Raw genomic sequence first — 72,089 nt, 5'->3', positions numbered from 1 at the left:
TCTAGAAACTAGGTTTGTGTGGCCGGTCATTGCTTGGCACATGGCTTAGCATTTAGATTTAATTTTTGGTTTTCTTTTTCTTGTAATTCAGCTTACAAATTACGTCCAAGATAGCCTATAAAAAGGAAGGCTATCTCATTGTATTTGACAAGTTTAATTGAGTAATGTTATGCTGCCATTTTTGTGCACTAGCTTTACTTCTCCTAGAAATCTAGGCTATAAACTTCAATCCTTTCACCTTTCTCCCTTGAGCTGGCCGAACCACTCAAACACCACACTCATCATGCACCTTCAAAGCCAACACAACTCCTAGGAGGGCTTTGTTTCACTCACCCATTGCTTCCGCATCACTTTTTACTACTTTGATTCAAGAAGAACACATGAAATGCCATCATTTGGTATCATGAGCTTTTGGTTCTTCAAGATGAGTAGCTTGGTCTTTTAATTTCAGTTCTTCTTTAATTCATCTTTGTCTTTTCAATTCCTTACTTGTCTTGCTGTTTTTATATTTTAAGTTGTTCTTGGTGTGCTTATGGAAGATCCAACCAAAGCACAATTGTTCAATTGATCTTGAACAAATTCTGTGCAGCTTGTGATAGGATTCCTTACACCATTGTGAGGCTGTTTTTCTTTTAGGAAATTGAGTCCTTATTGCTTTCTTATAATTGCTTCATTTTATGCTTTGAGTCTTTATTTTCTGAATCTATAAATGTTGTGTCAAGTCATGTGAATCCATAATTGTCATCAATTCTTAGTAGTCCTATTTTTTGGCTTGATTGTTTCTTGTTTTTGGGTCTCTTTATATTGCTTTAATCTGCTGTTATTTTGATCCTTTGGTGCTTTTTATTTTTAGTTTGAGTTCATAATTGTGTCTTAGTTCTTACACAATTTCCATTCTTACATTTCCATTGTGTTAATTTTGGTTATCTTGCTGTTTTCTTCCAGTTTTCCAGATTTCCCCTGTATCATCTCTCTGTTCTGGGCTGTTTTGTTTTAAAAAAATATTTCTACCCATAGGAAAATTCTGATTTTCTGGAAAATGCAAGTTTAAAGTGTTATAGAAAAGACAGAAAAAGAATGAGGTCAAAAGAAGCAACAGAAAAAAAATGATAAATCTTACAAAATCAGAGTGCAAATATTGAGCGCTCCAGCTGGCCTAACTGCACACCAAATTTGCAAAAATTATTAAAAAAAAATGGTGCATGCGTTTTAGGTGATTCCAAAGCCAAAATTTAGGTAAGATCCTGAGTTTTCTTGCATCCAAATTTCAGAAACAAATTTTACAATTACAGCTCAGCATAAATCGGGGAACAAACACGTTTTCTGGCCCACAACATTTTCCAGTGGTGCTGTTTTTTTTATTTGGTCATCTAATCTAGTGCTTTTCTTTAGGAATTCCTTTTGTGTGCCAACTTTTATTGAGTACCTTTAATTGTTTGCTTTAATTTCTTGAATCTCTTTCTAAGTTGTCATATTATAAATCCTTTTGGTAGTACTGTTTTCTTTCAATTAAATTTGTTTCTTGCTTTTGTTTCTTGACCTCTCATTATTGGGTGTTGGAATTTAATTTTCTCTTGGTGCTTATGTGCATGGAAATTGACTTGGTTTAAGGTTAAGCCCTTGTGAATAGGTGCTGGAAATTGGAGAATTAAAGCCAACTTTCTAAGGAGGAGTCAAAGCTAAGGCCGAAACAAGTTTTTTTGAAACAAACACTACAAACACCTAGAAGATCAACAATCAAGGCAACAAAGAAAGTGCACTAACCAAAAAGAGGAACAACAAAGGGGGTTTTCTTATCTCCTTTACAACTTGGTTTATTGTTAATTACCTCTTTTAAATTACGTTTTAGACGGTGAGTGTGTCTTCAAGGGCTCAAAGTGTCCAAGAAGCCTCACCTAGGGCCGAATAGCATAGTAATTTTGCTTAGTAATTTGTTGCTTGTTTGAACTTGTTTTTCTTTTGATTTGGTAGCAACGTTTTGCATGCTTAGTATTGTTTAATTTTGTGCTATACCGACTAGCTTTGCTGCATATCTAGCTTACATAGTTTTCTTGCTTTTTGATTTCTCAACTTCTTGTGTTCTAAGTGTTTTACTAAGAGAAAATTTTGTGTGAAGTCATTGGAGGAAAGTTTTTGGCAAGGAAAAGGCTTGGTACTTAAGTAGTCCATTGTGACTCACCTCCCTTACCTGGAAAACTACCTTCTCTAACTTTCCTAAACTTTCTCCAAGTAAAACACCTATATACACAAAGTTTTAGCCATGTCTTCTTCTTCTCACTCTCCAAAGTCTATAGAAAGTGAAGTAAAATCTTTGAAAACTCTTTTAAAAGAAGTATCCCAAGCGGTACAATTGATATCTTTTAGACAATTGGAGAATGAGAACAAAATCAATGAGTTGGCTAAAGCTCAAGAAGAGAAGTCACAAAAATCACAAAAATAAAAAAAAAACTCATGCATCCCATTCTCAAAGTATTGAGTCTCTAGGGGAGGGAAGCCGTAGAATCAATGATTATTACCAACCACCCCCTAGAAGAACTAGACAAAGGGAGCAAGAGAGCCCAAAGGAAGTAAGGGTAGACCTACCCCATTTCTATGGTAAGGAAGACGTAGAGGCCTACCTAGATTGGGAGATGAAAGTAGAGCAACTCTTTGCTTGCCATAGGGTGAGTGAAGAGAGGAAGGTACCCTTAGCAACCCTTAGTTTCCAAAGCAATGCCATGTATTGGTGGACCTCTTTAGAGAGAGACCGACGTCTTCATAGGGAGCCTTCCATAGAATATTGGAATGACCTTAGGGGAGCCCTAAGACGTCGCCACATACCTTCCTACTACCATAGGGAGTTGATGGACAAGCTCCAAAGACTCCAACAAAAGAACTTAAGTGTGGAAGAGTATAGGCAGAAAATGGAGCTCTACATGATGAGAGCATCCATTAGAGAGGAAGAAACCACCACCATATCTAGGTTTCTAAGTGGGCTCAACCTTGAGATAAGGGATCGAGTAGAACTATTACCCTACCAAGACTTGAATGATTTGGTTCAACTTTGCATTAAAGTTGAACAACAAAATTTGCGCAAAACTTCAAATCTAAGGGTGGGTTCTTACTCCAACTCTTATCCCAAGAAAGACTTTAAAAGGGAGGGTAGTACACCTAGAGACGAATCCAAAGAAACTACCAAACCCTTAGTGAAAGATGCCTCCACCCCATACATCCGTGCTAGGGACACCAAGTGTTTTAAATGTTTTGGAAGAGGACATGTGCAAGCACAATGTCCAAACCAAAGGGTTTTGTTTTTAAAAGGAAAAGATGAGTACACAAGTGGTGAGGATGAACCTAGTACTCAAGAAAAAGGGGAAGGAGAAAGGATAAATCCTTTGGAGGGGGACTTATTGATGATTCAAAGAATCCTCCACAATCAACCTAGTGCATCCAACGAGACACAACGAGAGAACATTTTTCATACTAGATGCAATATTTTAGAAAATATATGCTCTCTTATTGTGGATGGTGGGTCATGCTGCAATTGTTGTAGCACTAGATTGATTGAAAAATTAAAACTACAAGTAGTTCCTCATCCAAAACCGTACAATTTACAATGGATCAATGAGGATGGAGAACTACGTGTAGACAAACAAGTGGAAATCGAGTTTTCTATAGGTAACTACAAAGACAATGTTTTATGTGATGTAGTACCTATGGAAGCTTGCCACATCTTATTAGGTAGACCATGGCAATTTGATAAGAAAACCTCGCATAATGGTCTAACTAACGAGATTTCTTTCATCCACAAGCACAAAAGATTTGTACTTAGCCCTTTACCACATTCCCAAGTGGTAAAAGACCAAATACAAATGAAACACAAAAGGGATGAAGAAAAAATAGAAAAAGAAAAAAAATTTGGGAAACAAAAGGCGTGGGAGAATAGTGTTCCTTCCCACAAGGTCATTCAACAAGTCAAGCACAATGAAACTACCTTTACAAACATGCTTCTTGTTGAACAACCTAGCCTTTCCTATTGTAAAGGAACACTTGCAAGCATGAGCACAAAAGAAAAGTCTTTAAAAGAAGCTTGCATAGATCAAGACTATTTCTCCAATGTGTTAAGATATCCCCAAAAGAATGACAAGTTATCTATAAGCACCTACCAATTTTTGTATGAAGTAGTGCCTAGAACAACTTGCCATGTCTTATTGAGACAACCATTGCAAAATGTACAAATTTTCATAAACAATGGTTGTACCAACGAGACTCTCTTTGCACATAAGAGAAAAAGTCTACAAGAAGGAGAACTCATGGGGCAAATGAGAATTGATGAAACTCTAGAGCTTTTAAGAGGAAAACTTTTGTCACCCATGAGAAAAGAGGTTCAAAGACATTACTTTAGGTACAACTCTTGTTTTCAAACTACACCTAAAGCAAAGTCTCAAGAACTCTATACTCCTTCACCTTTTGTAAAAGATACTTGGGAAGACACACATTTCATATTAGAGCTTCCTAGGACAACAAAAGGTCTTGATTCTTTCTTCATGGAAGTGGATAAACTCTTCTTAAGAAAAGTGACAAGCCTCCATGATTTATTTTCAAAAAAAAGGAATAGAGCTCCAAAATTTGAAAACATAGCTCTCCCTTCTATGCTTCACGAAATCATGAGGGACACCCACAGTTCTTGGGATGAGAATCCTTTTCCTTTTATACATGCATACAATGGAGTAGTCCACAAGATTACTCATATCTCTCCATTTGAAGTTGTATATGAACATAGTCCTCTTGCCTTTTTAAAGTTGTCACCATTTCCTAAAGGTATTATGCCTAAGGAAAAAGTAACTACTTTTGAAAATTTTAGAAAATATAAGAGGATTAGAGGGCACCTACAACCCTCAAAAGGGAGATATTGTGAGAAGTTGACCAAAACAAGCGAAAAACAAAGATGGCAACTTCACAAAATTAATCGTTTTCCAAAGGCTCACCCTAACTCCTTTGCTTTGTTTCAGGATTCACATAGATTGACATTTGATCCGGGAGGATACATCTTGACGAAGCAAGAGGCTGCTATCCGAGATCAAGAATGCACATCTGAGGATAGATCTTCTCATGAAGGAGGAGATGATGGACACCATCCAGCCACAACCATCCCCTAAGCAAAAGCCTTGGATTTGAGGACAAATCCTTTTCAAGAGGGAGGGGATGATGGAGGAGGGCCCAAGCTCACCACACTATGAAAGCCAAGCTTCCAAGGCTAAGACCGTCTAGCTTATGAAGAGGAGCGTCTAAGACTCAAAGAGGAGCGTCTAGCCTAAGATATGGAGCGTCTAGACCATGATAAGGAGTGGCTACATAAGGAGCATCTAGAAGGACCGTCTAGCTCACCACACATGGATCAAGCTACGGTTTGGGAAAGCCTTGTAATTGGTACATGAAGGCCCATTAGGGGTACTTAGTAGATAGGATAGTGTAGAAAGCACTTTTGATGGAAACATTCTAGAAACTAGGTTTGTGTGGCCGGTCATTGCTTGGCACATGGCTTAGCATTTAGATTTAATTTTTGGTTTTCTTTTTCTTGTAATTCAGCTTACAAATTACGTCCAAGATAGCCTATAAAAAGGAAGGCTATCTCATTGTATTTGACAAGTTTAATTGAGTAATGTTATGCTGCCATTTTTGTGCACTAGTTTTACTTCTCCTAGAAATCTAGGCTATAAACTTCAATCCTTTCACCTTTCTCCCTTGAGCTGGCCGAACCACTCAAACACCACACTCATCATGCACCTTCAAAGCCAACACAACTCCTAGGAGGGCTTTGTTTCACTCACCCATTGCTTCCGCATCACTTTTTACTACTTTGATTCAAGAAGAACACATGAAATGCCATCACAGCCTCTACTCCTTTGATTCATGATACCAAAGTTCTTTTTGAAGACAAGCCTTTTCTTCATAATGCCAATTCCTACCGCAGATTAATTGGGCGACTTCTCTACTTAACCAACACACGTCCTGACATCACCTTTGTTGTACATCTACTTAGTCAGTTTGTTCAATAGCCAACCATTCATCATCATCAAGCTGCTCAACATATTCTCCGGTACATAAAAGCCAATCCTGCACAAGGCATTTTTTTTGCTGCTGACAATAACATTCAATTGAAGGCCTTTAGTGATTATGATTGGGCTGCATGTCCAAATAGAAGGCGATCGACGACTGGACTTTGTATTTTTCTTGGCACTTCTCTTATTTCTTGGAAGTCCAAAAAGCAGACCACCGTATCTCGCTCTTCCTCTGAAGCTGAATACCGTGCCCTTGCCACTACTACTTGTGAGGTTCAGTGGCTCACTCATCTTCTTAATGATTTTAATATCAAGCCTAATGCTACTACAGTTTTATACTGTGACAATCAAGCTGCCCGTCACATAGCTTTGAATCCAACTTTTCATGAAAGAACCAAGCATATTGACATCGACTGCCACGTTGTCCGAGAGAAGTTAAATGCTGGACTTTTTCATCTTCTTCCCATTCAATCTTGTGATCAACCAGCTGATATCTTCACCAAATCGTTGAATCGTTCTAATTTTCAAGACATCATTTCCAAGCTTGGAATAATGAGTATTCATTATCCAGCTTGAGGGGAGGGTATTGTAATTATTATTTAATTGCTTTTATTCCCTTAGCGGTTGTCGGTTACCAAAAACAATCACATCCGTTTATTTCCCTTTTTAAAAAGGGGCTTCCTCTGTTTTACAGTAACAATAAGCTGAATACAATTTCTCTGTTTCTGATGGATACAGAATCCAATTTCTCTGCCACTTAAGGTTTTCTTTTACTTTCAAAATACAAAACACTGTTTTTCTTCAGACTAACCATTTTAATATCTTGTATTTCCAAATAAGTTTATATAAATGTGATATTATGAGAATTAACATTTTTTATTTCTTACATGTTGGGTCTTTAAAAGTACGAGGATCAAAATTATACTAAGATTTTTAAATTTAAATTTAAAAAAAAAAAAAAACGAAAGGCGTAAAAGACTTTTTTGAGCTAATTTTAACGTTAACTTTTTTTTCCTTATACTAATACACATAACAATTATTTAAGACCAAAACTAATACTTAATTACCTTAATCAATTAAAGAATACAAATAAAAGAAACGAAATTAAATTTTTTATATTAAAATTATTATTTTTTATACTAGAAACAAATCAATACTTATTGTAATGAGCTAATTATTTATCCAATTTATTTTAATCAAGTTATTAATTCTAAATTTTTATGTAAAAAAATTTTATCAGCAAGAAAGAATTAATAAATAGAACTACTTCAAGGATAGTCCAATCTTTATACAAACACATGAAAATAAAGCACACATCTCCTAACAATTCACCCCAACAAACGGAGAAAAGTTACCATCTAACGAAAGAAACCAAAGCATTAATACAATTTGTCACAAGTTAAACCAACAGGTTCAACACTCCAAACAAACTAAACAAAGATCACCAAAACGTAAAACTCGTCACAACTTTACATATAGTCAACACACCACCCAACCAAATCCCCCAAAAAAATATCAAGTCTAGCATACCTAAATAGAAGCATACAACTTAAATCGAATTCAAACAAATCAAGGGAGCAAAACACCAGTCAAAGAAGGAGAAGCAAGCAGATGAAACTTTAGAAGTAACCCAAGACCAAGCCTTCAATTGGGCCAAAGAGAATATTTTATAATGATCCACCACTCTGCCATTGAAGATGACCTTAATCCTATGACTCCAAATCTCCCAAACCACTAAGATCCACACACTCCCCAAAACTAAGTTGATAGACTCAAGTGCATTACAAATAGAAAACGGAATGAAATGTGAAAAGGGATCATTAGGAGCAACCGTCAACAAGCCTAACCATGAGAAGCACCGAATCCAAACTAACCATATTATTCTACAAGCAAAAAACAGATGGTTAGTAAACTCCTTTTTTTAATCCACACACACAAACAACAGAGAACACTTTCGACCACCACCCTGCATCTAGCCAAATTAACTTTAGTAGCAATCTTGTTTTCCAGCACCCTCCAAGACATAACCTGGGTCGCAGGAAAAACCTTAATGTTCCAAAAAAAATTGTAATAACTCGAGAGCACCCCATCAATTTCTCCCTTTAATAAACCGTAAGCAAATTAACCGAGAACTGAACAAGATCACTTGTCATCAATACCCAAGACAAGACTCGTCTCATGTACATCCTCAAGAAGTTGGCAGACCCGAGTCTTCTTCCACTCAATCAGACTTCTTTGTCACACCAAATTCCACCTCCAAACACTATTTTCTCAAACCACACAAAGCTCCAACAAAATATTTTTATCAACACATAGGAAAAAACAACCTCAATAATTTACATTTTAAGGCAACGTTACCCACTCATCTGTCTTTCCAGAACTTAATACACTTCCCACCCAAATTCTATGTAACTTATCACTCAAATTAATCATACTTTTACTTTTGATGCTTATCTTTCTCCTAAAACGATCAAAAAACCTTTTTTTTCTTGACTTGTCAACTTCAATTTTCCAAACCTAAAAGAATTTCTTATAAACAATAATACACAATCAAGCTCAGTAGCTTCTGGACAAGAAGTCACTGACCCATCCACACCATTGCCATGTTACTAGATTCTCGTGGCCATTAGTTTCTATGAAGATTAAATTGGAAGTTGAAGGACCTTTGTCCAACAGTTCCCATTCTTGACCTAGTCCAAACCCTAAGCAACATGTTTGTAAGACTCTTTTAAGGTTGTTTCACACCTGCCATTACTATTTTGTGCATGATCCCAACCTTTATGTAAAACCATTCATCACACATCATCTTTTGGGGACTAGGAAGCAATATCCCATCCCCTTCCAACACTCATTTAATTTTAGTGAATTGCTTTATGCTAATGGACAAAAATAGCATCCTTGACTAAAGGAGATTAATGTAAACAGAAAAAGTGGGCTTTAGGAAATTTCCTCATCAAAAAGGGGAAAATTTTCAAATCATGGTATAACATTTGAATCTCATCAAAAGTTGAGGACGAGTTTTTTTGGAAATATCAATTTTCTTGCGGCCTTCTTCACGCATCATGTCTTGTTGGGGAACAAACCATAGTGCATTGGATAATTAAGTTGAAGCTGTAATAAAAAATAGTTGGCGTATCCAAAAAAAGAAACAAATCATATCAATATTAAAGTTGATTCAATTTCGATTTTGTTCAACACGATGTGTTAGGGAATAGTTATCTACTAATAATTGTACGAGCTCATTTAACTTCATCTAAGTTTGTGAGTATTATTCTATCTTAATTAGGATTAGACTGTTCCCTACCCTTGATCCTAATCTCTTAGAAAAGTAAAAAGTTAAGTTGAAGTGGTGATCGTGCTGTCCAGGTAGGAGGGAACAAAATTTAGATGTAATTTTGTAAATATTTTTAGGGTTATTTTAACTGGAATTATATTTTATATCAATATTTATGTAGAAAAATATAAAAAAAAAATATTTATATCTAAAACAATTTTTATTACTAATAAAAAATTATAAAATAGTTTCTAAATTAATATTTTCCTTCTATCAAGATTTTAATTACTAATACTTTATATTTTAAATTAGTATCTAAACGGTTAATAAAAACTAATTTAAAATATAAAATAATAAATAGTTAAAACTTTGATAGTTAATAATTAAATAAAAATTTATAAATTATTTTATAAATTTTTATTAATAACAAAAATTATTTTATATATCCATAATTTTTTAGATTATAAAATATTTTCTAATTTAGTATAATATTAACTAATTATTTTAATCTGTAAATGATTATCTTATGATATATATTTTGATAAATGTAAAAGCCAACTGTCAAGGTAAAACTATTTTTTTTAATGGAAATATAACACACCAGACAATTTTGGTGAGATTATTACGTGTCTATTAAACCTTTATATATTTTGGGTTTTTATTTTTATTTTAAAACAATCGATGTATTAAAAAGGTTAAAATGTATTTTAATTATCTCAATTTGATATAATTTTGTTTTGTTTTTTAATAAAAATATGTAGAAATTAGTTCTTTAAAAACAATTTATTTCTTTTCACTCTATTCATGTTGTTACTTAATAACAAAATGAGAATACACTCTAAAATAAGACATGTGAGAATATGTCAATTTTTATAAATTCTTATTAAATATTTAGTTTTGATGAGAAAAAAAAAGGTCATATTTGTTCCTCTCAATAATGAAATTGGTTGGATAAGTGAAAAAAATGTGATAAATATCTTCTTTGTTGGTCACTTTTAAATGATAATACTAATAGTGTAGATGAGAAGAGACCCATACAGTTTTTTTTTTAGAAAGACTAAGTTTTGCTAATTGTTTTGAAGGATTTTTTTTTTGTTTTTGAGGACTAATTACTCTAAGAAAGTTCAGGAAAAGTAATTGTGTTAAATTAAAAGACTATTATGTTTAAGTCTATTACTAAAAATTTAGTGTAATTAAGATTTGTTTATGTCGAGAGAGAATGGTTGTATGTGTTGTATGTACGGTAATAAAATGATAAGTTTCCAGATAAAGATATGTTGTTTTTTATACATTTTCTTAACTGGTTGTTTTCGATGAGTTCTAATTAACTTGATCGTCGGAGTGTAATCAACAGGTAGGACATCATTTGTCTCATGAAGCCTTATTCTAGTGCGACAAGGAGATATGAAATCAGTTCCTGAAGAAGTAGATACAAAAGGGATTATTCAACCTGAAGTCAACCGTCAACTCAGTCAATCGACAAGAACATTTACTAAAATACATCAACTTAGAAACTACAATAATAAAATTTACTAAAATACATCAACTTAGAAACTACAATAATAAATAGGTTACATTCTAACTTTTTTTTTTAATTGAGTCAACAATTTGGATCATTCTATTTTTCACAATATTAGTCTTTAAATTAAAAAAAAATTGCAATTTTTACTCAATTATCAACTTTGTATACCGTTTTGTTTCTTTTATGTTAGTCTAATTGTACAACGTAAGTAAAATTGAATGTGACCAAAACTACAATTTTTTTAAATTCTGGAATTATAAGTCAAGTAATAAACGTGATTTAGTTAAATACACGTTTAATAAATTGAGGATTACTTAAATAGTCTTATTGTTTAAAGAACACATAAAAGAGAATGTAACTATATAAAGACAAAATTGATAGTTTTCCTACACTTTGCCTTCTAAAATATCAAAATCAATTGATTTAAAATGTTCAACCTTTTTAATTTGAGGCTAAAAAGTTACACATGAAAAAAAATAAAAAGACCCGCTCATAATTTTACTCATAGTTATTAAGTGGTTTGTTTATATCAATTAAAATTCCATAACGAAATTTTCAGAAAGAAAACTTTTTCCTTTATATGTTTTTCAATATTAATTTTTCTATTTTTAATTTTTCTCTATCTAATATAATAATATGCAAATTATTTAAAAAGTTGTTAAAAAAAATCTTATTATTTCTCTCCATGCAAAGTGCAAAATAACGCATTACTCAAAGGATGCACCGAATATACTACGTGTGGTCCCTCCCGACTCCTAAACCATCCCATCTTCACAAAGGTAATCAGACACGCCCCAAACATGTTTTTACCAAATCAAACAAGAAACAGTTGCAACAAAACACAAAAATTAAATTTAAAGCATGTATGTATATATATAAATAAAATCCTCAATAATAGACAAACATAACAGACAAAAAAAAATAAGAATTAATTAATTAATTAATAGATTTTTTTTATATTTCCCTCATAGATTACATAGAAATAAATAGTCACGACTCACACAGGCGTGGAAAAAAACTCACTAGAAAGCATCACAAAACAGTAACAATTTCCGTAGTATTACCATTTCTCACTCAATTTCTCAACCTAAATGCCAAAACAACCTTAAAAAATGACATCCAAACATTTTCCATGTTTTTTCCCTTAATTTCCTAGACAGCACAAGATCAAAAAGGCTGAAGGGAAAACCCCAAAAGCGCGTTTCCGCAACGCGCTTTCATCTGTGAGCAGTAATCAGCGTTTCGATGAACCGCAACCCGTCGAACCGTGGCGCGAACTTCTCCATCGAAGCCGCACTCACCACCGGCGAGATCCCGCCGTGATCTCTCCGCGCTCCGCCGTCCTGCACAACCGAAACGCTCGTTTCAATTTCACCAAAAAAGGAGAATTTTCACATGAAAATTTCAGATCCCGCTGTTTGACACAGAATCACAACAAAAACAGAGAAATTTCGGATTTGAAGGCGAGTACCTGTATAGAGAACTTGGCGGAGGAAGAGAGGGAAACAGCGGTGGCAGTGACGGCGGCAACGGAGGCAGCTAGGAGGGCAGATTTGTTCATGGTGAAAGCTTTTGGCTGCCTAGAAAATTTTGGGGTGGAGAAAATATTTCTGGAAAAATGGGAGAACAGAGAGAAAATTGAAGAGTATGTGTTTGTTTAATCGGGTTTGACGGCTTATATATAGAGAATGGTGAAGGATGGATGGTTTTGAGCTTGGAGGGTAATAATGGAATACCGATGAAAATTAATTACGCGGCAATTCTTCATTTCCTTTTCCTTGTTTAAAATTACCCTTTTTCTTATTATTATTATATCATATTATATGTTATATACAATGAAGTGGACCGAAGACTTTCTTTTAATTTCATATATATTTTATTAGTATTTCAGTAATTCATTTTTTAATTTCAAATATCTATTTGTATTTAGTGCTAATTTAAAACTTTATTTAAGAGGATTGAATATCTTATTACTATCACTCATATCATTCGTTTGTGGCTTGTATTTTTGTTAAACTCAAGAAACATGAACCACTCATAAATAGAAGATATAATCCTAAGAATATATCAATGGAACAGAGCAAACACAAATAATATTTGTGCATATAATGAATGTTTATAAAAAAAATACTTCTTTGTATAATTTGTTCAATTTAGTGCCTATGTCAATTCAATTAAATTTCTTGACTTTCTTTTATTAACGTCAATTTGATCACTTCCATCAACACAAAAAGTATTACAAAATAATATGATAGAAACTATCAAATTAATGTCAATTTTAAAATTTAATTTAAATTTTTAATAATACAGGAATCAAATTGAATAAATTATATAAATGTAAGACTAAATTATATAAATACAGCACTAATAACTTAATAAAGTAAATAACTAATTGTTTATTAATGATTTTATTAACCTGATATATGGAGATAATGTATTTTTTTTAGTCTAAATGAATCCCAACAAATAAATGTTTTGGAACTAGTTTTAAATTCTTATTGTTAGAAATATTAACAATATATCTAAATACATTTTTTTAAAAGACCACAAAAAATGTAACTTTTATTTCATCTTCAAAATTTACTTCAAAGCTATAAAGATGCTACAGGTTTTTTGCATACTAATTAATATGGTTTTGTTAATTTTAAAGAAATAAAAAAATAAAGATTTATATTTTTTTTGTGTTTTCTAGGTTAAATTATTTATTTTTCATATATCTATACAATTTATTTCAACTTACTCCAATAAAGAACTTCCATTAAGTCCTTTATTTTTAAATAAACATCAATTTGGTTCATTTGATGAAATTGTTAGTGTCAGTCGTGGAAAGATCAAATTTTAAAGCTAATTTAAAAATGAGAAAATCAATTGGAAATTTTAATAATATAAGAACCAAAAGATGAAAACCAAATTTTAGAATTTTGATCATATATTTTATTAACAACTTTCAAAAAATAATTTCAAGGCTTGAAAACTAAAATTCGCTAATATTCTACGCAATTGTAACGCATGCGATTAGAAAGCTAATTATCGATTAATATCATATATTTAAACAAAAGCCTTTAAATAACTTATTATAAGTTCTTTTTAAAAGTGTATGTGGGTATAGTGAGAAATTTGTTAGGTTTTTGTTAAATTTTTTTTATATAGCTTTTGGTAAGTTAGGGTAATGAGTTTTTAGTTTGGACGTTGTCGGGCGATGCTGGTGGGGGAATTTTTCGTGGGTAGGTAGGTAAACATATATAGGTAAACATATATGTTATACTGGGTTGTTGGGTACTATTAACGTTGGTCTTTGATCAATAAAGGGACTTGGTGTTGGTTGTAGGTTGTGAGTTTTAATTCTGGTGTTTTGAAGGTAAGTTTCGATCTTTGATTTATTTCTTATGGTGGTTAAACAGGTTATATGAATACCGAGCATGCCGATAGGCAGGTAAGAGTTCTTTTGGTTTTGAAGAAGAGCGGGCTCTCCTTGGCTTGGTGTTGTGGGGGTGGTTGATTTTAATTTGTATTAGTACTTGTATTGTGATTTGTAACAGTGCGTGTTGTTTCTTTGGGTGTAGTAGAGTTTGTTTTATGTGTATTGTTTGGACTAAAGACTGGTTGTATAAACTCGAACATGGTAGTAGGAATTTTTTTTTTTGGCGTGGTTCGCCATGCCTCTCTTTTGAGGTTTAGTTTGGAGGTATGTAGAGCCTGATTGTTCAGGTGTTGAGCAGGTTGGCTTTTGCCACTTTGTGTATAAGGGTTGAGACAGTCCTGAAGTGTCTCATTTTATTTTATTTATTCTTTGCTGAGCAAAAACAAAAAATAGTGAGAATTTCTGAGTTGTTCCACTAAGTTGTGGTGTACCTACAAATGATTCTCTAACGCTCAAGTTAGTAAGAATACAAATGATTTCATGTGAGTAAATGAATAATAAGATATATCTACTTCTTGATAGGATTGAGGTATTTATAGACTCATGGGTTTAAGTAGAGATTCAATAAAGTGGTTACTTTTTCATAATCGTTTAGGCCACATTCTTCCCTATGTGTGTCCTATTATTAAGGTGATTTGGTAGTTACTTGATAGTTAAGGCCAAACATTGAGTAACGTGTGTAGTTACGGTCAACTTTATTGTCATAAAGTGAACTGTTATAATTGTTTTAATAGTTTTCATCAATTAATACATAATATTTTTTAAATCCCTATTGTTTAGGTACTAGGTAGTACATAAGCCCTCCCCATGAGTGGGACAATCATAATAGTAATGGTGGAAAATATAAATGCTCTCTTTGGTGGAGGGATCTTAAGAGTGTGTGTGGAGATAAACACCAAAAAAACATAGTTTGTTAATAACTTAAAAAGAGGAAGGTTGGGGAGGGAACAGGTATTAAACTCTAGTATGGTATGTGGTTAAGTATTTCTAAGCAAAAGGAGGAGTGTGTCAAAGAGATGGGGGATTGAAATCAAAGAAATTGGACAAGTGATATTAAATGGAGAAGATAAATGTCGGTGTAGGAAACTGAAAAGGTTGAACGTAAGAAAGGTATTCAAGATTAATGGTATTGAAAGGGATAAAAGAATGATAAATACTCTGCCAAATCAGCTTCAATTTTATACAACAAGATGTGAGATTTAATCAATCTTGTGAGATATATAAAGAATTGTTGGAAAAGATAATACCATACAAGGTCAACTTTCATGTCTAGAGGTTGATGAGGAACAAATTAAGGAACAACGGTTGAAGAGAAATATTATTCTGTCAACAATGGATTTAAATTTCCTATTGTTGAATATGTGGAACATGTCTTGTTCGTTTTAGTAGAGTTCATGATATTTGGATGGTCTGTTATGCTTGGATTGATCTTAATATATATGGTGTTCCTTGAAATGCAAAAGCTCATTACTAGCAACATAAACAAGGGACCACCTAGTTTAAAAAGGATGTTTGGATATGTTATAGGTAATTGTGGTATGGTATCTTTAGAGGGAAAGTAACAAGTGTGTTTTGGAGGAAGAAATGTTGTGTAAAGAGAAAATTATTTTATTGTGAAAAGGTTTCTTAAACAATTATGATATAAGTTAGTCATGTTAAAAGAGGATATATAATAACAACTATGAAATATGTTTAGTCAAAGGCGTAAACATACCAATAACTTTTAGTCACGCAACAAACAAAATATTTACCCAACGACTACACCCCTGGGAGTTTTTTCATACAAATAAAAAAATCTTGCGCAACGAGAATTGACTCATCCAGACTCATGTTGCGAAGTACACACAAGTATTCTTTCCCAAGCTACTTATGACTCAAACAAGTATTCTTTTAACAAGTCACTTTTGGCTTATCATGAGTATTCTTTCGACTCCCAACCATTCCTAGTTGACCTTATTCAAGTATTCTTTCCACAAGCCATTTTTTTCTAAACTATGTAGTCTTTTAACAAGTCACTCCTGGCTTATGCAATCACAAGGTTTGATTTATCAACATATCACAATTTTAGCACACTAAAAGAATAATGTCTTTCAACATATACAATGGTTAAACTCCCGTAACTAGTTTTTTTATATGAACACAAACAATGTTCTTACAAAGTTTTAGGGCAGATAAAAATTTTAGCAAAGTTTTGGCCTTTGCATATGATAACTTTTCTTCTTATCTTATTCTTCTAAAAGATACTTTATATAGGTTTGTGAAGAGATGATCGTTGTAAACCCTTTTCTACGTGTTGAGTAGTTTTGCACTCACTTGGATGCCTTCTTCTTCTTTTTGTTATTGTTTGTTAGATTTTGACAAAGAAACATTGAATGTGTTTCATGCAACATTAATTGCTCTTATCTCTTTTACGCAATTTCTCAAATATCTACAATACTTATCTTCTTAGGTTGCATAGCTTTTTATTCCTTCAAGTGATAAAAACACACATCATATTGGACAGTAGCTTGGTCAAAGTTGACATTCTTGTGTCAAATAAAGTTGACAAACATTTGAGCTTCAACTTGAATCGCAAGAGATATTTGAATAGAGCTTTGAACTTGGACGTGAATCTCTTGACAAAAGACAATGAAGACATTTTCTGCATTTTCGAAACTTAAGCTAAGAAAGTTCCTCGTGTTTGAGCTTAAAGTTTTGTTTATTACTTTCTTTTATTGATCTTCATTTGCTTATCAAACGAAGTGAAATTTAACATACTTTATCGTTTGCCAGATGAAACACATACACTAGGGATGACAATGCGGGGTAGGTCATGTGGGCTGGCTCGTAGCCTACAGGCCGCTACCAAAAAGCGCGGGACGAGCTCACTAATCTAGTCCACTAACCCGATTAGGCTCACTCCACATAACCCACAGCTCGCGTGGGTCAACAGCGGGGCGAGACGAGTTGGCCCACTGGCTCGCATAAATAAAAAAGTAATTTTTTTTACAAAAAAATCATACCCCACTCACCGTTATTGCAATGCGATCTTTATTTTATTTTATTTAAAAAAATTGAATTTAATGTACTAAAAAATGTTTCATTTTAATCTTCTAAAGGAGTTAATATTAAGAGTGACAATGGATTTAGTTTTAAGTAAAGTTTTATATTTAAATTTTTTTAATAAAAGATTAATATAAAGAAAAGATTTCAATTAGATAGTTAAAAAAAATAGTCATCTTCATTAAAATATCTTGTAGCAAAACTTTGATAAGATACTCTTATGTATTTACATACATATATTGGAAAAATAGATACAAAACAAAACTTTAATTATTTTTAATCAAACTTTCTAACAACCATTATACTTGAATTCATATGTTTATCTTAACTGAATGAATTGAAAGAGGGATAAAATTTGAATTTTTCAACAGTAGGAATAACTTTTTTATAATTAATAAAATTTTAATTTTTGAATTTTTTTTTCTTATGTGAATTAACCTGTAGACCCGCGGGTTATCTCTCTTATGTAGGACAGACCAGTAAAATGAGTCTACACTCCTATTACAAAGCGGCCAATCCAACCCACATTTTATGGACCAAACATGAGCTTAACTAGCCCGAATTGCCACCCTAACATACACCCATGATCTAATTTAGCATATTTAATATGTATCTTAAACTTTATTGTTTATAAACATTTAATCAAAACAATCAGTTGACTATCATGATAAGAGAATGATTAAAAGGACAACATCCAACTAAAACCACAAACTAACTTACTCCATTCAAAATTAGAACTAACTAACTAACTCTCTCTCTCTCTCTCTCTCTATATATATATATATATATATATATATATATATATATAATTAAATAAATGAAGGTTCAAATAAAAATTAAATTAAATTATCAATTTTAAATGTATTTCACACACTAATTTATCACATTAAAACAAGATTTTTACAAAAGCTTATAATTGACATTGGTAACAATTGTTTTCATAAAAGGTCACTAATTTATATAATATTTATTTACAATACTTTTATGGGAACCATATATTTTTTTCATCATATCAAGCATCGCATATCATTTAATCTCTCTTTGGTGTATATTTGTATTAACAATGTAAAATTTCTACATAAACCATGCATGAAAATTAAAGTGAAATCTGTATATGAATACAGTTTCATCATCACGAAAAAGTTACTTGCGACAAGGGTAAAAGTAGAACGAGGAGAAAAATAATGAGATATTTATCTAGAATAATCTTCTCATTGTAACTTTTAACTTTTCAAGAGTTTGTCGTCATCCCTATAGAAAGTAGATTTAGGTCACCCCTGATTAAAAATCTCTACCCAATAGTAAAAAGAATTTTAAGAGAAAAGAAAATAAAGGCAAAAAGGAGTGATGATAGCATTCATGGAACATAAAATAATTTAAAAATAATGAAAGTTGAAAGTATGAAACCAACACTAAGAATAAATAAAACACATTAACTATAGTTAAAAACTATCACTTAAGCAATTGTTTAACACATTAAAAAGAAAGGTGTGATAAGCAATTGTTTAACACATTAAAAAGAAAGGTGTGAAGAAAGTGGTGACACATTCATTTAGCACCAAAAAAGGAATTGCTAAGCATACATAGCATATTTACATAGAAATGGAGAAAGAGATAAATAATGGAAAAAAAATGAGGAAATGATTCCCACACACACTTTTAGTCAGTTAATACAGTTTTATTGTTAGCCTTTCTTTACGGTTCTGTTATTGTTGCAGACCCCCTGTTATTGTTGCAGACCCCTTTCTGTATATAGGCTCTCATGCCCACCTTGCTAAGGAAGAATAATAATAATATCTTTCCTTTTTCATATATGGTATACTGAGCCAAATTTTTTTTCTCTCCCAACATGTCTTCTCCTTCCTCTTCCACTTCCTCTTCTCCTTCTTCCCTCTCTGACCAGCGCATACCCATTCCTTCTGGTGTCCACCATTTTAAAACTCCTATCTCTCTCAAACTCACCAATGAAAACTTTCTTGTTTGGAAACAATAGGTAAGTGTTACTCTACGTGGTCTCCAACTTATGCATTTCTTGGATGGCACTGCCGTTCCTTCTGAGTTTCTGAATCAAAACAATTGCAACGTGGCCAATCTTGCATTTTGCACCTATCAGCAACAAGATCAACTGCTTGTAGCTTGGCTTCTTGCTTCCATGTCCTCCCCTCTTTTAACCAAAATGGTGGGTCTGGATTCTTCTGTTGCAATCTGGGGATGTCTGCTCACTCATTTTGCATCACACACCCGTGCCATGGTCAAAAAGTTTCGTCTTCTCCTGAAAACTCCAAAGAATGATAAAACTATCACCACCTACATCACTAATATAAAGAAAATTGCTTATTCGCTTGTTGTTGTTGGTTCCCCCTTGTCCACTACAGACCATGTCGATGTCATTCTTGACGGGCTCTCTGCAGATTACGATGGTTTCATCACTTCCATTCTTTCTCGTCAAGACCCATACACGGTAGACGATCTTGAAGCCCTTCTGCTTGCGCAAGAAGAACGTTTTGAAAAGCACAAGCTGGCACATGATTCCATTCTTCAGGTAAACAATGTTTCCTTTTCATGGAATCTCAAAAACCAATACAAAAAGAAACCTTCCACCTGTCCCTTTCGTGGAGGCCGATCACAACATCCCACTGGTTTTCGTCCACCCAGCCCTCGTCCACCTGTTGGGCTTGTATTTGGGCCAATAGTAAAATATGACTAGTTAGGGTTAAAAATGATTAGTTAGGGTAACATTTGGGCTTCTTTGAGCCCAATGTAACCCTAAAACGTATAGGGTATATTGGAGAACGAAAATACCTTGGCATGGAGTACATGGACGTCCACATGGCAACATAGGAGTGGAGAGGATTTAGCATGGAAGGTGTGAGCTAAACATGGAAAGCATGACTCCACATGGCACCTTCTCATTGGAGAGTTTTATTTTGAATTTTCAAATTTTGGCTCCAAAATGCTCAGCCCTCTCTCCTATAAATTGAGGTGCTTGGTTCATGTATTTTCAAGATTAATGAAAAGTGAATTGCTGCCAAAATTGTGCCAATTTCACTCATTGTCTCCTACCTCCCTAAGATAGACACTTAGTCTTCATTTTTCACCTATTCCAAGTGAGATGGCCTCACCACTCACTCTCCACACCTAGCATGCACCTCCAAGGAAACCAAAACTCTACGTGAGCTCCTTGTTCATCTTCCTTCATTGATGCTTCTGCCATTCCTCCGAAGAAAATGCAAATCGGATGAAGGCATACTCCATAAAAAATGCTAAAGCAAAAGGATAAAAAAATTCCACAAGGTTGAAAACAATTTGCCAATCAAGTTGAATCCATATTTTGAAAAGTGATTTTCTTTGCAAAGTGATAACTATATATGCTTTTTAAATGTTCTTGGCTGTTTTTGTGTCACTTTTCTTGAAATACCTTTGCTGTTTTTATTTTATACTAATGTGTCTTATGAAAAAGAATGAACATAGCTTGCATCATGCATATTTATCAATAACTTCCAATTTTCACAAAAAAGTTTGGTTGGATTCAATATAATTCAACACTTGAAATCAAGTTTTTGAAACTTTAAATCTACTTATACTAAACACAAGTTTCTAATTACTTTGCAAACTTCACAATTAAAAGAAAGTAAATAGAATCAAGAAAAGGACTCCTAGAACACTAATGAACATAAGACTCAAAGTAAAAGGCAAGATCAATAAAAGACATAATAAGAAACATAATCAAAACGAAAAATGTTATGAATATAAAGAAAGGCCGAAAATAAAATCTGCAAGAATTAAAGTGTTGGAAAATAAAAATTAAGAAAATAATGACAAGAATTTAAAGGTACTTGAATTTAAAGACAAGAAAGTAAAGGTACTTGAATTTAAAGACAAGAATTAAAGGTGCTTGAATGTAAAGAAATTGTAAAGTGCCAAATCAACTCAAGCAAATTAAGCATAAGAACCTAAGCTCTGATAACCACATGATGTGAGTTGATTTTATGATTGATCATTTTTATGGTGACACTTTACTTAGATTTGATTTTATACAATTAGAGGTCATAACCTGTTCTTGTCGGTTGACCTGGTTGTTTGTTGACTTCAAAGGCAAGTAGTGGCTTCTCCTATTTCTGGTGGATTCTGTGCTTCCCCTTTGATGTTGGAAGGTGGCTCCGTTGAAATAAAGGGGGCACTACTTGTTGATTGCACTCCGACAATCAAGTCAGTTCAGAGCTTATAGAAACATTAAGTAAGTAAGCAATTTCAGTCTTAGAAACAGTGTACCTTTACTAGGGATCTCATCTCCCTTTTCTAGACTACTTTTAGGTTACCTTGTTGTAACAACCCTTCCCTCACGAGAACCCTATCTCGAGTGAAAGTAGATTTGATAGGAAGACATTATGTTACGTTATTACACAATCTTAGTGTAACAACCGGAAAAAATCTTCCTCCTTGGAGTGCACAATCTTAACAGTATGGCCGCCAGGGTACCAACTCATGTACCAGCATCATGGGGCTCAACTGTCACTGTAGGCGTTCTAGCCTTTACGTACCATGCATGCAGCTTACCCTTGAAAACCCTAGCGCTCTTGAGCCTAGGTGTTTTTAATGAGTAATTACTTGTGTTAGACCCAAATGGACACACCACATGCACTTTCGCTAATCAGGCATTTCATATATACGGGTTTCAACATACGCATCTTTGGGGGCCCACTTACGTGGCCCACTATCTCGACCAGACCACTAAGTCGACCTTCTCCACATAGGTGTCGATGTCTGATGCCAATGTGGATGTCCGATGCCGATGTCTGGTCCAATACATAACCTAAGGAAAATTCCCACCAGACATTAACTTAACCAAGTGGTTAAGTAAACGTGAAGGTTCGTTTCCATGCCTTTGAGCGAAGACGAGGTTAGATACGAACTGTTCCCTTGCGTTAGAGGTCTCGAGAGTGGGAAAGGTAGGTTTGTAGAGAACACCTCCCCCCTCGAGAGAGAACGCCAAGGTTGAACGAAGTAGTTTTCCAGTGAAATCCTCCTTCACCTTTGAGCGAAGGTAAGGTCAGTTACGAACCGTTCCCTTGGGTTAGAAGTCTCGAGAGTGGGAAGGGTAGGTTCGTAGAAAACACCTCCCCCTCGAGTGATTACACCAAGAATGAACAAGTATGGTTCACCAGAGAAATCCTCTTTCGCCTTTGAGTGAAGACGAGGTCAGTTACAAACCGTTCACTTGGGTTAGAAGTCTCGAGAGCGGGAAAGGTAGGTTCATAGAGAATACCTCCTCCTCGAGTGAAAACACTAAGAATAAACAAGTATGGTTCAAATGTTTTCTCTTTTTATAGTGGTTAAATGTTTTCTCTTTTTGTAGTATTTTTTGTATAAACTTTAAAATGCTTAAATATATAGCTTTTAGGAAGGTGTTAAGAGGAAAACCTAAAGATACCTCTTATGTACAACATCTTTAAATATACTAGTATTAATAACACTACTAGTATTACTAGCAGTACTTGTATTAGTAGCAGTACTAGTAGTACTAGCAGTACTAGTATTACTAGCAATACTATTATAACTAACAGTACTAGTATTACTAGCAGTACCAGTAGTACTACTAGTATTATTAGTAGTACTAGCAGTACTAGTATTACTAGCAGCACTAGCATTACTAGCAGCACTAGTATTACTAGCACCACTAGTATTACTAGCAGTACTAGTATTACTAGTATTACTAGCAGTACTCGCAGTATTAATAATACTAGCAGTACTAGTATTAATAGCAGTACTAGTATTACTAGTAGTACTAGTATTTCTACTAGTACTAGTATTTCTAGTAGTACTACTATTACAATGAGTACTAGTATTACTAGCAGTACAAGTATTACTAGCAGTACTAGTATTACTAGTAGTACTAGTATTACAAGCAGTACTAGTATTACTAGCAGTACTAATATTACTAGGATTACATGCAGTACTAGTATTACTAACAGTACTAGTATTACTAGCAGTACTAGTATTAATTGCAATACTAGTATTAATAGCAGTACTAGTATTACTCATATTACTAGTATTACTTGTATAACTAGTATTAGTAACAGTACTATTATTACTAGCAGAATCAGTATTACTATAAGTACTAGTATTACTAGCACAACTAGTATTACTAGCACTTCGAGTACTAGCATTACTAGCTGTAATAGTATTACTAGCATTACAAGTATTACTAGCAGTACTAGTATTACTAGGAGTACTAGTATTACTTTCTATACTAGTTTTACTAGCAGTACTAGTATTAAAAACAATAGTAATATTAATAGCAGTATTAGTATTACTCGTATTACAAGCAGTACCTGTATTACTAGCAGTAATATTACTGGTATTACTAGCAGTACTAGAATTACTAACAGTACTAGTAATACTAGCAGTATTAGTATTATTAGTATTACTAGCAGTACTAGTATTACTAGCAATACTAACACTACTAGCAATACTAACACTACTAGTACTGTTAGTAATACTAGTAGTTCTAGTAAAACTAATAATACTAGTATTACTATCAGTTCTAGTATTACTAGCAGTATTAGTATTACTAGCAGTACTAGTATTACTAGCAGTACTAGCAGTACTAGTATTATTAGCAGTACTAGTATTACTAGTATCACTACCAGTACTAGTATTTCTAGTAATAATAGCAATACTATTATTACTAGCAGTACAACTATTACTAAAAGTACTTGTATTACTAGCAGTACTAATGTTACTAGTTGTACTAATATTACTAGTATTACTAGTAGTACTAGTACTACTAACAATATTAGTATGACTAGGAGTAGTTGTATTATTAGCAGTACTAGTATTTCTAGCAGTAATAGTGTTACAAGGAGTATTAGTATTACTAGCAGTACTAGTATTACTAGCAGTACTAGTATTACTAGCAGTACTAGTATTACTAGCAGTACTAGTATTACTAGCAGTACTTGTATTACTAGCAGTACTAGTATTACTAGCAGTACTAGTATTTCTAGCAGTAATAGTATTACAAGGAGTACTAGTATTACAAGGAGTACTAGTATTACTAACAGTACTAGTATTACTAGCAGTACAAGTATTACTAGCAGTACTAGTATTACTAGCAGTACTAGTATTCCTAAGAGTACTAGTATTACTAAGAGTACTAATATTACTAGCAGTACTTGTATTACTAGCAGTACTAATATTACTAGTATGACTAGCAGTACTAGTATGACTAGCAGTACTAGTATGACTAGCAGTACTAGTATTACTAGCAGTACTAATATTCATAGCAGTACTAGTATTACTCGTATTACTACCAGTACTAGTATTACCAACAATACTAGTATTACTAGCACTACTATTATTAATAGCACTACTATTATTAATAGCACTACTATTATTAATAGCACTACTATTATTAATAGCACTACTAGTATTACTAGCACTACAAGTATTACTAGCAGTACTAATATTAGTAGTATTACTAGCAGTACTAGTATGACTAGCTGTACAGGTATTACTAGCAGTACTAGTATTACTAGCAATAGTATTATTACTAGCAGTACTAGTATGGCTAGTTGTACTGGTATTACTAACAGTACTAGTATTACTAATAATAGTATTATTACTAGCAGTACTAGTATTACTAACAGTACAAGCAGTACTAGTATTACTAGCTGTACTAGTAATACTAGTATTAGTGGCACTAGTAGTTTTACTAGCAGTAGTTCGTTTTTCCACCACAAAACTTAGAAATGAGGTGTCATAGAAAAATCTTTCCTAATCTGAAAACACAAAAAATGATCAAATAACACAGATAACAAGCGACAAGTCATGTTTGTGCTTCATATCACAAATTCTTACGTATTAAAAGATTACTTCTCATGTCTTATACGTGAATGTTTTTCTTTTCTTTTTTGGTTAGGAACATAGTACGAGGAATTTTCTGTTTGAATCCCTTTTTTTAAATTCGGACAAACTGTGCCATCAGATATAGTATGTACCTGAGTGGAGAGATGGAGCCCAGGCACGGTCGGTTGACGTAGTATAATTGCTGACGTGTCGATCTTCTTCTCCTTCGGTCGGTCGTTCCTTCTTGGTGTCTCCTTCGGTCGGGCGAGGGAGGGTACCTGCGAAGGCACTCCGACGCTCAAGTAAGTATGAGATTCTAAGTGTGATTTAGTAAGTGAATGAAAACGTACCTTTCTCTGACTTGAGCACGGTATTTATAGGATTGCCTAATGGGCTTTCTATCCCTTGGGCTCAGGGTAGTTATGGATAGGTCTTGCCAGTCGTGCTCCGGAATACCCGGGAAATATATCTTCTTTAAACGCGTATTCCTTATTCTTCGGAGGTGTATCTTAACCACCTTAGCTTGTCACATAAATACCCTTACATTTATTATGCACTCGGTCGGTCGGCCACGTGCGTTCGTCCGGTGCCTACCGATACATAGTAAAATAGAGGTTGTTGACACGCAACAAAGAGATTATCATCCATCGAAGAGAATATCAAAGCAGAGGCGGCACCTTCATCCCTACATCCACATAGTATAAAAATACTAGAGTACCCTTGGATACTTACTCCTTAACCAATTTATAATAATCCATAATATTTCATGATTACTCAATCCAAATAATAGTTTCAGATTGCATAATCTGTAAATGTTTTCCATAGTGTAATCAATAAATGTTCCGAATTACTTGATCTGAAATTCATAATTTAATTCTCGTTTGCAAAATCAAAAAATATTCTTCATGGCCAAATGTTAAATGTTCCGAAAATTTTACCGAGTGTAGTAGGATGGGAAAAAGTGTACAAGAAAACTACTTCAGTATTTGCTCACTCAATCTCTCAAAACAAAAGTTCATTTGCAGGAGCAAGTATTATTATTACTATCTTTTAATCTCATTGAGATTCATTTGCAGTATCAAGAGCAGAACAAGCATCCTCTGGGGTGCTAATTAAAGAATTAAGCAAGTTAAAACAGATTATGCAGAATCGATAATTCAATACTGAGAGACACATAATGATAGTAACCGGATCAGATTAGTGATTAGTATTCTTTATTGAAGAAACTAATGTCCCTGTCCAGCCCAATGCTGTAATTTGTTCATGCTTTCTATGCCAACATTAAGTTGATAAATTGTGTAATGAATTCCAAAGTGAAGGAAGGAGGGCACAGTTTTGAAGGATGTAGCTGGTTTCAAGCTTGATGGAGTTAAGATTACTATTGGAGTTGAAGATTTTGATAAGCCTGGTTTGTCTATAACAGTTGTCTTAGAGACCCAAAATCCAGAATTTTTCTTTGTTCAATGTAAGTGCAATAAAGAAGGATGAGAGACTGTTGACATATGTCATCGCATGGATTCTTGTCCTATGAGGAACAATCACACCCAAATGACTATTGAAGACATATTGATCATCTATGACTTAAAAAATGGCATACAAATGGATTGGCAGGCATTTTGGCGAATAACATCAAGAAGACTTGGTACTGGGCCCTTTACCCTATTCATTATGTTCTGTTCATCTCCAAGGTGTTGGAACACAACGAAGTAGATTTGATAAATGAAGTCTTTACAATTATGCTCAGTTCCAACAAGATTAATAAAAGTGAACTTCACCACATAGGGCTGAAGAACAAGGAGATGAATTCGCCTTTAAGGATGGTCTTCCAAAGGTGGAGTTAGAGAAACCCAAGAAAATTCTTGTGAAACCTAAGCAACACTCTCAAATAATGAAATGATATTGCTAAATAAACTTTACAAGGTCTACAATTGGCAGGTTAAGAGAGACAAGAGCACTACAACATGCGCCTTGATGAAACAAATGGGAAGTTTCAAGCATTCGGAGGCGCTTGAGAAAGACATAATTGGAGCAGGGTATGAATTAGAAGACGAGCAATGATAGAATGGTCCTCGTGTGTCTTTGCCTTTCTTTTCTGCTCTTGTGGCTTCTTTTGGTTGTTATTTTGCATTGCATGGTTTCTTTTGGTTGTTATCTTGTATGCTTTTTTTTCTATTAGTGAATATAGTTCTTGTCAATCAATGAATATATTTTGTTTCAATATATTTCTATACCTTTCTTATTATTGCTCTTTTTGATAAAGCTCGAAAGGGGAGAAAGGTATTCTTTGTTCAGACTACACCACATGAAAGCTGCATAATGTAAAGTTTTATGTAGTCTTGTTCATCATAAAAAAAGGAGATTTGATTAAGTTAGAATTTGCATCTCATTCATCATAAGCCATGATTAGAACTTATACATTTTGAAAATCTTTTAAAAAAGCTTTAAAAGCAAAAATATTCAATTATAACTTGAAAATAATCCATTTTCATAATTTACACAATCGATTATCTTGAATTTTGTCTCAAAACACATGTGCATTTAATCGATTATCACTAAAATAATCGATTAAGTTGTTCTTCTTAACTTTCCAGAATTAATTATGAGCAAAATAATCGATTAAGTTGGTGTCTCCAGCTGCAACGAATAACAATATAATCGATTATCATTATGCACAGTCAATTGAATCATTTTAGAAATGTTTTTCAATAAATTGCTTTTAGTGTTTTCTTGTTTTAACACTAACACTTGCTACCAAACATTCTATTACATCAAGAAAAACACCAACAAATAGAAAAAGCATCTATTATGAAATCTTTTGTAAAAGTTTTCATCTCAAGGCACTTTGGTGACTTTGTTGCATATTCACTTTGATCTTTAATCTTTAGGATATTTGTCACATTATATATGATTTCCTTCCAAACTCTACTGTGATTCTTTCTACACCTAAGTTTGGTGTTCTAGTACAGTTGTGGTGTTCAAGAGTTATAGTTCATATCTTGTGATTACATGTTTTTCATGTGAAATGTGATTATAATTTGACTTTAATAGAAACTATCTCTCTCAGGTTGAGGTGACTGTAACTGGATTTAAAATCAGGAAGATTCAAATCTAAAATCTCGTGTCATCTTTCTACCTCTTATCTATTGTCTTTATTTTCATGTTATATATTTCTTGGTTTTGTTTAAACTTAATTCTTCTGAATGAATAGAATCATGAAGAGTTTTCCAATTCCTATTAGTATTTCATGAAAAAGTGCATTATTAGTTGTTCTCACGTAAATTAGTATTATCAGTAGAGTCACTCCTTATATTTAGTCACAAGACTAAAGACTCAACCATATATTATTCAGGCTGAATTAGAGATCCTCCCATTACAGCTAAAGCAGCATAGGATCATCTCTTTAAGGTGTGATGTGATAATCACTTTATGCCTATTCACTCCTTAGTACAAAACTCTCGTAGCCATTCTGCTTATTCTTGTCTGTTCCACTTAAACAAAGTTGATAAGACAGAAAGATAAGAAAAAGAAAAGCACACAACATAAGTTCAACAAAGTCGAGCATTTACCTGCTGACTCAGTCCCATATGAATGTAACAAATTACTATACATTTAATTCCAGTTCTATGTCTGATCCTGTTATTGAGTTCCTAACCTAGCCACAGTAGGACGAGTCAAAGCAGAGAAAATTAAAGGCATGTCCATTTTCAACTGGGTGCGATCGTAAACAGAGTATTGCCTCAATTTTGTCTCGAAACTCAGTTTGAAGTGGACAAAAAGAGAAAGTGGCTTTTGCAAACGAAGATTGCAATATGAAGTTCACTCAAACTTAAGACTATATAAGGATATATAAGTTAGAAATGCGCTGCTTTTGGGAATTATAAGGCACATTGCCGAATTCTAAGACACAAATTGAAAAGGGAAGATGTAAAAGCAATTTGAACCACGCCCTCCTTCCCCAACTGACATCCAAACATACCCACAATAGCATTATGAAGAACTAATGCAAAACTGCAAACATCTATCAAATAGACAAATCAAGAGAATCTATCACAAGCATACATTTCAACCATGTGTGCATCAAGAACTATTAGTAAAGGATGAAACAAAACCACTACGGAGAAGCCTCTCCACATACTTGCCAAGAATATCGACCTCGAGATTCAGCTTATCCCCAACGTTTTTCAGAGGAATCACCACCTTCTGTTGAGTATAAGCCACCAACATGAAATTGAAACACTCCTCATCGTCGAACACATCCACCACAGTCAAACTAGTCCCATCCACAGCAATAAACCCCTTAGGCACAATGTACTTAAGCAACGATTTTTCAGTCCTCACCTTCACCCAAAGGGAATCTCCTTCTGGAACCTTCGACACGATCACCCCCGTACTGTCCACGTGACCCTGCACGAAGTGCCCACCCATGCGGCTAGTCGGCGTCACCGCGCGCTCCAGGTTCACCGGCGACCCGGGCTCCAGCTCCGATAGCGACGTCTTGCGCAGCGTCTCCGGCGACAGCCCCACCGTAAAGTCCGAGACTTTGCCATCGAATTCCGTCACCGTGAGGCACGTGCCGTTCACAGCGATACTGTCGCCAAGGTTGACGCCGTCAAGGACCGTGGAAGCCGCGATTTTGAGGTCAAAGCCACCATGCGGGGCCGTGCCGAGCTGCTTGACGGTGCCCACTTCCTCGACTATGCCGGTGAAGAGGCAGACGGGGCTGGCCGCGCGGCGGTGACGCAAGGGGGCGCGTGAAGTTAGGGGGAGGAAGGCATGTAGATAGGTAGGTTTGAAATTGGGAATGAATCTTAGATGGGTGGGGTGAGAATTGTGGGAAGTGTGAGTTGTTGCAGCGATTCCTGAGACTGTGGGTGTTAAGGTAAGAGAGGATGAAATTGGCATGTTGACAGTGTCGTGTCGGAATTAGAACAATGTTGGAACGATAGGGACTGTGCTGTGTTTGGGAATTTGGGGAATCTGCGTTTGGGACCAAGGATGTGCTTCTGCTAATCTATGAGATGGTCTCAGCCTTTGGACAATACACCAAACCACGAAAATTGTATACACCCTGCTTACATGAACTTTTATAATTAATAATTAAATTACACTATATTTGATGAGGTGGTATTAGATTAGTAAAATTGAAACATGTTAGAAAAGGTGGATAAGCGTTAAAATTTTTCTTTTCTTTTGCTTCAATTATGTTGTCATTTTTGTATACTCAGATAGTTTATGATGTTTTATGATTTTTTTGAAAATCGAGGATACGAGAATCTAATGATATGTTTGATGAAGTGTCTGAAAAATACTCAATGAAAATATAAATTGAAACTTGTTACAAATTGGACAAGTTTAAATTTTGAACACGAAGTTTTTCAAATTGTTTCGAGATTTGTACAATGAGGTATTTCTTCTTTGTTGCAAACTATTTTCACGTAAAACTAAATATTCAAGATGTTACATCACATACATGACAAATACTAAATAAAGTTTATTTATGATGTTAGAAAGATATTTTCCAAAGTCCTGGGTTATGTTATTGCACATTGGGAGCTTGAAAGATTGTTATTGGTTAATTCCATTTTTATGAGATTTTTAATTAATAAAATATCATGATCCTTTTGAACGAGTTTTCAACTCTTTTTTTTTAAATTATGATATAAAGTTTTATTGATTTTTTTATGAAAAAATTAATTATGACTAAATGTGTTTTTTTTAAATGATCCTTCATAAGTGACATTTACAAATAAAATAAGAACAAACAATATTAATAGAATAAAAACTTTTGGGAGAAGTAAATAATGAGATTTTTAATTAATAAAATATCATGATCTTTCGAACGAGTTTTCAACTTTTTTTTTAAAATTATGATATAAAGTTATATTGATTTTTTTATGAAAAAATTAATTATGACTAAATGTGTTTTTTTTTAAATGATCCTTCATAAGTGACATTTACAAATAAAATAAGAACAAACAATATTAGTAGAATAAAAAGTTTTGGGAGAAGCAAATAATGGTTCTATTTTCTCATGCAGTCCAAGGTGTGAGTTTTGACCTGGATAAGGAGGATAGGTGGGAGTGGAAGGAAGGGGAGAAGCTCGGGTATACAGTTGAATCGGCTTACCTCCGTCTAAGGGGGGACAAAGTTGGAGAGAATGGGACAATATATAATAAGTTTTGGGTGAGTAAAGTTGTACCTACTGCACTAGTTACGGTTTGGAAGGTGTTGGAAAATAAGTTGGTCACTAAGGCTAACCTGGTTAGGCGCGGGATTACAGTTGCAAGTTCTATTTGTAGCCTGTGCGGGGTGGAGGAGGAGACTAGTACCCATCTGTTCTTCGAGTGCAAATTTGCTTGGTTATTGTGGAACCATTGTTGTGTATGGCTGGGTGTGCAGGGTGTGTTTCATAATGTCCCTTTGTTAAATTTTTCTCAGTTTAGGATTAGCAGTGCGTCGGCTTCGGTGGATGAGGTTTGGGGAGGGATTTGGATCACAGTAGTTAATGAGGTATAGAGGCACATGAATAGGGTTATCTTTAAAGGGGGAGTAGGAGATGTACTGGAGGCTTTCACGTTGGTCCAACTAAAGACTTGGTCTTAGGTTTCATCCAAGTCACAGTTTGCGTTTTTTCCTTTTCTAATTGGTGCATAGATCCGATGATTTGTATTAGGATGATCTTATGAGATGTTTACTTAGTATGTCAGGTGTCTTTCTCTAGGTTAAGTTAGGAGTGTCTTGTATAGTCAGCCATACTTGAGAGTATGTCTACTGGATGTGATTAAGATTGTCATTATGTATAAGGTTGAACCACCCTTAAAGTGGCTCATTTTATTATTGCCGATAAAAAAAACACGGTAATTTCAAACTACTAATTTTAGTTGTAAATGGTAGTACTAATTTAATACAATTATCATTAATACATAGAGAGAACGTGAGTAGTGTACACATTATACAAAACTAAGTTAAAAAATGGTTAAATGCATAGTTACATAGTCATAAATGCCATTTTCATATCACCTTGGTGAGAATATATAACATAGATATATTTTACTGTTTTTCTTTTTTAATTTGTTGAGTGATGTTTTCGTACACGAAGACATGTCCTAGGTGGTGTAAATAATTAAAATTATTTTATAATTTCTTTATTGGTATAATACTACACCATTTTGATATACCTTAGTTGTGGACTAAATGATGTGTATGTTTTTATCTTTTTTTTCTATAAATGTTCAATGATTGAATTATCTTTCTATTTGTTTTTGTTATCTTATTCACAAGTTATTACAAAACTCCTATGCCTGTTTAATTAAGGGGAAATGTTTACAAGGTTTAGAGTGATATTCATCACCATGGATATCTATGAAATTATGTTAGAATTTGTGTTTGATTTTATGTTATTTATAGAATTATAAAGGGATATTTGAATGTCACCCAAGTTAGAAACTTTGTTGCCCATGCTTTTTTCCTTTTTTTTAATTATAAAAATACTTTCATGTTAAGTCTAACTATGCAATTTGACATCTCAGTTAGGCTGACATCTCAAGTAACAACAATCATCTACCATCACATGAAAAAAGTATTATTAAAAAAAGAAAAAAGAAAGAAAATACAAAAATATGGGGGGACTGGACCAAAACTCACATGTTAACAAAAATGATACATCTATACCTATTCATAAAGAATTCTAAGAACAAACTAGATGGAAGTCTATTATACCAAGGAAAAGATTCTTTATGAATAAATCATAAATTAGCCAACTAAGCAGCACACGCATTCCCTTCACGAAAAATATGAGTAACCTTAAACCTGATTTTTCCCACAGTAATTAAGACAAGTATTCCATCGATTACGAATCATCCACGGAACATTAGTCCTAGCAGTAAACACAACACAAATCAAGGCAGAATCACATTCAAGCTAGACATTAGTAAGCTCCATCTTTTGAGCTTCCTCCATAGCATGTATAACTCCATTTTTTCCTTTTATGATTTAGAGGACTTAATAAAAAAAATCAAGAATTTTAGTGTTGTGTGCTTTAAAACTAAACCTATATAGTCAATGTTATTGTGGTCTTTTTTTAAACTAAATGTATCTAGTCGATGTTATTATGATTTTTCTTTAAAACTAAATGTATATAGTCAATCAGTAACATGTGAGTGCTGATAGAAGTAAACAATGAGAATATCATTACTATGTTTTTTTGTAGAGGTAAGATAATAAGGGGAGAAATCAATTTATGGGATAGTAAGCCATAAGGAACTCTAATAGTGTTGTTTCCAAGTGTGGATGTAGGTTGAATTTTCTGCAAGTTCCAAGTTAAAACGGGTGTGCACTACAGAGATAAGTCATTGATGACTGCTAAATCGCATCCATACTTTCAAACAAAAATACTAAGTTTTCTCCTAATATAATATAGGGTCAACCTAGGTCGAATTCCAAAGAAAACATGTTAATTGAATCCATTATTTAATATTCTTTTCTACACAAATTAAAAGGGGAGAAATTGTAATTGAAACAAGAAATGTAAAAATGTAATTCAATGTTTATACATAAACTTATGAACATGCAAAATGGAAATACAATAAAGCATCTAACATGTGATCGTGAATCAGATTGTCTATTGTAGTTTATGCAAAATGAATTAAGCGGAAAAGTTGTAAACAATCACACTAGACAATATAGTATGTAATCGTAAACTAGATTGTCTAACATGACCTATGCAATGTGACCTTCATTTAACTATCAAACATTTTGAGAGTGATCGCTTAACAAATCATCTAATGGGAAAGTGATGATGAGTAATAACAAAAATTGCAAAAAAATGTAAATGACAAGAAACGTAAATTGCTTGAAAGTTAAAGTGGTGGAAATGTAAATTGTAGAAAATTAAAGTGTTAGAAATGTATAAAGCAGAAAAAGTAGAAAATGTAAAAAAAAGCACAAAATGTAAATTACATAAATGTAAAACAGGGCATCATGGAAAATGTAAATGACATTAAATTAAAATGTAATTGAAACAAAAAGAAAATGTAAACTAGATTTATAAAGTGCATAAATGTAAACGAACAAGAATCAAAACAAACTGAAAACAAGAAAAGAAAAATTCAGAATTTTAAGGAAAAATAGGGAACAAAAACCATGGTTAGTAATCTTTATCTTCAATTCATAAGAAACCCAAATTTGGAATCCTTGTTATTGAAGAAAACACAACCAATCGGTTTGTATGTTCTTAGAAAAACTACTTTCAATATAAAATAGAGTTCCCAAAAAGATTTTGAAGAAGAAAACACTACACAGAGCATCATCTGACATGATTTTCGTTTCACTATTTCCAAAACCAAATTCATCTTCAAACAATGATAACAAACTCTAGAATGTAAATAGAAGAAGAAACGATGGAGAAAAAAGTAAAAGAAAACAAGATCTTTTATTAGAACTAGAAATGTCAAAAACAGAAAACGAACAAGATAAACCTAAATTATTCTACTTCATTATTTAACTCCCTGCCTATCTCTAATATACTTTTCTCCCATTTTCTCTCTCTCTATGTAATCAGTTCTATTTATAGAATTTCTATATTGTAATGAGTTTCGACTTTGGGAGTTAATGATTCCAATTCTCGATTACATTTTAATTAACTTTTTCAACTTTCTTTTGTCAAACATTGTTGACCATTTAGAGTCAATTACTACTATTGTTGATAGTCTATTGTTTGTTTCCAACAAAAGGTTGATCTTCTAGAGCCTGTTTCCAATGTTTTTCATTATTTTAGCTACTGGTTTCCAAGTCTCACTTCTTTAGTAGCTTCTTCCATGATTCTTAGGTCAATTGTAATTCTAAATTAGCCCTCAAAAGGTCAAAATATTACATTCGACAATTCATAAAAAATAAAAGCTACAAAAAGTCGTTTTTAAGATTTTTTTTTTAATTTATTTTTTTAGAGAAATACAAATCTAATATAAAACAGGAAAAAAGAAAAAAAAAATCTCAATTGTCACATTGTCTCAGATGAGACCCTTGACCAACAATTGAACTCATTAAACCAAAAAATTCAACTTATTTAATGAACTTTATCATTGGTTCACATATATAATATAATAACAAATATTTTTTATGTGACAGCAAGAGTGATGATTACTATAAGAATTTTACAGTGCCTACTATTTCAATGTGCTACAATTGGCATATTAGTTCAATTATTAACTTGACCAACAATTATAGTGATTTAATAAAAGTATTCTGGTTTAGAAAAAAGAATAAGTTTTAGGATTTCATGTGTCTCCATCATGTCTCATTCAGTGTTGCACCAAGTCTAACAATTCTCGCACACTACTTTCATGTGATACAATTGACACAAAGTCCCGGTTGATGGCCTTAACCAACAAATGGACTAATTTAACAAACTCTTTCAATGTGTTTAACCAGTCAGTTTCAGTCCACATATACACAAAGATAACAACAATTATTTTTTATGTGATAGCAGGACTAGTGATGACTATAAGGATTTTACAGTTCCTACTATTTGTTATGTAGTATTTGAATGTGTTATAATTAGCATATTGGTTAAGACATTAACTTAACCAACAATTATAGTGACTTAACAAAAAAAAATATAACTAGTTTAACTAAGTGTTTTGGTCCAGAAAAAAAAAATTGTGATCTCGTGTGTCTCCATCATGTCCACTCACTCATTTAAAGTTGCAACAAGCCTAGTGATTTTCACATATTACTCCCATATGATATAATTGTAACAATGCCTAAATTGAGGTTCTTAATCAACAAATAGACTCATTTAACCAACTATTACAACTTGTTAAGTCAATCATTTTTGGTTCACATATTGATAACTTTTTTCATGTTATAACAAGGTTGGTGATGACTATATAGGAATTTCACAAGTTCTTTTAATGGTTAGGTAGTGCTTGGATGTGTTGCAATTGTCATATTGGTTCAAATATGAATTTAACCAACAGTTGTACCAATTTAATCAAAACATTGTACTTGTTTAACCATAATATTGTGGTTCAGAAAAAAAAAACTTGTAATCCCATGTACGTTTACCATGTCCACTCACCCTTTTAGAGTTGCACCAGGCTCAGTGATTCTCACAATGCTCATGCTCAGATGTGAGGAGGAGAACAATTCAATCATAATGAAACATAGTGTGCTTGCAATAATCAAGTGAATTGGAATTAGGAGAAGAAAGTGAAACATGAAGAAAATACTTAATGTTTAATACCACGTGAAAAATAAAGCAAGTTTTTAATAGAAACAAATATCGGCTGAAGGTATAAAATCAGGATAAATCATATATCACTACAAGAAAATTTACATTAAATTGAAACTAATTCTATAGACCAAAGTAATTAATTACTATTTGAGTAAATTAGATATCATTTTATAAACTAAAAAAGTTATTGGTATCTAAATTAGTTTCTATTATTAATACAAATTTATAAAATAGTTTTTAAATGGGTATGTAACCCTTAACTACCAAAATTTTAGCTACTTACTACTTTTAGACACCAATTTAGAATCTAAAATAGGTAGCTAATTTATATACAAATTTAGAAACTATTTTATAAATTTTTATTAATAATAGAAACTACTTTAGATACCAAAAATTTGTTAGTCTCTAAATTAGTATCTAATTTAGTTAATATAGTGACTAATTATTTTTTATCTCTAAATTTAATTGTTATTTATTGATTTTCTTTTAGGGTAAAGATGTTTGTTTATCATTTTTCTAAATTTAGCATGTTCTATACTAAAACTACATCACCTTAAGATTTTCATTTTACATAAATTAGTATCACTTCTTACTCTATTTTAATATTATTGAAATTTTATTTTATTTCATAAAAATTACCAACAACAATAAATATGTCGGTTATTAAAGAAAAAATTACATATATATATTTGATTAATTAAAAATTAAGATTCTCAACTCAACTATTGAAAAAGACTAAATCATATTTATTTTGAGACAAAATAATAATAATGTCTTACTTAAAATGCATTCGTATATGTTATAGATAAAAAAATTCTCTAAATTAAATATTTGGAATAAATTAGCTATAAAATTAATATTTCAGAACATTAGTCTATTTATAAGTTTTTTTGAAAGGATTTTAGATGATTAATCATTTGTTTTGGTAAAGTTTAGAACATTGGCCATTTTTTTTATAAATTTTGGTTGATACTTAATTCCATCACATCATGAAAGTAATATGAAATGGATAAGGTGATTATCTTTTAATGTGTAGCCTTTCTTTTCCATGGCATTTCTTGAATAGGAGAGTAATGACTAGAACGAAATAGAAAAAATATTATATTAAATATTTTCAACTTAACTTGGTCCAAAATTTAAAGAAATGTGATTTGACAACGAAAACGACAAGTGGGGACATGAACTTATAATTGCCACGTCTCCACTGATTATTCCTCTTTTACATATTTAAACTACCATGTGTATTTTTAAAGTTGTTTTTTTTTTACCAAAATGGTCTTTTAAAGTTGCAAACAAAAATCAAAAGTGAAAATTGTTTAGTAATAAAACCTATCATAACATTTTGTATACATTTCTGGTCATTTAGCTATAAATGATTATATGTAATAAGATTACTAATTTTTATAAGTGTTTTACAAATTAAATTTAATGTTCTTTTAAATTACTTAATAATATATAACTTTATTGAATGTGTAAGTTTAAGCATAAAATCAGTATTGGGTGAAGAATAGAATGGACACTCTAGATCTTCCTCCTTAGTCTCTGGAAAAAGAAAATTAAAATTGACCTCTAATAAAAATTGGTGTTATGGTAAGAATTTGATCGTGAATCGTGATGAAGAATTCAATATAAAAGCCTTCGTCTTGATGAGGAGATGCAAAGTTAGGAAACAGAAAAGAAGGAAAAAGAAAGCTCGTTAAAAGTGAGGTGGCTTGCATTTTATAAAAAAACAAATGAATGGAAACTTATAAATGATTTAAAAAAATAGTTGGTAATTTATTTATTTATCATGTTAATCTTGCATCAAATGATAAATAATTTTAAATACTAATTGCAGCTTAATAAAAGACTATTTATTTTGCATCACAGACAAAATTTCTTTCAAATTAGTTCATATCTCTGAAAATAAATCAGTTAACTTGTTGGAGATCCCACTTCAACTAGATATAAAGATAATTCATAATATATAAATGAGTGAAAATCTCATCTTATGAATTGGTTTTATAAGGTTGAGTTAGACTTAAAGTTATTTTTTTAAGATGACATCAAAGTCATTTAGAGTTTATTCTTGCGAGAGTTTGTTGGGTTTATCCGTCATTTATTATCGAACCGCTATCGAATCACTCATAAATATAATGTATGTTTGTGCAACCTTACCTTATAAGCCGATTTTGTAAGGTTGAGTTAGACTTAATGATGAAGTTCCTTCTTCATGGTTGTGAAACTAGCACCGGTTGGCTTGGAATTTAGATGTGGAAGCAATGGAGGAATGGAACCAAGGCAGAACTCATAGAATTCCCATGAAGTTTGAGTGTCGTGAGGTGTATTAGAGAGTGATAGGTGAGGCCTAATCACTTGAAAAAAGGAGAGGAAGAGATCAAAAGGTGTCTATCCTAAAAAGGCTAGACAAAGAAAAGTTAAGGCTTCCAAATTCAATAGCACAACTTTAATGTATTCATCTGAATTTTTAAGAGTCAAGCACCTCCTTTTATAGGTAAATGGAGGGAATTTTGAATTTAAAACTAGGTGTCAATAGCTAATCACATGGCAAGTGCGACAAAGTGTGTCATGTGTGACTAATTAGGTTTTTAATGTGGGATGTAATTAAGCCCAATTATATCCTAAGTAGATTTTAGAAATCTAACCTTAACCCTAATATACTCAAAGCCAAAATACAAGCCAAAATTCTATTATACTTTTGAGCAAGAAATTTAAATTCTACTTTAGATTGTACCACTAGGTAATGACTCTTTCAAACATGTCTTTGCCATCAGTAACAGAATCTCACTCCTCTTAAATTCTTCTAGTCATTATCCTAATGATTAATCCTGAGCTGAAAACTCTGTCATCACTTAAAGTCAATTTCTTAATATAATTATCATAAATTTTCCCCTTATTATCTTCTTCTTTAATAATATTTTAATAATTTAATAATGGAAATTAAACACAATGTCTATAAAATATATAAACAATCATTTATTGTTTTAGAACAATACCTCAATTTAATTTTTAGGCCTTCTAACTATGTATCAAAAATTGTGTCCACATCCATAGATGTATTTTATAAGTTCTATTTTTTGAATTTTAAGAAATATTATTTTTCTCAACCGATTTTGTACCATAAATACATATTTTTTTATATTTATCTAAGATTATGATAGTTTTTGAACTCTTTATTTAAGTTTGGATGTTGATATATTAACTCCCTCAACAATAAAAACATACACTTCACACCTTAATAAATTAATATTTTATTTATTTTTATTTAATTTTTTAATTTAAAAATATTATAATATTATTATAAACCATATCACGTGTATGCTATTTAGGGTTTATTAGTGTTAACAAAACTTTTCTATTTATGTTACGTTTCATTCTGATAAGAGATTATGCACTCACAACTCAAGAAAAACAAAAAATAAATGACAAACATACAATCATTTAAATTAAAGTTAAATGTTTAATGACATCATAATTGAAAATTATTTTTACTCCTACCCCGTGAATGGTAATGTAAAACTAAATTGGTCAAATTAACGCGTTGGTGACTTTTGGCGCAGTATTTTTGGTACCAAATAATGCTTCTGAATCAACATTTTAGTGTGGAGAAGCAGCATGTGCTGACTGTTGAAAAGGGTGCAACACCTTTCTTGCTAGCTGAACCAATTGAAAGGGAAACAAAAAGACATAAAACAAAAGACAGAACAACAATATTAAAATCATTTAGCTTTGTGTTTAGGTTGGAAATTTCACCTGCTTCATCTAGTATCTTAACATTTTCTTGGCCATAAATTAGCCTGAAAAGGACACCAAACTAATCTTACTGATTACTAAGATAAAAATGGATTTGCTTACATGAACACCACAAAAGGAAGGGAGGTAGCAGCAAAACTAGAAAAAATTGTTAAATGACGGTGGCATAGACTCAATCAAGACAGATAAGAATTTCACCTAACACAACCCAAATGTGTACTATAACTTCAGTGCATTACCCCATTTTTTTCTTTCCTAACATCCTTGAAATTTCAACACTTCATCATGTTCATCCATTAATTTAAACCATTGCTTGAGGTTTCACAGTGCACAAATCCATGGCCAAGACTAGGTGGGTGTGCCATCTTCTGCTAAGGTTCTTGGCTTTTGCAGCAACCCTTTCAGCAGTCATTATGATGGCTACTAGCCATGACACAGTTACCATCTTCACAGTGTCCTTTGAAGCAAAATACACCAATTCCCCTGCCTTCAAGTAAGTGTCTTCTAGTGGTTATAATTATTAATCTTTTCTGGTCAAGAAAATGTTGGCTTCCTTCATTCTGAAAACTGATAAAATGGTTTCTACTTAGGTACTTTGTCATTGCATACTCTGTTATCACTGTCTATGGATTTTTTGTGCTCTTTCTTCCTGCAAAAAGCTTGCTATGGCAACTTGTGGTAGCCTTGGATTTGGTAAATGTCCTAAAGCCTCCTCTTTCTTTATATTAGCACGTCTCAACACATACACTACATTACTGTGCTTAATCAATAGTAGCCAACCCATAATCAAGCACTTTAATAACTTCTTCACTCCATTCATTGATCATACTAAAGAAAACTCAAATCTCACCTTAAAAAAGATAGAATTTGAAAAACTTCTCACTTTAGAATTGAGTTGTCTCAAACACAAATTCTAATATGCATGTTAACTGAACTAAACAACATAATGTGATTCATCATGTAACTAACCTTGATTAGATAAAATGAATATATGAGTAAGTATATTATATATTATTATTATAACATGAGCACTTTATATTATAGATGAGTCAAATTCTAACTAGGATTATATTAATGGTTCATTTTTGGGTAGGTGTTCACCATTCTACTTGTCTCAAGCCTCTCTGCAGCTGTGGCCATAGCTCAGGTGGGAAAGAAAGGAAACAATTATGCAGGTTGGCTACCGATATGTGATTCAGTTCCCAAATATTGTGATGAAGCCACAAGAGCTTTAATCGCTGGTTTCATTGCAATGATTATATACATAATTCTTCTTCTGCATTCCATTCATACCATCATAGACCCTCTCCTCTTGAGAAAAAACTGAACACTTTTTATGTGTTACCATGTTAGAGTAGAATTTGTGGTCATTTGTTGTTGAACCACCATTTTCGTTCTACCTTTTTTTCCTTCACTTCTTTCTTGTATTAATTCCTTTAGATGAAATATGTTTCTCAATTTTCATCAGTGAGATTTTGGTTGTGATTTTTAATTTTACTCTACCTTATATATATTGTAGTTGTAATTTGCAACATTAATCATAGGTCTTAGTTTTATTTCAACAACATGGGCACTGAAAGTTTGATAAGATCTACTAAAGAAAATAATTAAAAAAAACACTACAGTACTGAAACTTGTTTTGTCCTTAATATCCATATTTTTAATGTTAGAAATTTTTATGTTTTATTTTCACATGAATATTGTAGAAGTATATCAATAATATATTTTTTTTTTACTTTTTAATTTCTTAAATGTATGATGAAAATATTTATTATCGTTTTCTAAAGGGTTGCGTTGTGCATTATTTAAGAGTTGACACAACAACGCTTTTTTGCCTTCCATTATTGATAATTAATTGGTTTTCTTCTTTCAATGACATTTTTATTTATTTATAATCTGGAACCTAAAATATTATTTGGAAACCAATTTTCTAATCAACACGTGTTAATCATAAATATGGATCGAATCTTTTTAAAGCTATGAAAATATTATTTGGTAGGTAATCTTTCAAGATCTCTTGATTTCACGAGCTACTAAATAATTGCTATTAGTGCAGGTTGCTTCTTGATTTAAGTATATGCATATTAATTTTTAATGAAGTTCTCATAATTTTTCTTTTATGTCTTTGACTTCGTTCACTCTAGACCTCTGGGAAAAAAAATAATTCTTCCAAACGTAATCGAAGAATTCCGAAAGAAATTTGGATATAGGTTTATGGTTAATAACAGAGTAATATTACTAAATAAAGTTAGATGAAATAAATAATAATGATGAAATTTAAAAATAAAATAATATATATATATATATATATAAAAAATTTATGAGTATCTGAACTAATTAAAAAAGGATATTTTAATATTTTTAAATTTATATGTATATATATAATTTTAAATTTATTTTAGTATGATATTTTTTTAATAAACTATGTAAAGTCATATTTTATTATTAAAATTATATCATATAATTTTTTTTACTAAAAGTTGGATGTGTTTATTTTATTCATTTAAAATTAAAATAAAAGTTTTTTCTTTCAAAAAATTTGAGAACCAGAATTATCCATCCAAATTAACCTGCAACTTACATCTGATTAATCTGATAAGTTAATATTCATATATAAATCTTAAAATGTCAAATTCAAATTATACTGGAGTGGTTTATTGGACTCAAATTTGACCTAATTCGATGTTTAGTCTTAGTTCACGTGAGAATTAATTATAATATTCTCTTTTTATCACCTTTAGATTGAGAAGAGCATGATTTAGCAAATTTTCGATTCATAATATTACATCAATATATAAATCACACTGAACAAAAATTTTAATTTAAAAAAATAATTTTATAAAAAAACAAAATTTATATTATTAACTCTAAGTTCTAACTGTTAAACAAGCAATAACCTTTGATTTCATATTATTTTTTATTTTATTCATCTTTCAATAAAACAACAAAAGAAATATAATAAATACTTTTAATGGTGTGCAAAGATGTTAAAGAAGTAAGTGTATAAGAGAAAGAAAAGTTTAAAGTTTTTCCCATATTACTTAAGGGAAATAATAGCATCATAATCATAATGTGTGTTTTGATAGTGTAAGTTTATATGTTGTAGTAACAATTAGTTGGAAACACGAAAAAAATAGTTTGCTAATGTATATATAAACATTGTCTTTAAGAATTTATTCGTAGTACGTTGCGTAAGCCACCATTGTTCAACAAGAATTTATAGGGCGATATTGGGACTCACAAAACTAGTAACTTCTCTCAAGAAAGAGAATCCTAAGATAGGAGAAAATAAGAGAATGAGTGAAGGCACGATTTAGAGGAGAGGAAAGGAGAAACACTTATTTATAGGAAATGAAGATTTGACTTACACATTCCTGCAATCCCCTAGGTTATGAAAGAGTAGGATGAACGTTGCAATGAAAGGGGAGACAACATTCATATTAACCAAAGGCAAAAAGAAAATAAATAATTAAACCAAATGGCAAAAAGTACCTTGACCTCCTTATTGCATGCAGGGGGAAATCAGTGAAAAAAAGAACTGAATCGGGCACAAAAAGTCTAAATAATGCCTACAATTTCATGCGCCCAAGGCCTACCTCCTCTGTTACCCATTTTAAAGATAATGGAGAATTATTGTATATAAACCTTTTGAATAGTGTGAAAACTAAGAAATGTGGGACAATTTGTCTTTTGTAATACCCATAGTGTATAAATTTCCTTCATGTAAAATGCAAAAAAGGAAAGAAGAAAAATCATAAGTCTAATATAAAATGTAATGCAGGAAAAGATGCAATAACAAACTATATGAATCAATTCTAAAATTAGAAACTTAACACATAATATAATTGTTAAAAAGGCTATATGAACCAAAATACTTAATTTGTGCTAACAATTAATTAATCACAATACACTGCTACAACTTTTGTTGTTATCGTTTAGTTGCGCTTACTAGGTCATGCATGTGTTTAGTATTCATTAATGCTCCAAAGATCTTTCCAAGACCTAAAACAAGTAGCTCCAATTGACACTCATATAGGTCATTTTATCAAGTGTATGTTGCAAATCATACACCACCGGTAAGGGATATGAAAATCATTCAAAACTTTGTTCGAAGTTAAAATTATTTATATCACATTAACCACTAAGTTTTTCTACTCAATTATGCAGTATGTAGCACTTTGACATAAAATTGATTTAAATCAATCTTAGTGCTAGCAGAATTGACTAGTGACTTGTTTTTACCCATATGAATCTTATTCATGGGATCTTCAATAACAAAGGTTAGATTTTTATCCCCTGTTTGTTGCAATTGCCTTGACTCTCACTCCCATTAATGTTTCTAAAATATGTTTCTCCCTAAGGGTTTCTTTAAAGGGTCAATCAGATTTCGTTTTGACTTATCATAATTAATGGAAATTGTTTCACTCTTCAGTAACTATTTTATCAAAGTATGTTTCAATTATATATGTCGACTTTTTTCATTGTAAGTTTTATTTTTAGCTATAGTTATCGTTGAATGACAATCACAATGCATTAACATAAATGGGGTTGGTTTCATTCCTAATGAAATATTTGCTAAGATGTTTTTTCAGCCACTCAGCTTCACTTGCAACCATTTCAAGAGCAATGAACGTTGATTCCTTTGTTAATCTTGCAATAATTGTTTGCTTGGTTGATCTCCATGTAATAACACCACCCCCAAGTGTAAAGACATAACCACTTGTAGATTTTGTCTCATATGAATAAGTGATATAGTTAGCATCGGTGTACCTTTTTAGTATAGTGGGAAATCCACTATATTTAGTGGCATAATTTATAACACTTCATAAATATTTCATGAGTCGTGCAAGTGCATCCCAATGATTCTGATTGTAAAGACAAAGTGTACACTAGAACATCTAATAAGACAATCGTTTGATAGATTGTCTAATGACACTAGAAATGTAAATGACTTGAAAGTAAATGATTAAATGTGAAGTACGAAAAAGAGAATTCAAATTATAAATTGGAAACATAAACAAACTGAAATTGAGGTAAATAAAATTGCAACAGAATATGCAATAAACGCTAAAATGTAAAGAACTATAAAGTCAGGAATGAATTCGAAAGTAAATATACTCTAAAACGAAAAGTGCAACACAAAAGTAAATTTGTAAAGTAAACAACTAAGTACAACTATTAGATAGTCTAGACGACCATCGTCTACTAAATCGCCTAATAGTTATACAACAAAGAAAATTGAAAGGATAAAGCGTTTGATGTAAAAACAAATTAACTAAAAGAAATTAAAATAAATTAAAAAAAACTAAGTATAACTATTAAACTCCTTAGTTAACCATCATTAACTAGACTATGTAATAGTTCAATTTATAGAGAACGAAAAATAATAAAAGTGAGAATGTGAAAAGTAAATTGCAAGAAAATGAAATTGTGTGAGAAATGTAAATGAACAAAAAGTAAATTGCATGAAATATAAAGTGTTGGAAACATAAAGGGCACAAAGATAAATTGAGGGAATTGTAAATTGTAGAAATGCAAAAACTATATCGTAAATTAAGGCATGATGAAATGTAAACTAAGAATGCTTTAGAATGTATTAAAAGTGAAAGGAAAATGTAAAAAATTCAAATATAAATGAAAAAAATGTAAACCAACATGAATTTAATAGAAATGCAATAAAGAAAAGTAGAACACAATTCAACAATGAAAAACAAGGATCGAAACCATGGTTCATTTTTCTTCTACTTCAAATCTAATGGACCTAAATTTGGATTTCTTGATAATGAAGAAGCATATAATCAGTTGTTTCATATGTCCTTAAAAACCTATTTTCAGTCGAAAACATAATTTTTAAAGACTTTGAAGAGAAAAACATTAAAATAGAGCAACATCTAACAAGGTGTTCAAATAGCTGAAACCCTTTTCCATAATTTTTTCAAAAGAAGAAGTGAGAAATTGCGAAAAGTAAAGAGAATAAGAAACAGGAATGAAGAAGATAAACTTAAATCAATTATTTGGATCTCAAAATGTCATACAACAGAAAACTAAAATTGTCGCATCTACTAACCAACTAAGTATCTAAGTGTCTCAGTGTGTTAGTGTTACTTCTACTCTATTTATAGAATTTCTAATCTTTACAATTGAATGGGCTTTTCAATCGGGCCCAAAAATCGTCTAAAACTAACTAAATGAATGTCAGCTTCTTTCTTCATATTTAGTGTTCTTTCTTCATATTTAGTGTTGACCGTCTAGTGCAGGTTGACCAAGAATTTTTTATCATTTATTGCATGTTTTTGCATATTTTTTTGCTCTTTTAAGTTTCGGTTTCCAATCTTCATCACTTCAATATCATCATTTAAGATTTCAAGGTCAAAATTAGTTCAAAAAATTATTCCTTCAAATTATCAAAACACTCATTAGACAAATCAAGCAAAATTTAGGCTGTAAAATGCAATTTGTATGATGTTCTTTTTGTAAAAACTTTAATATTTTGAAGAAAATACAATCTAATCTAAAATCAAAAAATAATAATAAAAGACACCTCAAGGAAATTATATTGGTCTAGAAAAATACTGAAAAACGGAGAGTTACCAATGGTCTATAAAAGCTCATTAAATGCAATAAGCTCTCAATTATTTGGGCATACTTAGGTTGAGAAATTGATTCCTCTCTGTTTTTTTTTTTTTTTAATTTAAAGCTAGCATCATAAAGGCTACTTAATGGCTAAAAGTCATAATAGTCAAACTTCATATGAAGTTTATTGGTATGTTGCTTTTGGGATAGTAATATACTATGTTACTTCTTTACGACTCTAACTTATAAAATTAACTTGCTTCACATGTGTTTTTCATTTCAAACTTAGATCCCCACAAATAAGCATATAAGCTATAATGATGCACTCACCTTTTTTCAGATTTAGTGTACACTCATTTATCAACATTGTTAGTACAAAAACCATCACAAAGTAAAACATTATTGAGATTTTCATGCCATTATTTTGGTGTCTATTTTAGCCCATATAACAATTTTAAAAGTTTGCATACTTTTTTCTCTTGCCAAGAACTACACACCCTTCAGGTTGGGTCATATAAAATTCTTCCTCTAGTTCACCATTATAAAAGGTTGTCTTAACATCCATTTGATAAATAATGAACTTAAGGATAAATTCTAGAGCTAACAATACTCGAATAGAGGAAATCCTGATATCTGGAGAAAAATTATCAAAAGTATCTATGTTGAGTTTTTGACTAAAATATTTTGCCATGGTTTTGCCTTATATTTTTCTATGGGTCTATTAGGATGATACTTTTTCATAAAGATCCACTTATGACCAATGAGATTTCCTCCTTTAGGCAAATATACTAAAGTTCAAGTATTATTTTTCTTGATTTAATCAATTTTAGTTCTAATGGTCTTATACCAATATTTTGCATAAGAAGCACTAGTAGTTTCTAAAAAACTTTTTGGATCATTTTCAACTAGGTGAGTGAAAAAAATCATCTCCAAAAATGTTTTTTGTCTTTTTCTTCTCCTTAAATCCCCACACATGACAACAATAATAATATTTATAGGATGTTCATATGTTTCATTAACTTTTGAATGAAAAATATGCTCAAAGAACTTACATTTTTCGTCTCAATTATAGTATTACAATCAATTACATCATTTTTAAGAACAGAAAATCTATAGGCAATACTATGTTCCAAATAGCCTAAAAACATGCAATCAAGAGTTTTAGAACCAATTTTTCTTTTCTTAGGATAAGGTAACATAATTTAGTTGGACACTCCCACACTCTTAGCTATTTAAGATTAGGTTGGTAACTTTTACACAACTCATAAGGTGTTTTACCAATTTTTTTATGTGTTATTCTATTTTGTAAAAAACATGTTGTAAGAAGGGTTTCTCCCCAAATATTATCAGGAGCACTAGAACTAATAAACATAACATTCATCATTTTCATAAGAATATTATTTTCCTCTCAGCTACTTCATTAGATTCGGTTGAATATGGTGAGGTTACTTCATGAATAATACTTTCCTTTATACAATAATTATTAAATAAAACATATTCACCACCTCTATCTAATCTAATCCTTTGAATTTTTCTATTTAATTGATTTTCTACTTCTATTTTGTAAGTTAAATGCTTCATCCTTATTTTTTATTAGGTACACTTTAATATCCAATATAATAATTTATAAAGGTTACACAATAATTTTGACTACTGTTAGATATGGTTTGTTTTAAGTCAGCAAGATTAGTATGAATTAAATCAAGGAGTTCAGTTTGACTATTCGTAGAATAACATGTTTTCTTGATTATTTTAGATTTTACACATATATCATATTTTCTACTTTTTTTGTCATGCATATTAATTAATCTTACTTTTTGCAATTTAATAACATAGAGAACTTACATGTCCTAATCTAGCATGCCACACATCATAAAAATCAACAATATAAGTAAAAGATCTAGATGCAGATTCATTAACAACTTCATAAATGTTAAGTACAAAGAGACCTTGATCACAATATCTCACCCCCCCTAAATACATTATTCTTTGTCATCACAATATTGTTAGACTCAAATGACACTTTAATCCCAACATTTCCCAACAATCCTACAAAGATTAAATTAACTCTAATAGATGGCCCATGTAACACGTCGTTTAAAGTCAAAGTCTTTCATATGTAAGCTTCAGAAGAACTCTTCCTTTTCGTAGAACCAAAGTTGACCTCAATCCCTTGCACTATTGTAGGAGGCATAAACATTTTTGTTTGCATAGACTTGTCTGGTAGGCTCAAAGTCTACCACTCATTTGCTCATATTGGTCACAATGTTCACTTGAGAAATTATTGTAGCAATTATTTCTTTCCCTTCAACTAAATTTACCTTAGGATAATTGTTATTCTTGACTCTATGTATAAACTAAGGTGCATGATGACATGAATTTTCACAAACAAAACAGGTTCCTTTCTTCTTGAAGTAGGAGTTATATCCATTAGACGAGAAAATTTAAATATTTTATTTCTTGTGATCAAGTTTTATCTCATACGTTTTTTATTTGATTTGTCTTCTACCATATTTGCCTTAGAAAATAATGTCTTAGCCCTTGCAACAACACATTCATTTATATTGGTATCTTTAAGATGATATCAATATAAGATATAAGAATGACATCTATTTTTGTTTGTGCTTTAGTTGTTTGTTGTCAATCTAGGATTGTAGAAGATTTTCGATCAACAATTATAAAATGAATTCATCGGGTAGGGAAATGTTTTTTGCTTTAATATCTTCAAGTATTTTGTGGTATTTGTTTATCTGTATCTTGATGTCCTTATTTTCAATCATCTCTCAACGATAATGATTTCCTATAATAAACCTTTGAAGGGCCACATCTTCGACAATGTATTTAAGAATAAGAGCTTAAATACCTTTGACTTCCTATTAGGATCAATACACATGGAACAAATCGTTAAGAAAAATGTTATGATGTACGTTATTCACATGTAACTAATCTTTAATATATTTTACATATATATTGGAGTAGGGTTTGGAAGTTGTAAGAGCGAAAGCAACTCCATACATCTTTGATAGATAGATGCACATTTATGTTAACGTCATAAGTTTTGACCAATGCAAACATCAATCTTTGAAACATTCAAAAATAGTTTCACAAAAATAGTTTATGTCACAACAACATTGTTTGGCTTCTCCGATGTAGAGTTGGTGTTGATCTCCATGTTGTCAGCCATAAGTTCTTAAGATTGTAGTAAAAAATGGATGAAAACATGAGCAAGAAAATTTCTTGAGGCGTGGATGAGTTAAGGACTTATCCGCAATATGCATCATAAGTCCCTAGGTACAACAAGAACTTCTCAGGTGGTACCAAGAATCACGAAACTAGCAAGAACTAACAAGAGAGAGAACCCAAGATAGGAAAAGATAAGGGAATAAATGAAGGTGTGATTTGAAAGAGAGAAGTTGGGATGACAACGGGGCGGGTGTTTTCTCCAATGTCAAATATTAAAAAAGAAATTAAAATTGTATAAATATCAAATGAAAGTATAAAATAATAATTGGATAAAGGTCAAATAAGTATAAAAAAGAGTAAAATTGATCAAATGTATGACCTATAAATAAGTTACAAAACTAAGGACTAAAGAAAAGTTAATATAATTTTTTTAGGCTACTTAATAAATTAAAAAATGTTTTAGTATTTTAAAATGAGAATGAATATGAGGACAAGGATTAACATTGGACATGTATGGGGACGGGGATAGAGCGAATATACACATATTCATCCCCGTCCCCACATCCAATTTAAAAAATTGTGTATTACATATACTCATACTCGTACTCAATTAATGAGGGGATTTCCCATTAAAATCAAGACGAGTTCAGACAATACCCGCGGAACGAGTTCATTTTGTTGGGTTTAATAGTGCCAAAGTTCAAGAGGGGGGGTGAATTGACCTTTAAAACTTTCTCGCAGAAACAGTGTTTAACACAGTTTTACAGAAAATAAATCGATTTATGTTAAAATGAACAGATTTATTTCAGCACTGTTTTTGTTTGAAAAGCTTTTAATTCAGCAAGGTTAATCACAAGATTATGCAGTGAGAATTTCCAGATGCACACACACAGATATCAGATTTGAAAAACAGTGAAACACAAAACAGCAAGCTTCAATTTCAAGCAAGTGATTAAGGTTCAATTGATAGCATGCTAATTAATTGAGTGACCTTAGCAAACAACCTGTTCCAGTGGCTTTTAACAGACTATGAGTGTTCTTCTTAATGTCAAGCAATTTTCCAGAAATTAAGAACAATGAATCACAGAACAACAAGCTTCAACTTTAAGCAATTGTTTAAGGTTCAATTAATGGCTTTGACAGTTTCTTGAGCAACCTATCACAGTCAATCTGTTCCAGTAGCTTTTAGCAGATTTTATATGTTCTTATCAGATTAAAACAACTTTTTCAGAAATCAAGAACAGTATGCACAGTGCCCAGAAAGAACAGATTTATTTTCAATTGAACAGATTTATTTCTTTGCTGTTTTATCAATTATGCAGAAACGAAATTGCAGAGAGTGAGAAAGAATGAACACAAGCAATTATACTGGTTCACTCAACCTGAGCTACATCCAGTCTTCACCAACAACAGGTGGAAATCACTAACACACAGTACAACCAAGTACAATTCCCACTGTTCTTGAAACCTACAAGAACTTAGGTACTCTTGCTGAAAAAACCTATTTCAGCATACACACACCCACTCTTCAAGAACACCTATCAAGAAGAGTGTTCAACCAAACTATTACAAGAAAGAGATGTGAAACGACTACACCTGATTGAGGATACACAGATTTGCCTTAAACCAGTAGGCAAGATTGCTAGAACAGTAGCTGCACCTCACACCAAGCTTTTGGAACCAAACCAAGAACAAACACTTTGTGATTTTTGAAATCTTTGAAGAACAAATGCTAATCCTTTGTAAACACTTAACTCTCTGCTGTCAAAACTTGTTTTTGCAAATGTATGAATTGTTTGAATCGTTATTAAGCTCAGAAACAAGTTTGCATTTTATAGAAAGCCAGCTTATAACAGAATTTTGAAAAACAGTTAAAGCTGTTATAAAATGAACAGATTGAAAATAAAATAAACTGATTTATTTTCAAAAGCAGTTAGAGAATCTGTTAAGTGAGGAGACTTAGTCAACCATTATGGTGCTGAGATAAAACTGAAAAACGTTTAAGCTTGACATGGCACCAGAGGCAAAAAGAATCTATTCATTTACAGATGAACAGATTTATTTTTCAAAACAAAAACAGAGAAAGTTTAACAATTTAAAACTCAGTCGTTTTGAAAAGAAGAAGACTTAGTCAAAATACCTGATGCACAAAATCAAATTTTTACAAGACTTTAGCCAAGGCATCAGTGAAGAAAATGAATCTGTTTATTTAGAAAAGAACAGATTTATTTTTATGCAGTAAAACGTGTTTTTGTGTAAAACATGTGAAAAACAGTTTAAGAAAACTTATGCTTGTTCTTAACACATGGCCAGTGGTTATGAGGTGAGTTACTCAGCAAAAAGCTACTCTTAGACAACCTCTAAGCACTAACTAAGACATACTTAAAGCAAAGCAAAAATACATGAAAAGTACATAAAAGTCTTCATCAAAACACTACATATAGGTCTTCATCAAACACAATCTTGAAGGGGCAGCAACCATCTTCAACACATTTGTCATCCCTTAAGAGAAGAGACACCTATTTATAGGAAGTGGAGAGTTGACCGACATAGTTACACATTCTCACAATCCTCTAGGTTACAATAGAATATGATGAACATTAAAAAAAAAAAAGAGATAATGTTCATATTAACATGAATGTTAAGGATCCCACAAATCAACGTTAATGTAATGAGGAAGCAAAAAAATCTATAAACTAAGATCCAATGCTTACAAGGAAAAAAATAAAAAAACCAGATAAGGTACTAACTAAAAAAAAGAAATTAAATAATTACCCAAGTGACAAAAAAGACTTGGACCTCATTATTGCACACGGGAGAATTGGTGGGGGAATGAACTGAACATGCACAAAAAATCAAATCAGATCCACAATTTTATGCATGTGAGGTTCACATCCTTTGTTATTCACTTTGAAAGTATATGGATAGTCATTACATTTAAACTCTTTAAAAGTGTGAAAACTAAGTAATGTGAAATTATATGTTTTTTTTAATACTCGCAATGCATCACATATTATGCATCCATAACATTTCAATTATTTATTTTATTCCTTATTTTTTTATATTTTGGGTAAATAATGCAAGAGTTTATCAAATTTGAGAATAATAATCAAGCCCAAATGATAGTTATCGATGCCTACTTAAACTAGCTGAAAACTTTCTTTGACATATCTAAATTTTGATATTTTGTATTATTGAAAAAGAAATCAAGTAAGGTTTCCAAATCTTGGATTATTGGCATGTACCACTTTAAGTATCCAAATTAGATTTGTGACATCTGAATATGTTTTAGTACAGGTTATTGTCTTAATAAATATTGTACTTATATTCTTCCAAAGTATTTTTTTTATTTATACCATAATTGGTTGCTTGAATTTGAAGTGAAACTTACAAACAAATATTTCTAAAGTTTGAATTAAATTTTTAATATATTATAATTTTGTTTTAATTTATTATTTATGATGAATTAAAGAAATTGTTTTTTTTTATTTGTATATTTTAGAGTTTAGAGTGAAAAATTGAAAAAACTTATCATATAAAAGATGCGATCAAACATAATTGATGAATAAATTTGATAACGTTATATGTTGTTTTGAATCTATTTATATTTTATTATTTAATTTAATGTTTAATACACTTTTGATAAAATAGGAAAACACAATAATAATAGATCATTGAATTTCTAAAAATTTTAAGCAGTTTTCGTTAATATCGTCTGATAGGGAATATTTAGACGATGGTTCTATATATTAAGTTATCAATTGGTAGCATTTATTTGCATATATAATGAGAAGTATCAAACGAAGCTCTACAACTGAAATAATTAATTTAATTAAAAACATACTGGTTGTATGTGTTTTAAAAATAACACTTCCTCCTTGATTTATGTAGATGAAGATATCATACAATGTAAAAAGATAATGAGAAAGAGAGAAAACGCATTATCTTTTTATACAAGTTTGTCTAACCAAGCAGACTACATCTAGTTCTTAATCAACTGATTGAATTACACTAATAAGACAAATAATGTAAATACAACGAGAGTATTGTTTGGACTCGTAGCAATTCTTGGTTAATCCCTTGGATATTCTTGACTTAAGTCACTCCTGACTTAAATGAGTATTCTTGACTCCAACCACTTTTGGCTTAATTGAGTATTATTGACTCCAACGACTCCTAGCTTAACTGAGTATTCTTTTTTTTTTTATCAGCAATGAATAAATAAAATAAAAGGGATACTTCAAGGGTATCCCAACCCTAAACTGAGTATTCTTGACTCTAGTCACTCTTAACCTAAATGCGTATTCTTGACTCCAACTACTCCTGGCTTAACTGAATATTCTTTGAACAACAACCACTCTTGACTAATAACTGAATATTCTTTACCAAACAGTCACTACTGGCTAAGATGAAGAAGTTATATAAATGGTCATTAATTGATCATATTGAAGCTTATTGGAGAGGATAATCGACTAAAGACGTATATATAATTTATCACTCTCACTCCTAGTTAGTTGATTGAACACAAACAATGTTTTATGAAGCTTTAGACGAGAATACAAAATTACACAATATTTCAGTACTATATAATGTGCTCTCTCTCTCTCTCTCTCTATATATATATATATATACATATTTCTCTCTCCCTCTCTCTTCTCCTTGAGTTTCTTTATATAGGCTATGAAAAAAATGATCTTTATGAGGCCATTTATGCCCGCCAAATCAACTTCAACTCTTTTTTGTGTGCTTCTTGTATCAGATGAGCTTGCTTAACTTGAATGGATTAAATGCACTTCATATAACATTAATTGTTTTTTTCTTCTTTAATGTAAAATCCAAATAGTTGGGTGTGCTAATCTCTTGGACAATGTGTATTTGCTTAAACTTGTCTAAAGTGTAGTGTCATACGAAGTAGAGAGTATTTCCAAAGTTGATAATGCTAGTGTCAGGATTTGTAGAAGAAAAGCAACCTTAACTCTTTATCAAATAAATCTCCTTATGTGAATTGTACTTGTAGCTAATGGATCTCTTTGATCAAACGAAATAGCATACATTTCCTACAATATAGAATAAAACATTTATATTTTCATTTTATATATGTTTATCATGTATGTCAGATGTAAAACAAGATTGAAGAGTGTTATATTGTCGGTTAGATGAAACACTTACCTCCTATATAATTTGTTAAACTCAATTATTATCTTATGAACAAAACATCATTACGTTGAACCTTCACAACTTTGTATTTAAATTTTTTACTTTGAATTTTGTTTATCTTAAACTTAATTTGAGGTGTCTTATAAATATATTAAAATTACTTTAATTTGTTGATAGATCCATATTGCCAATGGATTTTACAGGAAGAGTGCGGTGAGATTAAACCTCGTTTAAGATATAATGTAATATATACTTTCAGTGAGTGTTATTTTTTATTCAAATTTATGTGGTATACATTTAAATGGTTAAGCCCGTATATAATACTATATCATATATCATATGCATACTTTGAATATACCATTATTCAATAAAATTTAATTTTCAATTTTCAATTTATCTCACAACTATATTTACCCGTAAACAACAGTAAATGCCTTAGGAGTATTTACATAATTTTTTATAAATACAAAACAATATATTACGACGTTAAATGATCTAATAACAGAAATACTGTAACACCTCATAATTTACATATAACTATTACAATAAAAGTTTTACTAGTTTCTATACAAATTTGGAGTTTTTCAAAACATTTCTAATACATGATTAGGATTTATAGAAATACAAATATTTACATATCCACAGCTCAAAATAAAACTCTAAAACCTCTAAGGCTCTCCTGCATCTGTATGGTCATCTGCTCGTGTACATAGTACAACCATCTCAGTTCAAACATAGCAAGAAAAGTAAGGGTAAGCTACTGAAAATATAATTTTATAATATACACACTTAAATCCAAAGAGAAAACCAAATTACATGATAAATTTATCAAATTATTCATTTTTCTTCAAATCTCAACAATAAAACAATCACATAGATCTCACATGGATCTACACATCCAGAATATTCAACAAACAACGTCTTTCGGAAGACCCGTATTAAGTAAGTCCTACCAAAGACTAACACCTTATCCAAAGATTACCCGCGAATCCAACATAAAGGATCAAGGTAAGTTCAATACAACCCAAGCCGTGCATCTCATATGTCACGGTGTGCATGAACTCCCCCATCAGCTTCTCACCACCTACCACCTGATATCTTAGTCTATGTACTGTTACCACATAGGCATCAATACTTAATACACAGCAAACATCAGTCCATACATTATCCCGACATCAATACTTAATACACAACGAACATCAGTCCCTATATTATCCCAAATGTATGAATTCAATTCCATACCATTTCGTCATACAATATCATTCAAAAAGTGATCCAAAATATTCAAAAGTCTATTTGACATAAAAAAATAACACTTTAATACTAAATCATCAAAACCGAATATTTCCACAAATTTAAATCATATATAAACAAAGAACCCAATATATATAAACACACAACATCCTTGCAAGAGAAATTGAATATTGGAACCACGTCCCTTCCACATCCATCTTCTAACCTAGGGTTCTATTAAAAATTAAATTTAGCTTCCCTTACCTTAATTGCTTGCTTTCCAAGCAACTTCTAGAATTTTATTTCCCACCGTCTGGATAAGCTTCAAGATTTACGGGCCTGATGCAAGTTATCCAAATAGAACAAAAATTCAGTATATTATAGAAATACTAAAAATTCAGTCTGGGTAGAAATGTTCTTTAACTCCTCTGCTACAACGTGGTATGATCAGATTCTAAAATAGATGAGGTATGAAGTGAGAAATTAAGAGAGAAGGAAGAGGAGAGAAGTTGGTAGAGAAAGAAAGTGATTTGGAAGAAAGAAGAAAGTGATCTGGAAACACTATTTCTTCTTTTTAAAAAAAGTGTTGTTACAAATACAGTATATTTGTAAAATAAAATTTATATAATAATTAGGAAAGGTTAGTTTCTCACCTTCCATAAAAATATATTTTTTTTTAGAAATTTGGCCAAAAAATATTTCTGAAAAGTATGATTTTATTTTCTGCATAAATATTATTTTTTAAAAGGTAAAACAAATGTGAGAAACAAACTTTCATATTCATGGAAAACTAAAAAAATCCCCTCTTCCTTAAGAATATTGATTAAAAATATAATGTATATCATTTAGATTTGATTTTAAATAGGAATGGGAAATAAAAACAAACTCCATTTAATGGATATAATTTAAATTTAGATTTGATTTTTTTTCAGTTAGGTATAAGAGATGATGATATATATATATATATATATATATATATATATATATTATTGTTTCTATCTTCAGATTTGTTTTTGTTTTAAATTATTAAGATCTTTTTTATTTTTTAAGAACTTATTTTTGATGTTTTATTATTATTTGTTTTGTTTCATTCATTACATGAATTTTTATTTTTTCTTTTAATTGTTTGTTTGACTCGTTCCATATGTAACTGTTTCACTCAGAGTTTTAAGATATTTTTTCTCTTATTATAATTTTAATTATACTTTTTTTCTCTTATCAAAATTTCAATTACAATTTATTTTACGTTTCCTTCAAACAATGTATTGTATGGAAATGAAAATTTTAATTTTATCAAATTAAATCATTTCCAGAATATAGATTTCATCATTATTAATTCTTTGATTTTTTATTTTTTTATTTTTTAATGTAAAAATGTCTAATTATCAATTTTGAGAGTGTGAGAATAACTTAAAAAATTTATTTTATATTTTTAATTTTATTTCTCCTTTATTCTTAATTTCATTTCTCTTTTATTCTGAATTTTATTTTATTAGATTCATTTTATTTGAATAATTCTTTTTTCTACACATTTTATTATTATTTATTACAATAATGAACTCTTTCAATATCCACCAAATTCATTTTAATATCAAATTTATTTTCGTTCTCAACATTTACAAAAATAATAAATATTTCATAAAATTTTAATTATGTGTAATTATTATTTAATATAATATTTTTATTATTATAATATTTTTATTATTATAATATTTATGTTTTACATAAAAATAATTAAGTTAATATTTGAAGTACTAAAAAAACAAAATATGTACTATGTTACTACTATTTCGACTAGGCGGGAGACAAATTGTATAACCTAGAAAATCAGGAGAAAAATATTTAAAACATGGTTTTAATTTTTCACATAATTTTGCCTTATCATATAAAAAAAATTTAAATATGTAATATTTAAAATATTAAAACACTAATAAGCATATTTACACTTTAATTTAAAATGAGATATTGGAAAGTAATATTTGTAGTTATATTTGTAGTACTATTTAAATGTGAATTACTTAAAATAGTTATATGATTGTTAAAATGTTTACATGTTTATTTTAATTTGTTGGAGTGTATTATTTCTTATCTTAGTTGTGGTCATATTTATTTTTTTGGTTTTACACCATACTTAATAAATCGTAATTTTCGTTTTTAATTTGTATGCTTAATAAAATATTCACGTTTTCTTATACTCATTATATTTGATTTTTTCAAGTAGCAACTTAAAATATCTTATTCTCCTAAAGAGCACAATTATCAGTAATAAAAATACTTACGGTATATTAAAAACATTTTACATTTGAAGATTTTTATTATCGCTACAATTCATTACTGTCTATACGTTTTCATTAAAACAATAGTATCTACTTCACTTCATCCTTATATGTATTTCATTAAATTAAATTTTATGCAAAATTCTTTTACAACTTATTTATTTATTATATATTCTTCTTAGAATATATTTAATACTTTTTATGTTTATAATAACATTTAGTATATCTACTAATATTCTAATCAATTAACTATATAAGGACCACTGGTATCAAGCATTTAAAATATTTAATAGAATATAAAATATATTGAACATATTTTTGGAGTGGTTCTTAATGAGATGTTTTTTGAACATTGATACTCTAATAATACAAAAGTTAATCATATGGTCCTTATATAAAATTTTGAGAGAAGATAATTAAATTTTAATTTTATAATAATGAATTAATGGCAGATTGCAGTACACACCAAAATCAAGAACCTCTCACCAACTATTAAAAATAGTGGTCGGTGTATCTCATCCTTATCCTCATCTTCTCCAACACAAATCCCCTCGTTTTTTAAACGTTTCTCTCACACTATTCTCTCTCTCACACCTTTTTATTTTTTCATCATATAAATATAAATAAAATGGGTCAATGATTATTTTGTATAAAAAAAATTTGTGGTCAATATTTTGTATAAATATTGGTTGTATAAAAAAAATACAATAGTTATATCCTTTTGTAAATTTGTGGAAATTCATTCGACATTTTTTTTTTATTAATTTAACATTAGAAAGTAAAATTAAAAAACTGATTTTGTAATTAACTTATGTAACTAAATACTAAATACAATAATCATATTTTTATTATTTTAAATCTTTCAAGTTCATATATCTATAAAAACCCTAACATTTTCTCCTTTTTGAAAAGTGTTACCAATACGATACTTGGTTTTGCGGAAAAGCAAAGTAACGACGCAGCATTCGCTACACATCTTCTTCTTCTCTCTCTCTCTCTGAAATTTTTTTTCTCTCTCTCTCTCTTCACACCCTTTTCTGGCTGAATTCATTCTTCTGTACGCATCATCGTCTTCAAGCTCCGGCCATGGCGTCTGGATCATCGGGTCGCGGAAACTCTGGTTCCAAAGGGTTTGATTTCGGTTCCGATGATATCCTCTGCTCCTACGATGACTACGCCAACCGCGATTCCAGTTCCAACGGCAATCACGCGGATCCGGTAATTGCTCCCAACTCAACTATGGTATATTTACCCATGTGCCCTTTGCGTCAATTCGTTCGTTGACTCGGGCGTTTATGGTTTCTGAGGGCAATTTCAGAAGATGGGTCTCGCTCGTTTAGAGTAAACGTCATTAGGGTTTTGGGAAGTTATCATTTTTAGTGATAAAGGTGTAATATTGACGGTGGAGGTTTCTATTTTCTTGTTTTCGATTCCCTTGATCCCTGATCGTGGTTTTGGTTGTATTTTGTTGAGCCTGCATTGGTTCTTTGGGTGTTTATGTTGGTTGCGGAAAGTGAATGAGTTGCTGGGAGTTGGACTATGAAAGATTGGAGTGACTTGCTGAGTTTGGGTTTATGTTGTTCTGTAATGGCCAGTGACATGTTAGGATGTGAGTTCGATGTTGTATGTTAATGAAATTTTGTGGTGAATGAATGTGAAGCTGAATTCTTTTGGTGTTGTGGAGTTCCTTATGGTTGGTGAAGTTACTTTTGACTTATTGCTGCAACACAACTTGTTCAGCTTGAATTATTTCTTTGAGTGTTTATTTGGGTTGCTGAATGGTGGATGTGTTGTTGGGAGTTGAAATAGGAAAAGTTGGGGTGACTTGCTGAGTTTTGGGTTTATGCTGTTCTGTAATGGCCAGTGAAATCCTAGGATGTGAGTTCGTTGTTGTGATTGAATGTTTTAGTGAAATTTTGTGGGGAATGAACGTGAAGCTGTATTTTTTTGGGGCTATGCGACAGAAATAAGTGTTTATGTGTGTGGGCCCAAGGTATTTTGAAGTTTCTTTATGAGTGTGGATTCGGGTGTGGATTGCATGAATGCATGAGTTGTTTGACTTTGAAAGAAGAGAAGTATATTGATTGGATGTGAGAGGGAAAAAAACGTTCTACTGTAGTGTGCATTTGTATCCTGAGTGTTGGGTTTTCTTTATCCGTACACCTGATTGAGTTTTTCTCATGCAATTTGAATACATTGATGTGTGAGTTGTATAGGGTCAACATGTTTGTCAGTTGAGAGAAATAGAATCAATGAGGGATTGTGTTTAAGTGTGCCAGTTATATATGTTTTGGCAATTCAGATGCTGTGATGCTTTTAATTTGTGCACTTAGTTAGCTTGACTGATAGATTGATGATCATGATTCACTGTATGTTTAGAATATAATTGATCGGTCCTCACATCCAAAACTAAAAATATTTTTTACGGTGTAGATATATGAGGATGGATGTAAGTAATAGGTCAATTCCATGAATCTTGTCAAGAAAGGAATTGGTGAAAATTAGAGAAACACCATAGTTTAAGATGAGGAGACCGATGATAACATTATTATTGTTTTATGCTTAAAGTGGTGAAGTGAAATTGTCCCATTGAATAAAATTGCTTATTATGGGTAACCAGAGTTTTTAGTTAATCATAACTACTGTGCTTGCTTTCTTCTGAGTTTTCTCGACCATTCTCAATCTTATTGTTTCTTATATGCATGTATATTCTTATAATGGTTATGAGCCAAATGTACCTTTTATACCTCTCTGTCTTTTTTAATCTCATCATATCCACAAACATTTTGCAGGATTTTCACAAAGCAAGGATGTCTAGGACATCAATGTTTCCTACTACTGCCTATAATCCACCTGAAGATTCTTTAAGCCAAGATGTCATTGCGACTGTAGAGAAGAGTATGAAAAAATATGCTGACAACCTCATGCGTTTTCTGGAGGGAATTAGTTCAAGGCTATCACAGTTGGAATTATACTGTTACAATCTTGACAAATCTATTGGAGAAATGAGATCAGATTTAACTCGTGACAATGTGGAGCAAGATTCAAGGCTGAAATCTCTTGAAAAGCACCTTCAAGAAGTAAGTCCACAACTATAATTTTGTAATATCTATAATAGTTTATTAGCATCAAAGTTATACTGTGCTGTCTAATGACATCATTCCATCTAATCTTCCACCCCAAACTTTGGGGAGTGTGGGATGGAACCGAAATCATTGATATGATGATAATCATTAATTTACTATTTTACCCATTCCTGAGAGGTATTGAAAACCCTTGTTTTTATATTCTCAGCCAGCAGTCCTCCCAACCGTAGATATGTTTCCTCATAGTGTCAGCAAGTCACATAATAACCTGTTAACTACAAGATTATATATTATATTTTATAAGCATAATAGAGACAAGAACAAACACACGGATATTGACTGACAATTCTGCATCATATAACAGTTTTTCTTCTTAATATGATTTCGATTTTATTGAATCAACCTGTACTTGGACCTAGGGGTGTTACTTTGATGGTTTGGATAAATCTCAAGTTGGTTTATATTGGATGGATAGAAAAGAATCCATTAATCCATTTGTGGTCTGTTAAAAATGCATTGAAAAAAAATCCAATTGATCCATGACCAATTTAATCAAAGCCATCCAATGAGTAAGAATTTTTTTGTTGGATGGATGGTTATCCAACTCTTTTGTTTAGAAGTATGTTATATTTGAAAAATACATTTCAGTAATTGCAGTTATTGTTAGTAGATCACATAATGATGGACAAGTAGCAGTGGGATGAAGCAAATAGATTTCAACAGTTATGGGAAGAACCACTTGATCTATTTTCAAGAATTTAATATCCAATGCATTTGGGAAAAATTGGATTGATCATTAACTCCGCTAATCGCAATAACCCCACCCATCCAACCCATTTATTTTTGTTAACTAAAATAGATGAATTGGATGTACAAATAGGGATTGTTTTGCCAACCCACTAGTGGAACATAAACTTAGAGATTTAACTTGTAAAACTTCGAAGGGTTTACTTAATGTAAAAAATAATATTAAAAATTCTATTAGTGACGAATGTGCATGTGATAATACTATATATAATATTTTAACTTCAAAGAAAAGTAGCAACCATAGTACAATAGTGCTACTGAGATTATACTTAACATGAATGACCAAGTCATATATAAATTTATAAGAACACAAGTTCATAAACTGAAAACATTTCAAACAGAAGTTAATTTCTTCATATAGTTTGAGTACTAATAAAAACTGTGGAGTGCAGTCAACGAGGGGAAATATTGTGTTGATTTCGAACTTGCTGACATGTTTCTTAACTTGAGAGTTTACACAAGTTTACACAAATTTAAAGAGTTTACGAGTTTACTTAGGAAAGAGTGAAAAAGAGTTAACTTGCTTTCTCTACCTAGGATTGGGAGCTCGTAATCGGTTAGAGTTCACTCTAGAGTTTGACAACCTTGAACCCTACCCAGTCTACCATCACCCACAACCAATTAAATATTTAAATAAGTGCAAGAATAAGCAAGATTTAATAGCACCAGATAGACATAAACATATATACGGATAATAGGTAATTGATATCCTTAGTCAGTTTTTGAGTCTGAGGCAGTGAACCTATTTACCAGAATTTTATTGTCTTATTCAAAAGTGGAGGTGTGAAAGATAATTGTCTCCATGTCTCTTTTTGCATTGAAAAGTTGTTACTTCTTAGGGCCATTTGTGTAGAATGATATTTTGATGTATCAAATTCTAACTCAACTCTGTCAAGTGCATTATTTCATTACTAATATAATTTGGTTTCTATTGATATTAAATTGCTGCTGCTATAATCTTTAGTTTCTTCTCTCGCTATTTTTCTCGGCACATGTTTGGTAAAGAGGAAACAAGTGGGAAATAGAGAGGATGGAGAGATGAAGTAGATGAGAAATGGGGGATTCTCTTGTTTAGTTAGGTGGAAATAGGAGCAGACAAAAAAAGGGTGTGGAGCCCACACCTTTGTTTCCTTGCTATACTGCATGGAATTGTGATTGGGGAGACAAATGGATATGGTCAGTTTGAAACTGTGAGCAATTGTGCATTGTCTGAGGGTTGTTTTTGCTGTTCAAAATGCCACAAATTCAGCATTTACTACCTGTTTTATACATTACTGATGGTGTTTAACTACCAATAATGTGTAATGGTTGATTTTAAAGCATAGTTGATTTTCACTAATCACAATAGGTCATTTGAATTAAAAATAAATTAACAAGGGGTATGTTTTTATGTATTCTTTGGTATTCTTTTTTCATATTTCTTTATTTCTCTTAAAATAAACATTCATTGATCTATTTTATTTCCCATCTATTTCTTTCCTTCTTACCGAACACACCCGAATTGTTTGAATGAGGGTACTATGGGAATAATAGTAATAGTAATTCATTCTGTTTCATTCACATTCTAAACAATGGAATAAAAATTTATTCTTTCTCGCCATAAAATATCTAAGGTAGTTGCTTTTGTTTTATTGCTTGTTAATCCATTTTGCTCTGCTTATCATTAGATATGCAAAAGAATCATAGTGTGTACTCAACTTGAAATAAAAAGAAAGTATGTATCAGGTGCATAGATGCACTGTAACATACATGTGTTTGATATGTACCTTGATGATATGCATCCAACATTACCACCGGATTAGCAACTTTACTTCCTAGCTCATTTCAAAACACAAATCTCATTGTCCTTGTGGAAGTATCTATGTAATCAACAGTCAAAACCTTTTACCAAAGTTGGACATGGATAAAAAGGCACCATTGTATATTTTGTCCGAAATCAACTCTTCGGAGAGATCTAAATGATTTCAGTTTATTGTTCTTCATCTTTCTCAATCTCCTATTCTTCAGCTAGAATATCCAAGCACAGCCATGAGATAATTTCAAAAGATGCAATTATCTCCAATTGTATTCCAGGGTGTTGTGGTGTTTCTAGCATGCTTGGTGCTACAAGTGGTAGGAATCCTTTGTGTTGAATCTAAGAAGCTGTGGGAGGCGTAAGCAGAATGGTCTAGTTGGTCTTAAGATAGATCCTTGGCAGCAAGGATTTGGATTATGAGGACCATACTTGGTCAGGATTTTTTAGTCGGGCTTAATAATGTGGATCTGGAATATTAGTCTTTCTCTGAATTTGCTAACCCAACTATAGTCTTATCTCGATTTGCAAATTTTTAATATGCTTTATCCATCAAGGTTAACAATTGCTAACCCTATGCAGTATTGCTAAATTAAGAATTGATTACTTCTAGAATAAGTTGTACAGTAGTCCCAACCTTAAATTCTCTTATGTTGCTTCTGTAGGTTCACAGGTCTGTACAAATTTTAAGAGACAAGCAAGAGCTGGCTGAGACTCAGAAAGAATTAGCCAAGCTTCAACATGCTCAGAAAGAATCATCTTCCTCCAGCCATTCACAGTCCAATGAGGAGAGATCATCACCAACCACAGATCCTAAAAAAACTGACAATGCATCTGAATCAAACAACCAGCAGTTGGCTCTTGCTCTACCTCATCAAATTGCCCCTCATCAGCAGCCTGCAGCGCCTCCTGCTCAGGCTCAGGCACCTGCACCTGCTCAGACTCAAGCCCCTCAGCAGCCTCCTTATTACATGCCTCCCACCCCTCTGCAGAATACACCTGTGGCACAGCTTCCCCAGAACCAGTATTTACCTTCTGAACAACAATATCGAACTCCCCAACTTGTGGCCCCACAACCAACACCATCTCAAGTAACGCCATCCCCACCTGTGCAACAATTTTCTCACTATCAGCAGCAACAGCAACAGCCACAACAGCAGCAGCTCCAGCAACAACAGCCACAGCAGCAGCAGCTCCAGCAGCAATGGTCACAGCAGGTGCCATCACCTCAGCCACCCTCAATGCAATCTCAAACAAGACCCCCTTCTCCAGCTATGTACCCTCCATACCAGCCAAACCAAGCATCAAACCCATCAGCTGCAGAAACTCTACCGAACAGCATGCCCATGCAAGGGCCATATTCAGGAGTTCCACCACCGGGATCTAGCCGTCCTGACACAATACCCTATGGCTATGGAGGATCTGGAAGAACAGTTCCACAGCAGCCTCCACCCCAGCAGATGAAGAGTTCTTTTCCTGCACCACCAGGTGAAATGTATGGACCTACTGGCTCTCTCGCAGCCCTTCCTCCCAGTAGTGCATACATGATGTATGAGGGTGAAGGAGGAAGAACACATCATCCACCACAACCTCATTTTACTCAACCTGGATATCCTCCAACAAGTGCTTCCCTTCAGAACCCCCCAAGCCATAATCTTATGGTTCGAAATCCCAACCAGTCGCAGTTTGTCCGCAACCATCCCTACAGTGAGTTGATTGAGAAATTGGTGAGCATGGGATTCAGGGGTGACCATGTTATGAGTGTGATCCAGAGGATGGAGGAGAGTGGACAGGCCATTGATTTCAATTCGGTACTTGACAGGTTGAATGTGCATAGCTCTGTGGGTCCTCCGAGGGGATGGTCAGGGTGATGAACAACTTTTCTGAACAATACTTTGTCTGCCAAACTAAATACTGTGTTCAAACCCTCAAATCATTGCGTGTTTTAGTATGCATTGAATAAAAGTTTTATGTAATGTGGTGGTTTATCTTCCTATGTAAAAAAATGTCTTTGAGACGTGAGGATTGTCTAGTATTTATGCAGAAAATCCTCCGCTTGCTCTTTTCTATTTTTTTAACTTATATTTCTAAAGAAGTATATGAAACTTTAGATTATTGGTAATCCACTTGTTCGTTATCTCCCAATTAAACAGAGTATTTACTTTATCTGCTTATATATTTTGTTAGTCATGATAACATATAGGGGGAAAAAAATTGGGGTAAAACTTTCAAGCATTAGTAAAGGTTGATTCTACTAGTCTTTGTATTTTAAAATATGGTGGTTTTGATTCTTGTACAGGGTCTTTAGTCAGGTCAAAATGATGTATAGGGTCAGGAATAAAATTTACATTTTTTAATTGCAAAGGACATAAAAAGTTTTGTAAGGACAAATACTAGTTTTCATCAAAATTTGAGGCTGTCATTTTATACAAAATTTGTTAGACTTACACATTCGTTAAGGAATCATTATTCATTCCCGTAAATAAGACTCTCTTAAATAAATTAACTAATCATCTCTGAAATTCTCTTGTACTCGTGTTTAGGGATTTTTTTTGTAGCTTCAAAATTTACTTCTATAAATAATTTACCATAACACACAGAGTCTTATATTTCCGGTTTTGGAAAAAAGTGTTCATAAAAATAAGTTTTAACCAGAAAATACAAGAACATTTTATAGGTTACGGGTGCATGAGCCAGTTCTTTTTACTTGGTTCTATCAGGAAGATTTTAGACTAGTGGTCTGAAAAACTTCTGCCATGTACAATTCAGAAATAAAAAAAAAAAATTCTACACAATTTAAAACTAAATACTCTATTATTCTAATTCATATGAAATGAAAATAAAATAAGATATATTAAATAACATAGAATCGGAAAAAAATTATGTATAGAAAAACAAAAGGCAGTTATAATAGAAAATTTTATATATATATATATATATATATATAATTATTTAATGTTATTTTAGTTAATAATGAAATATTTATAAAAAGTGTTGTATTATAAGTTTTAATTATTACGGAAATTAAGACTTTTTTTTTGGTAATGGAGATGAATTGGAATCTTCTCCTTCGGAATGATTTTTTAGAATTTGCCATCAGTTTTCAGTGTGGACCATGGATCATTGCACCTCTTCAATAAGGTTGCCTAGAAAAGAAATATTATTTTTTATTTTTCTATTTTAAATATTATTGCTCTCACTTTATTTTAATTATTTTATCAGTAAATTGTAGAAAACAAAATTTGATAGTAAGTTTACTTGTGTAAATAATAATAGTGATCAAATAAATTTATATAATAGTATTTATTCTTTGTCGTGCTATGAGTTTCGTTAAATTTGTTGGGTTAAAAACTTTTTTTTTTTCTTGCTCCACCATAATGATTGTGGTACTGTTAAATAAAACAATTAAACCAAAATTTTATTATAGGTTAAAACCAACTGTGTAATAACAAAATGATAAAAAAATATAAATATATTGAGAAAAGGGAAAATAATGTGTTATTTGATATCCTAGCTTTTTAAATTATCATTTTATATATCATATTATAAATTGACTTTTGGAAAATCATTCATAAAGTCATTATAAATTGTGAATAAAAACATACTTAAAAGCAGAGTTTATTCCCACCAGTCAATTTAAAAATCAACAGAAACACAAAATAGTCAAAAGTGAGGAGAAGGAAATGTTGGAGCAAGTCTGCCATAGATGGAAGATTCACTTCAATGGGTAAGAACGAAAACTTTTTTTTTTTTCTTTTTTACAAAATATGATATAGAAAATGCTGTAAATAAAATATTTTCAATTTTCTAATTTAATATATTTTCTTCTTCATTTTTCCTGAACAAAAATAATGAATGAAGAAAAGACTTGTATTTTCTTAATCAATTTATCTTTCCCTCAAATTTTGTAATAACGTGTTAGTTGATCCACATACCAACTTTTCTTTGACAAAACTAGTAAAAGGCATTACAAGCTTCCTTGTTTCGACATTAGGGGATATAACTTTCTTAAAAATAAAATATATTAAAATGTATTTTATATAATTATAAACTTAAAAATCAATATAGTCAATCACTATATTCGATATACTGTGAATTGAAATTCGTAATTTTATTCTTAAAAACACATTAATAAATTAGAAAAAATGTATTTAAAATATTATTTAGCTCAATTTTTAAGTGATGTAACTATTAGATAACTGAAATAATTTTTATAATACAATATTTTATTAAAAAAACAATTATAAGTGAAGATATTTATTTAACGGTGGTATCAAAGCATCTTTATTCTAAGGTAAGGTGCATGTGCAGCAGAATTAAAAAGTAAATCATGCATTGCCACCATTTTTAATATGATAATAATATAATGAATCCATTGATGATGATGATGATAGTTAGTGGAGTTTTGGTCACTTATCACACTACTTGTCTTGCAAATTGCATTTTAATTAAGTATATTTTTTACTACATATTCGCCATCAAAATTAGTCTCTTAGGAATATAAGACCACATTGGTATTTTTCTTTTAAGTAAAAGACATAATTCTGTATTAACTATAGCAGTAAGTGGTAGCCAAAGCCTTAATTACATGACACTACAGATTTTATAATTAGCAAACCACATTATTATGGTTATTAGATCACTATGTGGTTTGTGTGAAACTTTGGACCTGATTAAGGTCCTTTTTTTTTCTTATTTACTTTATTCTTTTATTTTATTTTTCTTGCATGCATAGAAAATATTTTTAAAAATAAGTAAAAAAATATTAAAAAAAAACTAACAGAAAGTCTCCTACATCATACAAATAACTTAAAAAGATGTATAAATTAGTAACTATAAACGTAACTTGAAAATAAGAATACTGAGTTGTCTTACATATCTATAAATAAAATTTAAATGCTAATTGTCAATACTTTATAAATAAGAAGTTATATGTGCTTGTAAAATCCACCTTTGAATATAAATTAATTTTAAAAGCTTTGAAAGCCTAATTTTGTTTCTTTTATATTTTGTTTGGGTTTGGAAGAGGATTTGAGAGAGTAGATTTGAGAGAAAAGTAAGATTATTTGGATTAAAGTAAAAAGAAGAAAAAGTGAAGAGAAAATTTATGAAAGTTTATGAATGATGTAACAGATATGATTAAAATTGTATTTTTTTTATTTTTAATTTTTTTAATCATTTTATTAATATTACTATTATTATTATTATTTTATATATTTTTTATTATTTTAATAATAACTATTATTATTATTATTTGTGTTATATGATTAATTATATTTATTTTATTATAATATAAATATAAATATTAAAGAATTAATAATATGAAAATAATATATATAATATAATAATTATGAGTATATATATAATAAAACATAATATATATATAATAAAAACTGACCTTTCTCTTGCAAATTTTGCTTTTTTCGAAGAAAAAACACACAAATCAATGTAATCTATTTTGTACTTTTAATTAGTTTTTATTTATTATTTTTCGTGAAATTTTGGCTCTTCCTCACTCTCCCAAATCGATCTTTAGAAGCAAATATAGAGTTAGTAAGAGTATTGTGTAAGGACCGAAAAAAATAATTTTAAAGTAGAAGTGGTATAATTAAAATAGCACCTGAATATTTTATTATTAAATTTAAAAGAGCATATAAATAGAAATTCAGTTATTCAGGTCTCATTTTAAAAGAACCATCATCTCTCTAAAAACTCCATTTTCTTTTCATCTACTTTCTCTCTAAGATTCTGACCTCCTCGCTCACCAGTTTGACGATCGGAGTACGCCATTAGACTTCTGATAACAAAGACTACAAGACTGCCCTATAGAATCTCTGATAGAGTGAGTTCATTTTTGTTCCCTTTTTCCTTTCTTCTCCCTTCTCTTTAAGATTTTAACATCCTAGCTTATCAGTTTGACGATCTGAGTTTGCCATTGGAATCCTGGCAGTGAACTCTACGAGATTGCCCAATCAAAATCTCAGATAGAGTAAGTTCATTTTTGGCTCCTTTTCCTTTGAGTTAGTTTTGATCTGGTTAGGTTTGTCTTTAGTTTAAGCTTGCATGTAATGTTTTTATCTTCAAAAATAGTCTTTGTTAGCATTATTGACTGATTTTAAGGTGTTTGTGATTGAGAATTGAAAGTGTTTGAATGATAATATAAATGAGTTTAACTGTTTTTGAATATTTCGTTGAATTACTTAAATGAGATGTTTCATGAGAAGTGGTTGTTTGAATTTAGATGATGATTGATTTAGATAGCATATATTTGAAACTTAGTTATGTGTATTACAAAGTGGACTTTAAGCCTAACTCAACCCCATAAAACCGGCTCAATGGGGTGAGGTTTGCACCCACTTATATACAATGAAAGGCTCTAATCTCTAGTCGATGTGGGATCTCCAACACACCCCCCTCACGCCGCAACTGCCAACTCGTGCGTGGGACTATATATTATGGGTGGTCCGATAGCGGCCCGATAGCGGGTGGCACGATAGGCCCAACACAAACACTCGCTAGGATAGGCTCGAAATGACTAGAGATTAGAGCCTTTCATTGTATATAAGTGGGTGCAAACCTCAACCCTATGAGCCGGTTTTACGGAGTTGAGTTAGGCTTAAAGTCCACTTTGTAATATGGTATCAGAGCCATTTCGAGCCTATCCTAGCGAGTGTTTGTGTTGGGCCTATTGTGCCACCCGCTATCGGACCGCTATCGGACCACCCAAAATATATAGTCCCACGCACGAGTTGGCAGTCTCGGCGTGAGGGGGGTGTGTTGGAGATCCCACATCGACTAGAGATTAGAGCCTTTCATTGTATATAAGTGGGTGCAAACCTCAACCTCATGAGCCGGTTTTAAGGGGTTGAGTTAGGCTTAAAGTCCACTTCGTAACAATGTGTTTAAGTGAATTTTGTGATATATTTGGATTGTTTAGAAAGTTTAAAATATGATGTGATTGAATGGTGCATTGATGTGTTATATGATGTATGTAATGAGGTGAAAGTGTGATCAAGACATAGCATTTTCAGGAAAGAAAATACTGTGTTGAGATTGTTATTAAGGTGTATTGATTTATGAGTGTCATGTGAATGAGACGATCCTGACATAATGGAATCACATAGATGAAATTATTCAGTTGGTGAGAGTCGAAGGAGGTTCATTTGGATGAGTCTGAGGTTTGAAAGAACTTATCAAAGCAAATAAAATGGATTTACCCTGTCATATGAGATGATGAGATTGATTGTGTGCATGATTGTGTGGATTCATGGTGAGTAGTATGACGGGTGTAGGTCTCTAGATGCTAACTTCAATACACGAGTCTTTTGGAAGTAAATTCGAGTGTCTGAATATGTGAGTCAATAGAAATCTAACGGGAAAAATGTGGATGATAAATGTAATAGACATTTGATGACTTTGTGCAAATTATGAGAATTTGATGAATTATGTGTGTTTTTTAAAAATCAAATTTATATTAGAATTCTAAAAAATATCTAGCTTACCATGTGCTTTGTATTGTGTTTGTTTTCTTTAAATCTGTGATGATCGTGTTAATTTACACGAGAGCAGATGAAGTTGCAGGTGATAGTGCTCCTTAGTGAGCCGTCAGAGGAACAAGTGTTTTATTTGTAGACTTTTGTGTATATATTAAATCCCTATGAAGAGGGATATCTTTTTGAGATACAAATATGAGAAAGTAGTATATGTTTATATGTTAATTAGATATTGCATGCATAATATATTATAAAATATAGGGTAAAATAGGGATATTACATATTGCATGCTTATTTGAATTCTCCTAAATGATTTATTCTTTTCTTGACTTTTTGGAACTAGGAAGGAGTGTGT

The 72,089-nt window shown here is 31.6% G+C and overlaps 4 protein-coding genes across 4 annotated transcripts; 2 read left to right on the top strand and 2 right to left on the bottom strand.

Annotated features, from left to right (window-relative positions):
• Positions 1-11,765: 11,765 nt before the first annotated feature.
• On the bottom strand, positions 11,766-12,498 carry LOC137828703 (uncharacterized). Its single transcript, XM_090297619.1, has 2 exons — positions 12,309-12,498; positions 11,766-12,180 (listed from the first exon to the last, which is right to left on the bottom strand). Exons 1-2 carry the CDS (start codon positions 12,396-12,398, stop codon positions 12,055-12,057), a joined length of 216 nt encoding a protein of 71 aa, XP_090153745.1. The 5' UTR covers positions 12,399-12,498; the 3' UTR covers positions 11,766-12,054.
• A 16,499-nt stretch (positions 12,499-28,997) lies between these two features.
• On the bottom strand, positions 28,998-30,225 carry LOC137823946 (lumazine-binding family protein). Its single transcript, XM_068629316.2, has one exon. It carries the CDS (start codon positions 30,048-30,050, stop codon positions 29,226-29,228), a length of 825 nt encoding a protein of 274 aa, XP_068485417.1. The 5' UTR covers positions 30,051-30,225; the 3' UTR covers positions 28,998-29,225.
• Positions 30,226-40,247: 10,022 nt separating this feature from the next.
• Positions 40,248-41,626, top strand: LOC137824610 (CASP-like protein 1C1). Its single transcript, XM_068630279.2, has 3 exons — positions 40,248-40,627; positions 40,725-40,827; positions 41,228-41,626. Exons 1-3 carry the CDS (start codon positions 40,473-40,475, stop codon positions 41,459-41,461), a joined length of 492 nt encoding a protein of 163 aa, XP_068486380.1. The 5' UTR covers positions 40,248-40,472; the 3' UTR covers positions 41,462-41,626.
• Positions 41,627-59,447: 17,821 nt separating this feature from the next.
• LOC137834560 (uncharacterized) lies at positions 59,448-66,363 on the top strand. Its single transcript, XM_068646084.2, has 3 exons — positions 59,448-59,774; positions 61,349-61,636; positions 64,907-66,363. Exons 1-3 carry the CDS (start codon positions 59,643-59,645, stop codon positions 66,110-66,112), a joined length of 1,626 nt encoding a protein of 541 aa, XP_068502185.1. The 5' UTR covers positions 59,448-59,642; the 3' UTR covers positions 66,113-66,363.
• The last annotated feature ends 5,726 nt before the right edge of the window (positions 66,364-72,089 follow it).

The sequence above is a fragment of the Phaseolus vulgaris genome, chromosome 11, assembly GCF_051622355.1.
Source record: "Phaseolus vulgaris cultivar YP4 chromosome 11, ASM5162235v1, whole genome shotgun sequence".
In the NCBI taxonomy this organism is placed as follows: domain Eukaryota; kingdom Viridiplantae; phylum Streptophyta; class Magnoliopsida; order Fabales; family Fabaceae; genus Phaseolus; species Phaseolus vulgaris.
The sequence above is the reverse complement of the archived record's forward strand: the minus strand, read 5'-3'. Positions and strand labels throughout refer to the sequence as shown.

Excerpts from the sequence above, each read along its gene's own strand:
- LOC137828703 (XM_090297619.1), bottom strand. The coding sequence starts at position 12,398 with ATGAACAAATCTGCCCTCCTAGCTGCCTCCGTTGCCGCCGTCACTGCC. Across the intron at positions 12,181-12,308 it reads CCGCCAAGTTCTCTATACAG|GACGGCGGAGCGCGGAGAGA; the intron begins GTACTCGCCTTC and ends TCGGTTGTGCAG.
- LOC137823946 (XM_068629316.2), bottom strand. The coding sequence starts at position 30,050 with ATGCCAATTTCATCCTCTCTTACCTTAACACCCACAGTCTCAGGAATC.
- LOC137824610 (XM_068630279.2), top strand. The coding sequence starts at position 40,473 with ATGGCCAAGACTAGGTGGGTGTGCCATCTTCTGCTAAGGTTCTTGGCT. Across the intron at positions 40,628-40,724 it reads ACCAATTCCCCTGCCTTCAA|GTACTTTGTCATTGCATACT; the intron begins GTAAGTGTCTTC and ends GTTTCTACTTAG. Across the intron at positions 40,828-41,227 it reads TTGTGGTAGCCTTGGATTTG|GTGTTCACCATTCTACTTGT; the intron begins GTAAATGTCCTA and ends ATTTTTGGGTAG.
- LOC137834560 (XM_068646084.2), top strand. The coding sequence starts at position 59,643 with ATGGCGTCTGGATCATCGGGTCGCGGAAACTCTGGTTCCAAAGGGTTT. Across the intron at positions 59,775-61,348 it reads ACGGCAATCACGCGGATCCG|GATTTTCACAAAGCAAGGAT; the intron begins GTAATTGCTCCC and ends AACATTTTGCAG. Across the intron at positions 61,637-64,906 it reads TTGAAAAGCACCTTCAAGAA|GTTCACAGGTCTGTACAAAT; the intron begins GTAAGTCCACAA and ends TTGCTTCTGTAG.